A 72,089-nucleotide genomic window follows, 5' to 3' on the forward strand; every position below is an offset into this window, starting at 1 on the left:
TTTGAGATGGAGTTTCACTCTTGTTGTCCAGGCTGGAGTGCAGTGGCACAATCTCAGCTCACCACAACCTCCACCTCCTGGGTTCAAGTGATTCTCCTGCCTCAGCCTCCTGAGTAGCTGGGATTACAGGCATGAGCCACCATGCCTAATTTTGTATTTTTAGTAGAGATGGGGTTTCTCCACGTTAGTCAGGCTGGTCTTGAACTCCCGACCTCAGGTGATCTGCCCGTCTCAGCCTCCCAAAGTGCTGGGATTACAGGCGTAAGCCATCGTGCCCAGCAATTTTTTCTATCTGAATTTCTTCCGTACTAATCAGCTTGTGATAGACACATAGTTTCTGAAACAGAAAAGTGCAAGGGCTTTTTATGAGCAGGGTGTGGAAGACTACCAGTAACAAATGCTTTGGCATAAGTGATGAGTGAGAAGGGGAGTGAGAGTCTCTACTGTCCTACCTACTAATTGTGCTTTGGGAATTAGGATTGAAAAAAGCCACCTTAATGGTGTTTGGTTATCATTTATTCTCCCCCACCTGGCAGGAAATAAGGACAGAGTCCCCAAAGCTGCTAGGGCACTTAGGGTGGATATGAAACATTAAAACTTCACTTGCTTGAAACCAGAGCAGCCACCAAGCTGCTCAAAATTACTGCCAATGATGTCTTGCTTCCTGGCATTCAGAAACCTTCTCCTTCTCTACCCCTGACTCTTCCTTCCCTCTCTATCCCAATCTCAATCACCTTAAGGAAGAGATGAGTATCCTGAAAAATTTGAAGGGAAAAAAGAGATTCAAACTTTTGTAGCTCTCTTGGTAAGAGGTGCCCCAATCACCTTCTGAGGAGAAATGCTTTGTAGGAGTGTCTCAAACCACCAAGACCTGTGGGACCAAGCACATATGGGGCCCATAGGAAGAAGCCACTGAGCCTCAGGATCCTCCAGATGCTGGGAGGTACATGGAGCAGCAGGCAGCATTATGCTTGTATCAAGCACCCAAGGAGAAAACAAGGCCACTGAGCTGCCCCAGCCTTCCCTGACATGATTGTCTCCTATGGCCCTGGGTTTGTTTGGAGACCTGCAACATAACTGTAATTCCTCCTTCTCCTTTGTGAGTTCAAACTAAGGGTAGGTTTGCTACCAGTCTTTTAAAAAAGATAGGTGCCACTCTTGCTTACAGGGCAGAGAAGGCACCCAGAATGGTGGCCACTGGCACCCCACTCCCAAGCCAATACCACCTCCAGTGTAACCATGCACACAATCTCCAGAAGGGGACCCCAGCCCCTGACCCAGCTGCATTGTCTCTGCCACTGTGGTGAACACTTGCATGGAAGCAGGTACTCTGGCACCCTCTAGCACTCTGGCTCTCGAGGAGTCAGAGGAAAATGCTGGGGCCCAATACAAGTCCCCTGAAGGTAGAGCACGCAGTCCAAGATAAGTGCTGGCCCCCTAAAATCTTCCAGAAATGAAGCCAGTCAGCTGAATCCACCTTATACCACAATCCACAATCAAACCCTCAAGGTCATCAAATAGTTATGATAAAAGTAAAAAACAAAAACAAAAACAAAAAACAATCCTCATCCAAAGGTCAGCAACCTCAAAGACTGAAGGTAGATAACTCCAAAAAGATGAGAAAGAATCAGTGCAAGAACCCTGGAAACTCAAAAAGCTAGAGTGCCTTTTTTCTTCCAAACAACTGCATCACCTTTCCAGCAAGGTTTCTGCACCATGCAGAGATGGCAGAAATAACAGAAAAAGAACTCAAAATGTGGATAACGACAAAGTTCATTGAGCTATGGGAGTATGTTGAAACCCAATCCAAGAAAGATAACAAACACAGAAAACAATGGGATTATGTAAAGAGGCCAAATCTATGATTCACTGGTGTCCCTGAAAGAGAGTGAAACCAATTTGGAAAATATATTTTTGCATATTATCCATGAGAACTTCCCCAACCTAGCTAGAGAGGCCAACATTCAAATTCAGGAAATGCAGAGAACCCCAGTAAGATACTTCACAAGAAGATCATACCCAAGTCACATAATCATCAGATTCTCCAAGGTCAAAATGAAAGAAAAAATGTTAAAGGAAGCTAGAGAGAAAGGTCAGGTCACCTACAAAGGAAAGCCCATAACAGCAGACATCTCAGCAGAAAGCCTACAAGCTAGAAGAGATTGAGGGCCAATATTTAACATTCTTAAAGAAAAGAAATTCCAACCCACAATTTCATAGTTGGCCAAAGTAAGCTTCCTAAGCGAAAGAGAAATAAGATCCTTTTCAGAGAAGCAAATGCTGAGGGAATTCATTACCATCAGACCTGCAGTACAAGAGCTCCTGAAGAAAGCACTAAATATGGAAAGACCATTACCAACCACTACAAAAACACACTAAAGGACATAGATCAGTTACACTATACCACCTAACATCATAACGGATCAAATCCACACATATCAATATTAACCTTAAATGTAAATGGGCAGCCAGCTGGATGCAGTGGCTCATGCCTGTAACCCCGGCACTTTGGGAGGTGGAGGTGTGTGGATCATGACGTTAGGAGTTTCAGACCAGCCTGGCCAACATGGTGAAACCCCATCTCTACTAAAAACACAAAAATTAGCTGGGTGTGGTGGTGCATGCCTATAATCCTGGCTACTCAGGAGGCTGAGGCAGGAGAATCGCTTCAGCCCCAGAGGCGGAGGCTGCAGTCAGCTGAGATTATGCCATTGCACTCCAGCCTGGGCAACAGAGCAAGACTCTGTCTCAGGAAAAAAAAAAAAAAAGTAAATGGGCTAAACGCCCCAATTAAGACACAGACTGGCAAGCTGGGTAAAGAACCAAAACCCACTGGTATGCTGTCTCCAAGAGACCCATCTCACAAGCAGTGACACATATAGGCTTAAAATAAAGAAATGGACAAAAATCCAAGTCTTTGCTATTGTGAATAGTGCCACAATAAACATACGTGTGCATGTGTCTTTAGAGCAGCATGATTTATAATCCTTTGGGTATATACCCAGTAATGGGATGGCTGGGTCAAATGGTATTTCTAGTTCTAGATCCCTGAGGAATTGCCACACCGACTTCCACAATGGTTGAACTAGTTTACAGTCCCACCAACAGTGTAAAAGTGTTCCTATTTCTCCACATCCTCTCCAGCACCTGTTGTTTCCTGACTTTTTAATGATCGCCATTCTAACTGGTGTGAGATGGTATCTCATTGTGGTTTTGATTTGCATTTCTCTGATGGCCAGTGATGATGAGCATTTTTTCATGTGTCTGCTGGCTGCATAAATGTCTTCTTTTGAGAAGTGTCTGTTCATATCCTTCGCCCACTTTTTGATGGGGTTGTCTTTTTCTTGTAAATTTGTTTGAGTTCATTGTAGATTCTGGATATTAGCCCTTTGTCAGATGAGTAGGTTGCAAAAATTTTCTCCCATTCTGTAGGTTGTCTATTCACTCTGATGGTGGTTTCTTTTGCTGTGCAGAAGCTCTTTAGTTTCATTAGATCCCATTTGTCAATTTTGGCTTTTGTTGCCATTGCTTTTGGTGTTTTAGACATGAAGTCCTTGCCCATGCCTATGTCCTGAATGTAAGTCTTTAATCCACCTTGAATTAATTTTCGTATAAGGTGTAAGGAAGGGATCCAGTTTCAGCTTTCTACATATGGCTAGCCAGTTTTCCCAACACAAATGTCCAACAATGATAGACTGGATTAAGAAAACGTGGCACATATACACCGTGGAATACTATGCAGCCATAAAAAATGATGAGTTCATGTCCTTTGTAGGGACATGGATGAAGCTGGAAACCATCATTCTCAGCAAACTATTGCAAGGACAAAAAACCAAACACCACATGTTCTCACTCACAGGTGGGAATTGAAGAATGAGAACACATGAACACAGGAAGGGGAACATCACACACCCGGGACTGTTGTGGGGTGAGGGGAGGGAGGGATAGCATTAGGAGATATACCTAATGCTAAATGACGAGTTGATGGGTGCAGCACACCAACATGGCACATGTATACATATGTCACAAACCTGCATGTTGTGCACATGTACCCTAAAACTTAAAGTATAATAATAAAAAAGAGAAAAAAACCTGCTTATTATGAAAGCAGAGTAATTATAGAATGTAAAATTAGTGAAAAAATTTATGAAATTTTGCCTTTATAATGATATTTAAAATAAATACCATCATGCCTCTTTTGCAGGTAAAGAAAATGAAAAACTAGAATGTTTAGGCTCAGGGTGGGGTAACTTTAAAAAAGAAGGACTGGTCATGTCTATACAATACAATATCCTTCCTCCCCTAATAAACTAACTCCTAAAATAAAAAAATAAAAAATAAATAAATGGACAAAAATCTACCAAGAAAATGGAAAACAGAAAAAAAGCAGGGGGCCAGGTGCAATGGCTCATGGCTATAATCCCAGGACTTTGGGAGACCGAGGCAGGAGGATCACTTGAGGCCAGGAGTTCAAGACCAGCTTGGCCAACATGGTGAAATGCTGTCTCTACTAAAAATACAAAAAATTAGCTGGGCATGGGGGCTTGTGCCTGTAATCCCAGCTACTAGGGAAGCTGATGCAGGAGAATTACTTGCACACCAGAGGCGGAGGTTGCAGTGAACTGAGATTGCACCACTGGTCTCCAGCCTGGGCAACAGAGCAAGACTCCATCTCAAAAAGGAAAGAAAAAGAAAAAAAAAGCAGGGGTTGCAATTCTAGTTTCTAACAAAACAGACTTTAAACCAACAAAGATTCTAAAAAGACAAGGAAGGGCATTACATAATGGTAAAGGGTTCAATTTGACAAGAAGAGCTAACTATCCTAAATATATATGTACGCAACACAGGAGCACCCTGTATTCCTAATGCAGGAACTTGCTCAAAATGCAGGTTCTTAGAGACTTTCAAAGAGACTTACACTCCCACATAATAACAGTGGGAGACTTTAACACCCCACTGGCAATATCAGACAGATCATTCACACAGAAAATTAACAAAAATATTCAGGACTTGAATTCAGCACTGGATCAAATGGACCTGACAGACATCTACGGAACTCTCTACTCAAAAACAATAGTATATACATTCTCCCCATTGTCACATGGCACACACTCCTTTTTTTTTTTTTTTTTTTGAGATGGAGTCTCACTCTGTCCCCCAGGCTGGAGTGCAGTGGCACGATCTCGGCTCACTGCAATCTCCGCCTCACAGGTACAAGCAATTCTCTGCCTCAGCCTCCAAGGTAGCTGGGATTACAGGCACCTGCCATCATGCCCGGCTAATTTTTGTATTTTTAGTAGAGATCGGGTTTCACCATCTTGGCCAAACTGCTCTTGAACTTCTGACCTCATGATTCACCCACCTCAGCCTCCCAAAGTGCTGGGATTACAGGTGTGAGCCACAGCGCCTGGCCGGCACACACTCTTAAATAGATCACATAATTGAAAGTAAAATACTCCTCAGCAAATGCAAAATAACTGAAATCATAACAATCTCTTTGATCATAATGCAATCAAGTCAGAAATCAAGACTAAGAAATTCGTTCAAAACCATATATTACACAGAAATTGAATCACTTGCTCCAGAATGACTTTTACCTCTTTAATTGACAATTCTTATCTCCCATCTTGCTCTTTCTTCTTAAATTTCCTTGGCTATTCCCTCCAAGATGATGTTGGATAAGAGGAGAGTAGAAGCTCCTTAGTGTCATTTCTGACTTTAGTGTGACTTTCTGTAACATGTCCCAGATGTTTGTCAATTTGATGAAGATATATCACTTCCTAGTTCACTATCTTTAGGTAACATTATTTCCTGTTAAATACTGCCAATTTTTTTTGCATTTATGAATGTGGGCACCTTATTTTTCTCTCAACATAGAGAGACCCCATCTCTACAAAAAAATACAAAAATCAGCCAGGCATGGTGGCACACGCCTTTGGTCCCAGCTATTCAGGAGACTGAGATGAGAGGATCATGTGAACCTGGGAGAGGGAGGTTGCAGTGAGTCAAGATCTTGAACGCTGCACTCCAGCCTGGGTGACAGAATGAGACCCTGCATGAAAAAAAAAGACTGCATGGCATTGGTGGGGAGCGATACATATATCCATGGAACAGAATAGAGAATGCACAAATATTTTCCTTTCAACTGATATTTGATAAAGATACCAAAGCAGGCCAGGTGTGGTGGCTCACGCCTGTAATCCCAGCACTTTGGGAGGCCGAGGCAGGCAGATCACGAGGTCAAGAAATTGAGACCATCCTGGCCAATGTGGTGAAACCCCGTCTCTACTAAAAATACAAAAATTAGCTGGGTGTGGTGACACGTGTTTGTAATCCCAGTTACTCGGGAGGCTGAGGCAGGAGAATCACTTGAACCCAGGAGACGGAGGTTGCAGTGAGCTGAGATCATGCCACCGCACTCCAGCCAGGTGGCAGTGAGACTCCATCTCAAGAAAAAATTAAAAAAAAAAAGATACCAAAGCAATTGAAAGCAGGACTTTCAAATAATGGTGCTGGACCAAATGAATATCCACAATGAAAAAAGATCAATCTGCACCTAAATTTGACACTCATTCAAAAAGGACCATGTTGTGAAATGCAAAATAAAGAAACCATCAAATGTTAATCTATCAAGAATTAGAAAAACATACTGTAAACTAATTGGGAACAAGCCACCAAAGAGTTCATAGATATGACACCAAAAGCATGGAAAAAAATGATAAATGAAACTTCGTCAAGTTAAAACTTCTGGTCTGTGATACCAATGGAACAGAACAGAGAACCCAGAAATAAGGCCACAAACCTGCAACTATCTGATCTTCGATGAAGCTGACAAAAACAAGCAATGGAGATAACACTCTCTACTTAATAAATGATGCTGGGATAACTGGCTAGCCACATGTAGAAGACTGAAGCTGGACCTCTTCCTTATACCACACAAAAAATTAAGTCAAGATGAATCAAAGACTTAAATGAGAAATCCCAAACTGTAAAACACATGGAAGATAATCTAGGCAATACCATCCTGGACATACAAATGGACAAAGATTTCATAACGAAGACACCAAAAGCAATTGCAACAAAAGCAAAAATTGACAAATGGGATCTAATTACACCAAAGAGCTTCCACATAGCAAAATAAACTATCACAATGAATAGAAAACCGTACAGAATGAGAAACTTTTGTGCAAACTATGCACCTGACGAGTGTAATATCCAGCATCTATAAGGAACTTACACAAATTTATAAGAATAAAGCAACCCCATTAAAAAGTGGGCAAAGGACATGAACAGACATTTTTCAAAAGAAGACATATGGCCCAGCCCAATGGCTCAAACCTATAATCCCAGCACTTTGGGAGGCCAATCCAGGTGGATCACCTGAGGTCAGGAGTTCCAGACCAGCTTGGCCAACATGGTGAAAACCCGTCTCTACTAAAAATACAAAAATTAGCCAGGAGTGGTGGCTCACGCCTGTAATCCCAGCCACTCAGGAGGCTGAGGCAGGAGCATTGCTTGAACCTGAGAGAGGCAGTGGTTGCATTGAGCCGAGATCGTGCCACTGCACTCCAGCCTGGGCAACGGAGTGAGACTATGTCTCCAAAACAAAAAAGACAGAAAAAAGAAACAACCCAGAGCACAGGAAAAGGGAAGAGGCCTGTGTGGCTGGAACAGACGGAGTGAGCGCTCACTAGCAGGAGATAAGGTCAGAGATGTCCTGGGGAAGCAGATCAGATAGGGACAAGGTCTTCAAACAACTCTCTCCCACACCACAAAAGAAATTGGAAATTATTTATTTCCTCACCTGTTTTAAGTAAACATTTAACTTTTTTCTTTCTCGTATAAACTGACACACAAATCATGTCATATTTTCTATAATCCTAATAAATGTTGACATGTTCAGCTAAGTCCCAGGAAATCCAGGGTTGCCCTCATCTGAGATGTGCAGGACTGCAGAGGAATGCATTTGGGGAGTTCAGGAAGTCACTTTTGGACACATGAAGGTGGAGATGCCTGCTCTCCACATGGGTGGAGATCCCTAGAAGAGAGCTGAGGAGACAACTAGACACAGGATTGTTGAACTCAGGGGAGAGGTTTGCAGGTAACATGGAGCCACATAAGCGGGGTTTAAAGCCATGAGATGAGATGATAAGGAAGGGCAGTGGGTGTGGACAGAGATCAGAAGGCATCCAAGAACTAAACTTTGGGTCACTCCACATTCAGAGAGAGAAGTTCAAAACATAATAGAAGAGGAAAATGTGAAGTGATCAGGGAGGCAAGAAGAAAAGTAAAAGAAGTAGATTTTTTAAGGTTGATGGGATGTCTTCAAAGCCAAGAAAATAGAAGAGAAAGTGATCAACTGTACCACATACTACCAAAAGGAAGAGAAAGATGAGGACAGGAAGTTAAATATTGCATTTAAAAATGGGGAGGTTCTCTGGGCGCAGTGGCTCACACCTGTAATCCCAGCTCTCAGGGAGGCAGAGGCGAGAGGATAGCTAGAGCCCAGGAGTTCGAGACCCGCCTGGGCAATATAGCAAGACCCCGTTCTCCACAAAAAGGAAAAAAAAAAAAAAAGACCAAAAAAAAAGTGTAGGCCAGGTGTGGTGACTCACGCTTGTAATCCCAGCACTTTGGGAGGCCAAGGCGGGCAGATCATGAGGTCAAGAGATCAAGACCGTCCTGGCAAACATGGTGAAACCCCACCTCTACTGAAAATACAAAAATTAGTTGGGCGTGGTGCGCGTGCCTGTAGTTCCAGCTACTCAGGAGGCTGAGGCAGGAGAATTGCTTGAACCTGGGAGGCGGAGGGTGCTGTAAACTGAGATTGCACCACTGCACTCCCGCCTGGGCGACAGAGCGACTCTGTCTCAAAAAAACAAAAAAAGTGTAAAAATGGGGAGGTTGGCTGGGCTCAGTGACTCACACCTGTAATCCCAGTACTTTGGGAGGCCAAAGTGGGCAAATCACAATCACCTTAGGTCAGGAGTTTGAGACCAGCCTGGCTAACATGGTGAAGCCCCGCCTCTACTAAAAATACAAAAATTACATGGGTGTGGTGGTGCATGCCTGTAATCCCAGCTACTCGGGAGGCTGACGCTGGAGAATTGCTTGAATCCGGGAGGCGGAGTTTGCAGTGAGCAGAGATCATGCCACTGCACTCCAGCCTGGATGACAGAGTGAGACTCCGTCTCAAAAAAAAAGAAAGAAATGGGAAGTCACTGATGATTGAAAAAGAAGGGATCAGTTGAATGCTGGAAGTGAATGTTTGATTCAAGCAAGAATTCAAGTGTTCAAGTAAAAGCTGGAGGCAAGACTTGAAGAGAAAGTAAAAGCAAGCTTTCAGAGTATGACATTCTTCTTTCTTTTCTTTTCTTTTTTTTTTTTTTTTTGAGATGGAGTTTTACTCTTGTTGCCCAGGCTGGAGTGCAATGGTGCAATCTCAGCTCACTGCAACCTCCACCTCCCAGGTTCAAGCAATTCTCCTGCCTCAGCCTCCCAAGTAGCTGTGATTACAGGCATGTGCCACCACGCCTGGCAAATTTTTGTATTTTTAGTAGACACAGGGTTTCACCATGTTGGCCAGTCTGGTTTCAAACTCCTGATCTCAGGTAATCCACCTGCCTTAGCCTCCCAAAGTGCTGAGATTACAGGCGTAAACCACTGTGCCTGGCCACGAGTATGACATTCTCAAAGGGGCTCAGAAGAGGGGAATTACCATAGAGGGAAATATAGTTACCACTATTTTTTGTTTTAAAGATGGTGAAGGGGGCCTGCCCCTCCACACCTGTGGGTATTTCTCACAAGGTGGAGATGAGAGACTGAGAAAAGAAATAAGACACGGAGACTTGGGCCCAGGGGACCGGCACTCAGCATACGAAGGACCCGCACCGGCACTGGTCTCTGAGTTCCCTCAGTATTTATTGATCACTATCTCTACTATCTCAGCAAGGAGGATGTGGCAGGACTATAAGGTAATGGTGGGGAGAGGGTCAGCAGGAAAACATGGGAGCAAAGGACTCTGTGTCATAAATAAGTTTAAGGAAAGGAGCTGTGCCTCAATGTGCATGTACACCAGATTTATGTTTGACTTTACACAAGCATCTCAGTGCAGTAAAGAGCAGTATTGCCCCCAGCATGTCTCACCTCCAGCCATAAGGCAGTTTTCTCCTATCTCAGCAAATAGAATGTATGATCAGGTTTTACACCGAGACATTCCATTCCCAGGGAGGAGCAGGAGACAGATGCCTTCCTCTTATCTCAACTGCAAAGAGGTCTTCCTCTTTCACTAATCCTCCTCAGCACAGACCCTTTACGGGTGTTGGGCTGGGGGATGGTCAGGTCTTTCCCTTCCCATGAGGCCATATCTCAGGCTATGTCAGTGGGGGTAACCTTGGACAATGCCCAGGCTTTCTCAGGCAGAGGTCCCTGCAGCCTTCCGCAGTGCATTGTGTCCCCGGGTACTCGAGACTGGAGAATGGTGATGACTTTTACCAAGCATACTGCCTGCAAACACATTTTAACAAAGCACATCCTGCACAGCCCTAAATCCATTAAATCTTGAGTCAACACAGCATATGTTTCTGCGAGCACAGGGTTGGAGCTAGGGTTACAGATTAACAGCATCTCAAGGCAGAAGAATTTTTCTTAGAACAGATCAAAATGGAGTTTCTTATGTTTTCCTTTTTCTACATAGACACAGTAACAGTCTGACCTATCTTTCTTCCCCCAACAAGATGGGCGAGTAGAAGGGAAAAAATGGCTTTATTCTGTATGTGTGCATGTGTGTTTATGTGTCTTTTAAAGGAGAAGACCATCATCGGAGTATGCTGATGAAAATAATTCCCTTGAGCCCGGCGCGGTGGCTCATGCCTGTAATCCCAGCACTTTGGGAGGCCAAGGCAGGTGGATCATGAGGTCAGGAGTTCGAGACCAGCCTGACCAACATGGTGAAACTCCATCTCTACTAAAAATACAAAAATTAGCCGGGCTTGGTGGCACATGCCTGTAATCTCAGCTACTCAGGAGGCTGGGGCAGGAGAATTGCTTGAACTCGGGAGGTGGAGGTTGCAGTGAGCTGAGATCGTGCCACTGCACTCCAGCCTGGGCAACTGAGCAAGACTCCATCTCAAAAAAAAAAAAATCAGAGCTTAGTCTTCACTTGTGAAATAGATTTGTGAAGGGAGCACCTGCATCCTTGGAGAGCTCTGTGATTGATCTTCTCTGTATGCCAGATCTTACAATGGGAACCAGTCACTCAACTGAAAAACTTAAATGCAGTGGGAATAACTGGATCTTAAGGAGGTAGGGGCCAACTAGCGAGACTTATGGCCCCTCAATCAATTTCCAGACTTGAGCCAGTTTACAGACCCAGGACCCCTTGAATGAAAGGGAAGCTGGATTTCCTTAAGAAAAGATCTCACTGCACGACAATTTATACTGTCAATCTTTCTCCCATCCTTTGCCAAGGAGACCGCTGGCCTTTTACCAGGGTAAATATGCATTGAGGAAAGTGGAATGATCAGACCTTTTGGGGACTAGGGGACCCGGCTCTGAGCTAACACTGATTCCAGGGGACCCAAAACATCGTTTTGGTCCTCAGTTACAGTAGGGGTTTATGGGAGATCAGATAATTAATGGAGTTTTAGCTCAGGTCTGATTTACAGTGAGTCCAGTGTGTCCCCAGACTCATCCTGTGGTCATTTCCCCGGTGCCAAAATGCATAAATGGAATAGACATACTTAGCAGCAGGCAGAATCCCCGCATTAGCTTGCTGACTAGTAGAGTGAGGGCTATTATGGTGGGAAAGGCCAAACGGAAGCCACTAGTGCTGCCTCCATCTAGAAGAATTGCAAATAAAAAACATCACAGGCCAGGTACAGTGGCTCACACCTATAATCCCATCACTTTGGGAGGTTGAGGCTGGTGGATCACGAGGTCAGGAGTTGGAGACCAGCTCCAACAGTAAAACCCCATCTCTACTAAAAATACAAAAATTAGCTGGGCATGGTGTCATGTGCCTGTGATCCCAGCTACTCAAAAGGCAGAGGCAGGAGAATCGCTTGAATCTGGGAGGTGAAGGTTGCAGTGAGCTGAGACGGCGCCATTGCATTCCAGCCTCGGCGACAGAGCAAGACTCCGTCTCAAAAAAAAAAAAAAAAAGACAAAAAAACCCCACAAAAGTTAGCTGGGCGTGGTGGCGCACACCTGTAGTCCCAACTACTTGGGAGGCTGAGGCAGGAGAATCGCTTGAACCCAGGAGGTGGAGGTTGCAGTGAGCTGAGATTGCGCCACTGCACTCCAGCCTGGGCGTTAAAGCAAGACTCCATCTCAAAAATGAACAAAAACAACAACATCATGTCTCTGGACTTGAAAGATCCAGGGGTGGTGATTCCCACCACATCTCCATTCAGCTCTCTTATTTGGCCTGTGCAGAAGACAGGTGGATCTTGGAGAATGACAGTGGATTATCATAAGCTCAACCAAGTGGTGCCTCCAATGGCAGCTGCTGTACCAGATGTGGTTTCATTGCTTGAGCATATTAACACATCTCCTGGTAACTGGTATGCAGCCACTGATTTGGCTAACTGCTTTTTTTTCCTTCCATTCCTGTCCATAAGGCCCACTAGGAGGAATCTGTCTTCAGCTGGCAAGACCAGCAATATCCCTTCCCTGTCCTGCCTAGGAGGAATATGGACTCTCCAGCTTTATCTCATAATCTTGCTCACAGAGATCTTGATCAGTTCGCTTTCATAAGATATCACACTGCTCCTTTACATTGATGACGTTATGCTGAGTGGACCCAATGAGCAACAAGTAGCAACCACACTAAATTTATTGGTGAGACATTTGTATGCCAGGGGATGAGAAATGAATCTGGGCAAAATTCAGGATTCTTTCGCCTCAGTGAAATTTCCAGGGGTCCGGTGGTGTGGGGCCGGTCAAGATATTTTTCTTTTCTTTTTTTTTTTTTTTTTAAATGGAGTTTTGCTCTTGTTGCCCAGGCTGGAGTGCAATGACTTGATCTCGGCTCACTGCAACCTCTGCCTCCCAGGTTCAAGCAATTCTCCTGCCTCAGCCTCCCGAGTAGCTGGGATTACAGGCATTCGCCACCATACCCGGCTTTTTGTATTTTTAGTAGAGACAGGGTTTCACCATGTTGGTCAGACTGGCCTTGAACTCCTGACCTCAGGTGATCCGCCCACCTCAGCCTCCCAAAGTGCTGGGATTACAGGCATGAGCCACTGCGTCTGGCCAAGATCTTCCTTCTAAGGTGAACGATAAGTTGCTGCATTTGGCCCTTCCTACAACAAAGAAAGAGGCATAACGCCTAGTGGGCCTGTTTGGATTTGGAGACAACACATTTCTCATTTGGGTGTGTTACTCCGGCCCATTTATCAAGTGACCCAAAAGGCTGCCAATGTCGAGTGTGGTCCAAAACAGAAGACTCCACAACAGGTCCAAGCTGTTGTGCAAGCTGCTCTGCCACTGGGCCATATGACCCAGCAGATCCAATGGTACTTGAAGTGGCAGTGGCAGATAGGCATGCTGTTTGGAGCCTTTGTCAGGCCCCTACAGGTGAATAGTAGTGGGGCCTCTGGGATTTTGGAGCAAGGCCCTACCATCCTCTGCAGATAACTACTCACCTTTTGAAAGACAGCTCCCAGCCTGTTGCTGGGCCTTGGTAGAAACTGAATATTTGACTATGGGTCACCAAGTTACAATGAGACCTGATCTGCCTGTCATGAACTGGGTACTTTCTGATTCATGGAGCCATAAAGTTGTGCATGCCCAGCAGCATTCCATCATCAAATGGAAATGGTATATATGTGACTGGGCTCAAGCAGTTCCTGAAGGCACAAGGAAGTTACATGAGAAAGTGGCTCAAATGGCCAGGCATGGTGGCTCACACCTATAATCCCAGCACTTTGGGAGGCCAAGGTGGGTGGATTGCTCGAGGTCAGGGGTTCGAGACCAGCTTGGTCAACAAGGCAAAACCCCATCTCTACTAAAAATACAAAAATTAGCCGGGTGTGGTGGTGCATGCCTGTAATCCTAGCTACTCAGGAGGCTGAGGCAGGAGAATCGCTTGAACCCGGGAGGTGGAGGTTGCAGTGAACTGAGATTGTGCCACTGCACTCCAGCCTGGGTGACAGAATGAGACTCCATCTCAAAAAAAAAGAAAAAAAGAGAAAGTGGCTCAAATGCCTATGGTCTCTACTCCTGCCACCCTGCCTTCTCTCCCTCAGCCTGCATCAACATCCTCATGGGGAGTCCCCTATGATCAGTTAACAGAGCAGAAGAAGACTAGGGCCCAGTTTACAGATGGTTCTGCATGATATGCAGGTACCACCTGAAAGTAGACAGCTGCAGCACCTTCTAGGACATCCCTGAAGAATAGTGGTGAAGGGAAATCTTCCCAATGGGCAGAACTTTGAGCAGCACACCTGGTTGTGCACTTCGGTTTGAAGGAGAAATGGCCAGATGTGTGATTATATACTGACTCATGAGTTGTAGCTAACGGTTTGGCTGGATGGTCAGGGACTTGGAAGGAGCATGATTGGAAAATTGGTGACAGAAAAATCTGGAGAATTTCCATCCAAATGTTGATGGACCCGAGTGGTCAAAAACAGTGAAGGTATTTGTGTCCCACATGAATGTTCACCAAAGGATGACCTCAGCAGAGGAGGATTTTAATAATGAAATGGATAGGATAACTCATTCTGTGGATACCACTCAGCCTCTTTCCCCAGCCACTCCTGTCATCACCCAATGGGCTCATGAACAAAGTGGCCATGGTAGCAGGGATGGAGGTTACACATGGGCTCAGCAATATGGACTTCCATTCACCAAGGCTGACCTGGCTATGGCCACCTCTGAGTGCCTAATTTGCCAGGAGCAGAGACCAACATTGAGCCCTCAATATGGCACCATTCCTTGGGAGTGATCAGCCAGGCACTTGGTGGCAGGTCTTCCATCATGGAAAGGCCAGCAGTTTGTCCTTACTGGAATAGACACTTAGGCCAGATACGGATTTGCCTTTCCTGTGATTCTCCCACCTCGGTCTCCCAAGTAGTAGCTGAAATTATAGGCATGCATTACCACGCCCAGCTAATTTTTGTTTTTTCTTTTTTTTTTGAGATGGAGTCTCGCTCTGTCACCCAGGCTGGAGTGCAGTGGTGTGATCTCAGCTCACTGCAAGCTCCACCTCCTGGGTTGACACCATTCTCCTGCCTCAGCCTCCCGAGTAGCTGGGACTACAGGTGCCCGCCACCACACCCGGCTAATTTTTTGTATTTTTAGTAGAGATGGGGTTTCACCGTGTTAGCCAGATGGTCTCGATCTCCTGATCTTGTGATCTGCCCGCCTCGGCCTCCCAAAGTGCTGAATTTTTGTATTTTCAGTAGAGACGGGGTTTCACCATGTTGGCAAGGCTGATCTTGAACTCCTGACCCCAGGTGATCCGCCTGCCTCGGCCTCCCAAAGTGCTGGGATTACAGGTGTGAGCCACAGTGCCCAGCTGACTGCTGAACTTTTTTTTTTTTTTTGAGATGGAGTTTCACCTTTGTTGCCCAGGTTGGAGTGCAAAGGCACGATCTCGGCTCACCACAACCTCTGCCTCCCAGGTTCAAGTGATTCTCCTGCCTCAGCCTCCCAAGTAGCTGGGATTACAGGCATGCACAACACCTGGCTAATTTTGTATTTTTAGTAGAGATGGGGTTTCTCCATGTTGGTCAGGCTGGTCTCGAACTCCCGACCTCAGGTGATCTGCTCACTTTGGCCTCCCAAAGTGCTGGGAATAATGAGCCACCAAGCCCAGCCGCAAGAAAAAAAGTTTTTTTTTTTTCAAAGCTGAAGCCTGGAAGAACATATAGGTGACTAAAAATTAGACAAAAAGAAAAAAAAACAGAAAAAAAGTCAATGTAATACACCGCACTGACAAAGTGAAGGACAAAAATCACGTGATCATCTCAACTGATGCGTAAAAAGTATTTGAGAAAATCCAGTACTGTTCATGATTTTAAAAAACCATTTAAACTAGAAAGAGAAGAAAATACCAGAAGATGAGATTTAGCTGTGATTTCTTGGATACAATATGAAAAGCACTGGCAGAAAAGCAAAAAGAGATGAAAGGAACTACATCTAAGTGAAAAACTTCTGTGCATCAAAAGAGAATGCTCCAGCAAGGATGTAGAAGAGCGAGCTCCTGTTTCCCAACACAAAAGTAAAATGTCAAAACTTGCAGGTTAAAATATCACAATAAAACATTCACTGAAAAACATGTTTTAAATCTCATATCGATGTATAAATACGTTACTATAAATCTTGTGCTGACTCTTGCCATGAACTGAGAATGGTGGTTCTCCACTGAGCACGAGGAAGGAAGCGGAACAGAAAAAACGATGTGTTACATCTTAGTGCCTAAGCTATAAGTTTGGAGTTTTACTATAAAACATTCACCATGTGATGTTCAAAATAAAATAGAATATTTAATAATTATTGGGTTAAAAAAATGGTTCAATTCTCTCCAATGGCAAAGAAGCTGTGATTCGCTGTATGAGCACAGTGATAACCATTCTCACCTAAAACACAGTTCACAGGGGTTCCTCCAGGAATACAACATCTCTGTTCTGGTCTGTCTGAAAATAGTTTAATGTATCTCCTGCTGTTTGACATTTATGTTGACTTCATATATTAAAATGTGTGGAATGAAAAAATCCTATCACTGATGTCTCCATCTAAACTTTCCATTCCATTCCCAGTCATTAAGAGTTTGAACTCAGAAACACAGTGACTCACTTGTTCAGTTCCAAATATAATAAAAACGAGGCAGGAAAGATTTCCCCATAATGTTCTCATTTTAAAGCATTCAACAGGAACTTGTGCATATTAATACCTGACGTCATGGGCAACTTCTTGAATCCTGGTCTACAAAGAGGTGGCATACATCCAAATGTGGCCCCTAAACAATCCCTGCTCCCCAGAAGCACTGAAACCACAAGGCCCACACCCCATCTCCAATCCATGTCTGGGTGTCAGCCCTTCCAAGGACCATGCCCAGCAGAGCCTCTTCAGAAGTTCATGTCACTAGGTCACGCAGGATGGAATCTAAGTGAGATGAGAGGGACTGAGGGAAGGCATGCGTGAGTGAGCAAACATGTCAGGCAGGATGTTTCAAAGATTTGCAATGACATTTTGTTACAGTAGGTAGCTTACCTGGTATGAGAAGGAGAGGGCTCCCCCTCCCCATTCACACACATCAGGAATGAGCCAGGCAACCATCAGGTGATGGTCAGGTGGTTGTTAACTGTCTCTCTAAAATAATAATTAGTCACAGCCGGCACCAGGGAAAGGCATAGATAGGAAACACCTGAAACTGGTGATCAGCCTCTTCCCATGAGATCTCAGGAGTTGGGCGAGTGGACTCAAGCATGTGCATGTGGACAGCCCACCCCAAGGGAAGAACAGCCCACCCCAAGGAAGCGAGACCCCGGAAGTATGCCAACGTATAAAACCCTAAGTCAAAAAGTCAAACCGCACACTTGCCTTTCAAGTCGACCACCTGGCCCTCTTCCAAGTGTACTTTCCTTCCTTTCAGTTCTGCTCTAAAGCTTTTTCTTTTTTCTTTTCTTTTTTTTTTTTTTGAGTCAAAGTCTCACTTTGTCGCCCAGGCTGGAGTGCAGTGGTGTGATCTCGGCTCACCACAACCTCCACCTCCAGGGTTCGAGTGATTCTCCTGCCTCAGCCTCCCGAGTAGCTGGGACTACAGGCGTGCACCAGTAGGCTCGGCTAATTTTTGTATTTTTAGTAGAGACGGGGTTTCTCCATCTTAGCCAGGCTGGTATTGAGCTCCTGACCTCAGGTGATCCGCCTGCCCCGGCCTCCGAAAGTGCTGAGATTACAGGCATGAGCCACCACACCCAGAAAAAAATTTAAAATTTAATATGTGTTATATTATAAACAGAGAAATCAATATGTCACAATTTAATCAACTCATCCAATCAACACCCCCCCACCTTGTTCATTATTCTGTGTTTCCCTTATTCCGTAAATATCTCTCATTCTCATCTTCTCTAACTCTTGGGTTCTTTTCTGTTTCCCCCTGGGTTTCTGCTCCTCATTTTGAGCTTCTCTCCTCTCTTGCTGTTTCTCCACTTCTTCCTGCTATTCCATCTTTTCCACCTGTTCTGCTCCAGTCTTACAACTTGTTTCACCTCCTGTCCCTCTTTCTCCCCAATCACTGGATTGTCCCCAGTGTCCATACATTTCTGCCTCTGTCTTTCCCCATCTCTGCTTCCCCTGTTAAATTCCCTCTTCCCTGTTTACACCCCCTTGTCCTCAGTCTCTAGCACCCTCAGATCCCTAGGCTTATACTGAGGTCTATGATCCATTCTGAGTTAATTTATGCACAAAACGTGAGGTTTTTGTCCGGATTTTTTTTCTTTTTTGCGTTTGGATGTCCAGTTGTTCCAGCACCAAAACTCAAACAGAAACAGACAATCTGAACAGGCGTATAGCTTTCAATGAATTTGAACCAATAATCCCTGAGCACCCTGCTGTGGTTCTTCTGCTCTCCTTGTCACCAGTTGCCCCTTTTTGCTGTCCCAGCACCACGCTGCTGCCTGCCGTGGCTCCAAATCCCTCCTCCTCTCCCTCACTCACTGTCTGAGGAGCCTCCCCTCCGCTGCCCCTCTCCCTACCTTGCTGTCCTTCACCTTTCTGGACATGGAGCTTTTCTCTACATTTCTCCAGTTGTTTCCCCACCCTGTTACTTTCTCAGCTCCTTCTTTGACTCTTCCTGTCTCTTTGAGAATCCCCCACGCATCCTCCATTTTGCCATCTGTTTATGGGTTTCCTTCATTCTCTGTCTCAGTTTGTCTACTTCTCTCGCAGTCCCTGTTTCCAGATCCCCTTGGCCCACACATTCACAGGAGGGTTTGGGGTAAGACACCTGCATCCCGCAGGAGCACATTTTTCCAGGTGGTGGAGCTGGGAAGGCAAGAACACCGGGTGTCACACGACAGGCCCTGGGCACCTCCCTAAAGCGGGCTCAGGGGAAGCGGGGACTGCAAACGAGAGGCCTGGGGAGCAGCAGGGCCCAGCATGAGTTGGAGGGAGGTGGGGGGCGAAGGCGCCTTAGGATAGGGGTGGGGTCTGCAGGATCCCGCCAGGCAGAGGACACAGCCTCCCTGGGACTGGGGCTGCGGGGCCGACGAGGGCGAGTCTGGGAGGCGCCCAGGACGCGACTCCACCTCCCGGGTGAGGACTTGAAAAAGTGCGGGGCAGGAGGAGGGGTCAGTACAGGGTTTCGAACGGAAAAATTTAAGGAAAGAACATGTCTACATGACCTGAAGGCAGAAACACTGGCGACGGAACCAGCCTCAGAATGATTTTACCCCAAATCACTGAAACGACCCCAAAAGTCTCATAGCGATGTGTGACTTACTAGCAGTGAGGGGAGCGGTATGAGAATTTTCAGGGGTGTACGAACCTCCAAATCCGGGGTATGGAGGTGAGAGGACTGCGAAGCCCAAGTTTAATCTTAATAATAGACAGAGGGTAATCCGCGCACCGCCATAAGGTTCACTCCGCGCGATCTGTTTCCGGGTCTGCAGGAAACTAAGCGCAGAGCGGAATCCAGGGCGGGTCCCGCGAGCGACAGCGTGGGGAGGGAAGAAAGAAGGGGGCGGGGCCTCCGCGGAGGGGCGGGGCCTATGCTTTCCTCTTCTGGCTCCCATGGCATCTCTATTTTTCGGGTTTAGGAGGCAACATTTACCAGTGAGGCTGAAGCAACTCAGCAGGATCTCCCTGGGGCAGGGCAAACTGTTGGTGATTGGATCCAGAAAAATTCCTGCTATTGAAAAAGTTTAGCAACTTAATTTAAAAGCCCCAGAATTGTCTGTGAAGGGGATGCAAACTGGAATGTGAAAGGCAAACTCTGCGTGGGGGGATGGATCAATCCCATGCTGATGTCCCACAAAACAAAATAGAAATCCTTTTATTTTTTATTTATTTATTTTTTTGAGACTGAGTCTTGCTCTGTCACCCAGGCTGGAGTGCAGTGGTGCGATCTCGGCTCACCGCAAGCTCCGCCTCCCGGGTTCACGCCATCCTCCTGCCTCAGCCTCCTGAGTAGCTGGGACTACAGGCGCCTGCCACCATGCCCAGCTAATTTTTTGTATTTGTAGTAGAGACGGGGTTTCACCGTGTTAGCCAGGATGGTTTCAATCTCCTGACCTCGTGATCCGCCCACCTTAGCCTCCCAAAGTGCTGGGATTACAGGCGTGAGCCACCGCGCCCAGCCCAAACAACGATTTTAAAAAATAATAAATACATGTGTTCTACTTGAAAAACAGAACTAAAAGTAATAAGAACAATAGCAAACTTTGCTCCTTATCTCAGTTTTTGAATGACATTGAAGGGTCCTCAGTGTGCATTTTGGCTGTGTGGTATTCATTTCGATCACATGCAAGACACTGATCAGTTCTTGTTGGAAGATATGACTCTACATTTCTAACTTCAAGGGTCTCTGTAACTGTCGAATTAAGCAGAAAGCTAGGGTCATATTAAGAAAAATAGTGTTCCCTTATACATTTTTCTGCTGATCATGGGAAAACATATTCTCACAGCTTCATGAATTATTTGGTCACAATTTGACAATAAAAACACTAATTTATATGTCAGATCCATGTCACATTCTCATATTAATCTAAATTTTCTTTTCTTTTTTTTTTTTTTTGAGACAGTCTTGCTGCGTTGCCCGGGCTGGAGTGCAGTGGTGCGATCTCGGCTCACTGCAAGCTCCGCCTCCCAGGTTCACGCCATTCTCCTGCCTCAGCCTCCCGAGTAGCTGGGACTACAGGCGCCCGCCACCTCGCCCGGCTAATTTTTTGTATATTTAGTAGAGACAGGGTTTCACCGTGTTAGCCAGGATGGTCTCGATCTCCTGACCTCGTGATCCACCCACATTGGCCTCCCATAGTGCTGGGATTATAGGCATGCGCCCGACCTCAGTCTAAATTTTCTTGACATCCTTTTTGGTACCAGCTGAGCCCTGACGAAGGAAGGTAATTCAGAGACATTTTCTCTTGTGATCAGAGAAATAACCTAATGAGAATAAACTTATTTTGATTGGGTTTTTTTGTTTTTTGTTTGTTTTTGAGACAGGGTCTCACACTGTCCCCTAGGCTGGACTGCAGTGGCATGATCACAGCTCACTGTACCCTCCACCTCCTGGGCTCAAGCCATCCTCCCAGCTCAGCCTCCTCAATAGCTGGGACTAGAGGGTCATGACACTATGCCCAGCTAATTTTTTTGTATTTTTTGTAGACATAGGGTTTTGTCATGTTGCCCAGGCTGGTCCCAAACTTCTGAACTCAAGTGATCCGCCTGTGTCAGCCTCCCAGTGTGCTGGGATTACAGGTGTGCACCACCATCCCCAGCTGAAAATAAAATTAAGGTGAAGAAAGTTGTTCTCTGTGATCTCAGGGGAAAACCTTCAGGTAAATTTGCATTCAGATTGAATAGAAGAAACAAACAAATGTGGATGAACTAGATACTACCTTAAAAGTCTTTCTAGCGCCAGGTGCAGTGGCTCATGCCTGTAATCCCATCACTTTAGGAGACTGAGGTAGGCAGATCATGAGGTCAGGAGATCGAGACCATCCTGGCCAAAGTGGCGAAACCCCGTCTCTACTAAAAATACAAAAACTAGCTGGGCGTGGTGGCATGTGGCTGTAATCCCAGCTACTCGGGAGGGTGAGGCAGGAGAATCGCTTGAACCAGGGAGTTGGAGGTTGCAGTGAGCCGAGATCACACCACTGCACTCCAGCCTGGGTGACAGAGTGAGACACCTTTACAAAAAATAAATAAATAAAGTCTTTCTGTCCACAAACCAGCTTGGAGTAGGTAGGTAGCCAGGCATGAGCAGTTAAAGGAGCCCCTGGGAAAGGAATCTTAAGAAACACAGCCCACTGACAATCCCCTTTTGACAGCAAAAGCAGGACAGTGGCTACATTGCCTACACCTGTCCTTGTGGCTGGACTTGTCTGGCCCAGGAAGGGAATTATCAGGCCCTAGCCAGAAATAACCCAGCTAGGGGATTTTCCCTGTTAAGGAGCGTGCACACTCCTCTAATAATTCATCCTAGAATGGCCTTTTGCTCACTATAATACTAAGAAACACATCCCCTTTTTTCAAATATGATCTTAGAAAAAAATAAATAAGGGCCGGGTGCGGTGGCTCATGCCTGTAATCCCAGTACTTTGGGAGGCCGAGGCAGGTGGATCACGAGGTCAGGAGATGGATACCATCCTGGCTAACACGGTGAAATCCCGTCTCTACTAAAAATACAAAAAAAAAAATTAGCTGGGCGTGGTGGCGGGCGCCTGTGGTCCCAGCTACTCAGGAGGCTGAGGCAGGAGAATGGCGTGAACCCGGGAGGCGGAGCTTGCAGTGAGCCGAGATCGCACCACTACACTCCAGCCTGGGCGACAGAGTGAGACTCCGTCTCAAAAAAAAAAAAAAAAAAAAAAAAAAAAGCCACACCCCTGGGTGGAGATTTGAGATGCTAAGGAGACATGTGATGTGTGCACGGACAGTCACAGCACGTTCCTGCCCAAAGGACTTCCCAGAACATGCTTACTAATAATGCCTGTGCACGGCCCCTTCATGAATAATCATGTCAGGTTCTCATTAAAAGGGTCAGGCCAGCATGAGTAAGGACAGACTCCTTCTTTTCAGGAGCCCACTCGGTTCTGTCGTTCAGGGTGTCGCTTCTTTCTGAGCTCCTGTCTCTTTAAATGAAGGGCATTTACCCTTTAACTCTTTCTGCGCATCTCTTGACTGAATCCAAGAAGACCAAGAACCAGAGGACTTCCACACCCCTCTGGGTAACATCTGGTGTTTTCACCTGGTTACCTGGTTACCTCGCCTGGTTATCCAGGTAAGTGCCAAAAAGCTGGTACCAGATTCTCTGGTTGACGACCTCTGCTTCTTTCTGCACTGAAGAACCTCCTGCCCTAATGCAGATCTTGCAGCTTTAAGGGGAGGGGTTTTTCCTCTCGGGCTCTGTTCACTAACAACTGCCCAGTACCATTTCCCTTCAGCGACTGTCACTCTGCTGCCTCTGGCTGATTTCTCAGCTCACCCTGAGGGGTGACAAGCAGAGGAGGAAGGACTTTAAACTCCACACTGAGTAGATCTGAGACACATGGTGACCCTTCCTGCAGGAGGCTTGTGAAGGTGGCAGGGAATACGCCTGGCTGTGCAGTGACTGGGGAGCTTCATATTTTTTTCTGGGGGGGACAGAGTTTCATTCTGTCGCCCAGGCTGGAGTGCAGTGGTGTGATCTCGGCTCACTGCAACCTCCACCTCCCGGGTTCAAGCGATTCTTCTGCCTCAGCCTCCCGAGTAGCTGGGACTACAGGCGTGTGCCACCATGCCCGGCTAATTTTTGTATTTTTAGTAGAGAGGGGGTTTCACCATATTGGCCAGGCTGGTCTCGAACTCCTGACCTCGTGATCCGCCCACCTCGGCCTCCCAAACTGCTGGGATTACAGGCGTGAGCCACTGCGACCGGCGCATATCTTTTAACTAAAACTACGATCCGGTGTTAATCAGCTCTTACACTTGCCGTTCATGGCCGTTCACTCCCCTGAACACCATATGTCCCCACCGTTGATTAATCTCCCAGGTCACTCTGCTTACTCTTTGCTGTCCCTCTCCTCGCCGCAGGGATTTCATGAATTCTTCCTGCGGGTGCAAGCCTCTTGCAGGGCCTGTTTATCCAGGACCTGCTGCGTTTGCTTCACTCAGGCGCCAGAGTCCTTTGAGGGCCTATGCTGATGTTTATACTTTTTTCCTCAGAAATGAGACTCAGCTTTGTCCTTTCCCTTGCCTCCTTTTTCACTGGAGGGACCGGCACTGGGAGGATGCCTGCTTAAAGAAATCCCTCATTTTGGCCAGGCACGGTGGCTCATGCCTGTAATCCCAGCACTCTGAGAGGTTGAGGGGGGTGGATCACCTGAGGGCAGGAGTTCAAGACCAGCCTGGCCAACATGGTGAAACCCCATCTCTACTAAATATACAAAAATTAGCCGGGCGTGGTGGCGCACGCTTGTAATCCCAGCTACTTGGGAGGCTGAGGCAGAAGAATTGCTTGAACCCAGGAGGTGGACATTGCAGTGGGCCGAGATCACACCATTGCACTCCAGCCTGGGCAACAAGAGCGAAACTCTGTCTGGAAAAAAAAAAAGAAAGAAAGAAATCCCTCATTTATTATTGGGTCCTTCTCCGCCTGCCTACTTTTCAAGAATGCCTCATTCTGTGACTCCTCAATGGAACTGCCTGGCTCCTCCAGAGGGTCACCTGTGACCACTTCCTTACTCCCTAGTTTCTCTGTACAACCAGGGTTTCCAATGGGCCACAGGAGACTGCTTTCTCCACCTCATTAGGCCGTTGTAACGGACCTGTGAAGTACTCAGGTCCTTTTTGCTTTTTGTTGAATAAGCTGATAGAAAATGCTTCTCACATTCCCCTTGCTGTTTATGTGATCATATAATGGACTAAAAAACCAGAATCAACAGCCCAGTTCACTAACTCTGAGCCCCAGGGGGTCTTCTATGCTTTTCAAGCATTTTTTTCTGTATAAACTCCAAGGAACCTTTTAATAGTGGGGGAAGATATCACATCTTTTCCGTTCCTGTAATCATTAGTATTAGCCCAATATCATTATGTATTAAGAAGACCTAGGCCGGGCGCATTGGCTCACTTTTGTAATCCCAGCACTTTCAGAGGCCAAGGCGGGTGTATCACCCGAGGTTGTGAGTTCGAGACCAGCCTGATCAACATGGAGAAACCCCGTATCGGCTGGGCACGGTGGCTGATGCCTATAATCCCAGCACTTTGGGAGGCTGAGGCGGGCAGATCACGAGGTCAGGAGTTCGAGACCAGCCTGGCCAATATGGTGGAACCCTGTCTCTACTAAAAAATTAGCCGGGCCTGGTGGCATGGATCTGTAATCCCAGCTATTCAGGCGGCTGAGGCAGAAGAATCTCTTGAACCTTGGACACAGAGGTTGCAGTGAGCTGAGATCGCGCCACTGCACTCCAGCCTGGGTGACAAAGTGAGACTCCATGTCAAAAAAAAAAGAAACCCCGTCTCTACTAAAAATACAAAAATAGCTGGGCATGGTGGTGGACACCAGTAATCCCAGCTACTCAGGAGGCTGAGGCAGAAGAATCGCTTGAACCCAGCAGGCGGAGGTTACCATGAGCCAAGATAGCGCCACTGCACTCCAGCCTGGGCAACAAGAGAGAAACTGTCTCAAAAAAAAAAAAAAAAAAAAAGGACTTTAGAAGTCCCTTCTCTGCAGAATTCAGCAGGGGCACAACTACTGGGCTTCCTGCAGAACCAAGGTCACTGGAACATGAGAGAAGAGAAGAGAACTACTCTCATGGCAGACATTCTTTCACCCGTCCTTACCCAACATGGAAGAGTGGAAGGCATCACTGCTGGGCATCAATCCCAGGAAATCTAAGAAATCCTTCTGAGCAAAACAATAGGAAGGAATGCAAACAGCAGAGCACACAGTAGGGCTAATTCCAGAGCTCCAAGGTGAAGGACACTTCACCCTTGCAGGGAGAGGCATGAGACACCTCATTTAGGTCAAGGATTGGAATGCCTGACCTTCATGAGTCACCAAATAGGTAAAGGGACACTTCCTCTATCCTGCATTCTCCCTTGTCTTGTCTTTCAGATGGGTAATCAGATCTTTATATCCCAGGATTCCCCTCCTGGATCCCCTTGGAATCTGGGATGAGGTTGATCCCCAGATTGTAAAACAAAAGAGACTGATTTTCCTTTGCAATATAGTTTGGTCAAAGGTGGGGAGCTTAAATGTTAATACCATATTCCAGCTTGACCTTTACTGCCAACGCCAACACAAATGGTCAGAGGTCCCTTATGTGAAAATCTTCATGATCTCGTGGGAAAACCCTGATTTTTGTAAAGGCTGCAAAACAGGCTCAAAACAAAAAGAAAAAGGAAACAGCCAAGGGCGGTGGCTCATGCCTGTAATCCTAGCACTTTGGGAGGCCAAGGTGGGCTGATCACCTGTCAGGTAACCAGGTGGCCAGGTGACCGGGCTGGTCAGGAGTTTGAGACCAGCCTGGCCAACATGGTGAAACCCCATCTCTACTAAAAATACAAAAAAATTAGCCGGGCATGGTGGCGGTCACCTGTAATCCCAGCTACTCGAGAGGCTGAGGCAGGAGAATCACTTGAACCCAGGAGGCGGAGGTTGCAGTGAGCTGAGATCACACCATTGCACTCCAGCTTGGGAGACAAGAGCAATACTACATCTCAAAAAAACAAACAAACAAAAAAGGCCAGCCACAGTGGCTCATGCCTGTAATCCCAGTACTTTGAGAGGCTGAAGCAGGCAGATCATCTGAGGTCAGGAGTTCAAGACCAGCCTGACCAATGTGGAGAAACCTTGTCTCTACTAAAAATACAAAATTAGCTGGGCATGCTGGTGCATGCCTGTAATCCCAGCTACTCGGGAGGCTTAGGCAGGTGAATCGCTTGAACCTGGGAGGCGGAGGTTGCGGTGAGCCGAGATCCCGCCATTGCACTCCAGCCTGGGCAACAAGAGCAAAATTCCATCTCAAAAAAAAAAAAAAAAAAAAAAAAACAAGCCATTCAGGAGTTTGGACAAAAGGTACTGCCTGCTCTTGACCCTTTCAGGAATCAACACCCATTATACCAACCAGGGTCAAAAAACCTGGAGAGATGAGTCATCTGGGTCTCAACTCCCCTATGGAAAGGCCCCTTTACTGTTTTACTTTCCACCCCAACAGCTATCAACATTTCTGGCATCTCCAGTTGGATACATCAGTCTCAAGTAAAACTGTGGGAAGGTCCCGAAGAACCACAGAAGAACAACAGAATTCAGTGCCCGAGCATTCTTGTGAGCCACTGGAGAACTTAAAATTCCACTTCAAGTGAAAAGATAAGTAAAGCCTTCTCTCTGTTCACCCAAAACTAAAGTCAGTCTCAGTACTGGGAATCTTGGTTGCGGTGGCGTTGGTTCTTCTCCTTATTTTGACCCACACTGGCATGCCACCTGAAGTCCCGATAACAGCCTGATTTCTCACTAAACACTCCATCGAACCATTTCATTATTTGTATCTCCTATTTTCAGTACTTTCCTTTTGCTTTCACAAAGCTTAAGGGAGAATCAGCTATGACAGAGAAATTCCTTTTCCTTTATCTTTCCCTCCTTCCCATGCCCCTACTCTCACAGGCACAGTGGAATGAAAATTCCCTTGTCAGTTTTTCCAAAATAATTGCTTCGGGAAACCATCTAAGCAACTGTTGGATCTGCCACAACTTCATCACCAGGTCCTCATCTTACCAATATATTTTGGTAAGAAATTTTTCTTTAAACCTAACATTTGGTTCAGGAATCCCTGAAGGCCAACATAAATCTGTTCCGCTCCAGGTTTCGCTTGCTAACTCAGCGCACCAAGTCCCCTGCCTGGATCTCACTCCACCTTTCAATCAAAGCTCTAAAACTTCTTTCTATTTCTACAACTGCTCTTCTCTAAACCAAACCTGTTGTCCATGCCCTGAAGGACACTGTGACAGGAAGAACACCTCTGAGGAGGGATTCCCCAGTCCCACCATCCATCCCATGAGCTTCTCCCCAGCAGGCTGCCACCCTAACTTGACTCACTGGTGTCCAGCTAAACAAATGAACGATTATCGAGACAAGTCACCCCGAAACCACTGTGCAGCTTGGGAAGGAAAAGAGCTAATCACATGGAGGGTTCTATATTCGCTTCCCAAGGCACACACTGTCCCCACATGGCCAAAAACTACTGTTCCCCTGGGAGGGCCCCTATCCCCTGCATGCAATCAAACTCTTCCAGCAGGGTGGAAATCGCAGTTACACAAGTGGTTCGACAGCCACATCCCCCGGTGGGCCTGTACCCCTCCTGGCTATGTATTTTTATGTGGACCACAAAAAAATAAACTGCCCTTTGATGGAAGTCCTAAGATAACTTATTCAACCCCCGCTGTGGCAAACCTCTATACTTGCATTAATAATATCCAACATACGGGAGAATGTGCTGTGGGACTTTTGGGACCACGGGGGATAGGTGTGACCATCTATAACACCACCCAACCCAGACAGAAAAGAGCCCTGGGTCTAATACTGGCAGGGATGGGAGCGGCCATAGGAATGATCGCCCCATGGGGAGGGTTCACTTATCATGATGTCACCCTCAGAAATCTCTCCAGACAAATAGAAAACATAGCTAAGAGTACCAGAGATAGCATCTCTAAACTCAAGGCCTCCATAGATTCTCTAGCAAATGTAGTCATGGACAACAGATTGGCCTTAGATTACCTCTTAGCAGAGCAGGGTGGAGTCTGTGCAGTGATCAATAAATCCTGTTGCGTTTATGTCAATAACAGTGGGGCGATAGAGGAGGATATAAAAAAGATCTATGATGAGGCTACGTGGCTCCATGACTTTGGAAAAGGAGGTGCTTCAGCAAGGGCCATCTGGGAGGCTGTGAAGTCTGCCCTCCCCTCCCTCAACTGGTTTGTCCCTTTACTGGGACCAGCAACAGTTATACTCTTACTTTTCCTCTTTGGCCCTTGTTTCTTTAATTTACTGATTAAGTGTGTCTCTTCTAGGATAAAGCAATTTCACATGAAGTCCCCCCAAATGGAAAGATATCAGCTATCTGTCATTGGAGGCCCCAGCACCTATAAGCACATCTCCCCCTTGGATGCCAGTGGGCGAAGATTCCGGGAAACTATGGAGGAATTTTCTCTCTGAGACAGAGCAAGAGAGGGAGACCCTGATGACTTCTTCGCCCCATGTCAGCAGGAAGTAGTTACAGAAGACCCACGACGTCCTTACAACCAGAGCTTTTCAGGGTCTCCATCTCTTGAGGAGGGAAATACTAGGGTAGACAGGTAGGCAGGCATGAGCAGGCAAGAGAGCCCTTCTTGGGAAAGGAATCTTTAGAAACGCAGCCCACTGATAGCTTCCTTGGTGATGCTGCCCACAGACAGTCAGCACTTCTCTAATAACCCATCCTAGAACAGCCTTTTGCTTTTTTTTTTTTTTTTTTTTTTTTGAGACAAGTTCTTGCTCTGTCTCCCAGGCTGGAGTACAATGGTGCGATCTCGGCTCACTGCACCCTCCACCTCCCAGGTTCAATTGATTCTCCTGTTTCAGCCTCCTCAGTAGCTGGGACTACAGGCATGTGCCGCCATGCCCGGCTAATTTTGTATTTTTAGTAGAGATGGGGTTTCATCACGTTGGTCAGGCTAGTCTCAAACTCCCGACCTCAGGTGATTCGCTCACCTCAGCCTCCTAAAGTGCTGGGATTATAGACATGAGCCACTGCGCCTGGCTACTCAGAACACTTCTGAATGGCACGTTCATGAAAAATCATGTAAGGTTCTCATAAAAACATCTGCCCAGCCATTAGTAGGAGTAGACACGTCCTTTTGATCAGCCCACCCTGTTCTGTGTTTCTGGGTGTACTGTTTTGATGACTTTAAAAGCTCCCATAAAAACGAAGGCACTAGCAGCTGGCTCATTCTTCTGATGCCCTCTCTTTTTAAATAAAGTTTACTTAACCCTTTAACTCTTTCTGTGTGTCTCCTGACTGAATTCCTTCCTTGAGGAAGACCAAGAACTGAAGGATTCCCCACCCCTCGTGGTAACCAAAGGTCTATGAAGGATTTAGTGCATCTAAACTAGTAAATACAGGCTGGGCGTGGTGGCTCACACCTGTAATCCCAGCACCTTGGGAGGCTAAGGCAGGCGGATCACCTGAGGTCAGGAGTTCGAGACCAGCCTGGCCAAAATGGTGAAACCCCGTCTCTATTAAAAATACATATATTAGCCAAACGTGGTGGTGGGCACCTGTAATCTCAGCTACTCTAGGGGGTGAGGCAGGAGAATTGCATGAACCCAGGAGATGGAGGTTGCAGTGAGCTGAGATTGTACCACTATACTCCAGCCTGGGCAACAGAGCAAGACTCCATCTCAAATAAATAAATAAATAAATAAATAGATAAATAAATAAACTAGTAAATACAAACTGCACTCAACTGTCCAAGAAATACTCTTTATTTCTTAAACGTTGGGAAAATATAATTAAAGGCAAAATAATTTTCTCCTCACCCAGAAATCCTCTCCACAAAGGAAAACAATAAATTGATAATCCCAGCCCAGTTAGTGGCTGGTGAATGCCTCTACCTTAATCAATACATGTTTCGAAGCAGTCAGCATCTATTTTCTCATGAAAGATGACTCCAGAGAACCTGGTCTTTGCTTTGCCTGGTAGGCGAGGAATACCTTAATCTTATCAGAAATATATAAATTGGTCGGGTGCGGTAGCTCATGCCTGTAATCCCAGCACTTTGGGAGGCCGAGGCAGGCAGATCACGAGGTCAGAAGATTGAGACCATCCTGGCTAGCACGGTGAAACCCCATCTCTACTAAAAATACAAAAAAATTAGGCGGGGCGTAGTGGCGGGCACCTGTAGTCACAGCTACATGGGAGCCAAGATGGTGAAACCCCATCTCTACTAAAAATACAAAAATTAGCCAGGCGTGGTGGCGGGCACCTGTAGTCCCAGCTACTCGGGATGCTGAGGCAGGAGAATGGCGTGAACCTGGGAGGCGGAGCTTGCAGTGAGCCGAGATGGCGCCACTGCACTCCAGCCTGGGTGACAGAGCGAGACTCCGTCTCAAAAAAATAAAAAATAAAAAATAAAAAGAATTTGGAGTCAGAAACACAGTGACTCACTTGTAGAGTTTCAAACATAACATAAACGAGGCAGGAAAGCTTTCCCCTTAGTGTTCTAATTTTAAAGCATTTAGCAGGAACTCGTGCATAGTAATATTTGACTTCATGGGCAGTTTCTTGAATCCTGTTCTGCAAAGAGGTGGCATGCATCCAGATGTGGCCCCTAAACAATCCCTGCTGCCCAGCATACAACCCACACAAATATACGACAAGAAAACAAAACCTTAGACCAATATCCCTGAAAATATTGGTGAAAAAGTCCTCAACATAATATTAGGGGGCCCACACCCCATCTCCAATCCAGGCCCCAGTGGAGCTTCTTCCCAAGTTCATGTCACTAGGTCACGGGCAATGGAATGTAAGTGAGATAAGAGGGACTGAGGGACCGCATGGGTGAGTGAGCAAATATGTCAGGCAGGATGCTTCAGACTCAAAGACTTGCAACTCCAAAGAATGACATTTTGTTATTGTAGGTAACTCCTCTGGTATAAGCAGGGCAGGGCAGGGCAGGAGAGGGCTCCCCCTCCCCATACACACACATCAGGAATGTCAGGCAACTATCAGATGATGGTCAGGTGGCTGTTAAACATCTAAAATACTAGTCACGGCTGGCACCAGGGAAAGGCAGGCTCCTCACACACAGAAAACACCTGAAACTGGTGATCTGCTGCTTCCCATGAGATCTCAGGAGTTGGGCGAGTGGACTCAAGCACGCGCATGCGGACAGCCCACCCCAAGGGAAGAATCAGGGAAGCAAGACCCTGGAAGTATACCAATGTATAAAACCCCAAGTCAAAAGGTCGAAGTGCACACTTGCCTTTCAAGTCACCCACTCGGCACTCGGCCCTCTTACAAGTGTACTTTCCTTCCTTTCATTTCTGCTCCAAAGCTTTTTTTTCTTTTTTCTTTTTTTTTTTTTTTTTTTTTGAGACAAGGCCTTGCTGTGTCACTCAGGCTGGAGTGCGATGACATCATCTTGGCTCACTGCCAACCTCCACATCCTGGGCTCAAAAGATTCTCCTGCCTCAGCCTCCCAAGTAGCTGGGATTACAGCCATGCACCACCGCACCTGGCTAATTTTTATTTTTTGTGTAGAGATGGGGTTTTGCCATGTTGCCCAGGCTGGTTTTGAACTGCTGGACTCAAGCGATACGCCTATCTCAGCCTACCAAAGCATTGAGATTACAGGTGTGAGCCACTGCGCCTGGCCATTTCTGCTCTAAAACTTTTTATTTACTCATTCATTCATTCATTCATTCATTTATTTTTGAGACGGAGTTTCGCTCTTGTTGCCTAGGCTGGAGTGAAATGGCGCCATCTTGGCTCACTGCAACCTCCGCCTCCCACGTTCAAGCGATTCTCCTGTCTCAGCCTCAGGTCAGGCTGATCTCGAACTCGAGACCTCAAGTGATCTGCTGCCTCAGGTCAGGCTGGTCTCGGACTCTCGACCTCACATGATCTGCCGCCTTGGCCTCCCAAAGTGCTAGGATTATAGGCATGAGACACCGCGCCCGGCCCTGCTCTAAAACTTTTTAATAAACTTTTGCTTTCACTCCTGCTCTAAAACTTGCCTCAGTCTCCCCTTATGCCCTATGCCCCTCAGTTGAATTTTTTCTTCTGAGGAGGCAAGAATTGAGGTTGGTGCAGACCTGTACAGATAGGGATTCACCACCTGTAACAATTTCAGAAATATGAGAAATAAAAATCAACCGATACTATTACTTTACCTGAGTAAGAGCCATCCCTGTTTCCTTTTCTTCCTCTTCTAGGCATCTTCCTTGGGTAACATGAAAAAAAGCCTTTAGAAGTCAATCCTGAATGTCTAAAATATGCCGTTTAATGACTGGAATCAACACCCTCATTTTTGTGCCTCAAACACCCATTCAGGGAAGCCCTCACTGTGGAAAGCCGGTTCTCTGGGAGTCATTGCACCAGATGGAACACAGGGACGACAGGCTCCTACAGGAAGACCAACAGGTGAGTTTTGGGCCCGTTTCTTCAGAACCCGCTCCCCTCCCAGAGAAGCCCACACACACACTGCAGCCGTGGGAAGCTGGGCTGGACTGAGCTTCTCTTCAGGGCACAGACCCAGCCCTGACCAAACCCCATGCAGAGCACAGCCCCCCTCACCCATCTGTGGATCACAGGCTGATTTCAGCCCTTAGAAACAAAGGGCGGAGCCTGGGTGCTCAATGCTGGACACCCATGGAATCACCTTTAAATATTATTAAGGACACGTCCCAATGTATTTGAATGAAAACTTCAGGTAAGGGGGCACCAGAGGTGTGCCTGCAAAATGCCCCAGATGCCTGCTGGACTCCCAGAGGAGAGTTGAAGAGACAATTGGACACAGGATTCCAATGTTCAGGGGAGAGGTCTGCAGGGAACATGGAGCCGTGTAGGTGGGTTTAAAGCCATGAGATGAGATGATAAGGGCAGTGCGTGTGGGCAGAGATCAGAAGTCCGAGGGGTAGCCGGCCGGGCGCGGTGGCTCACGCCTGTAATCCCAGCACTTTGGGAGGCCGAGGCGGGCGGATCACGAGGTCAGGAGATCGAGACCATCCTGGCTAACACGGTGAAACCCCGTCTCTACTAAAAATACAAAAAATTAGCCGGGCGTGGTAGTGGGCGCCTGTAGTCCCAGCTACTCGGGAGGCTGAGGCAGGAGAATGGCTTGAACCCGGGAGGTGGAGCTTGCAGTGAGCCGAGATCACGCCACTGCACTCCAGCCTGGGCGACAAAGCAAGACTCCGTCTCAAAAAAAAAAAAAAAAAAAAAAAAAAAAGAAGTCCGAGGGGTAAGCTGAGGGTCACTCCACATTCAGAAAACAGAGCTCAAGACATACTAGAAGAGAAAAGTGTAAAGTGATCAGGGAGGCAAGAAGAAAATTAAGAGAAATACATTTTTATTTTTTTTAATTAAAAACATTTTTGACATGGAGTCTTGCTCTCTCGCCCAGGCTGGAGTGCAGTGGCGCGATCTCCGATGACTGCAACCTCCCTCTCTCGGGATCAAGCGATTTGCCTGCCTCACCCTCAGAGTAGCTGAGATTACAGGCGTGCAGCACCACACCCGGCTAATTTTTAGTAGAGACGGGGGTTTCACCATGTTGGGCAGGCTGGTCTCGAACTCCTGACCTCAAATGATCCACCCGGCTCGGCCTCCCAAAGTGCTGGGATTACAGGCGTGAGCCACCGCGCCTGGATCCTTCTTTCGCTCTTCCCGTCTCTGCGAATCCCGACCCATCCTCTACTTTGCCATGTGTTTATGGGTTTCCTTCATTCTTTCCTCTCAGTTTTTCTAATTCACTCTCAGCCCCTCTCTGTTTCCTGATCCCTTTGGCCCACACATTCACAGGAGGGTTTGGAGTAAGACGCTTGCATCCCAGAGGAGCACATTTTCCAGAGGGTGGAGGTGGGCAGGCAAGAACACCGGGTGTCACAGGACAAGCCCCGGGCACCTTCCCAACGCGGGCGCAGGGGAAGCGGTGACTGCGAAGGGGAGGCTGGGGAGCAGCAGGGCCCGGCACGAGGAGGAGGGAGGTGGGGGGCGACGACGCCTTAGGACAGGGTAGGGTCTTCAGGAGCCTAGGACCAGGCAGAGGACGCGGTCTGCGGCGCTGCGCTCCAGGGCCGACGACGGAGAGGCTGGGAGGCGCTCAGGACGGGAATCCACCTCGCAGGTGAGGACTTTAAAAAGCACGGGGCGGGAGGAGGGGTCAGGAAAGGGTTTTATGCGGGCAGAAGACGCGAATGGCAGGGGACAGGGACTGTCTCAGAGCGAGTTTTACCCACATGGCGAGGTCTGTATTTACCTCGGGTGAAGGGCGCGATGCGGGGATTTTAAGGTCAGCAGAGCGGGTGTGGAAAAGCGGGACGGCGAATCGAAGGCTTAATCTACACCTAGGCACACTCTTGCTAGGTGGCGTCACCTTCACACACCGCGATCCGCTTCCGGGACTCCAAGAAACTGCACGTGCGCGCAGAGCCCGGGTAGCCTGGGGCGGAGCCCGGGGAGAGGCGGGGTCTGCAGAGGGACCGCGGGGGCGGGGCCTGTGCAGCTGTAAGGTAAAAAGCATAGAGTTGTGTGGGCCCCTTCTGTTGGAAAGCAAAATGTTTTCTTTCCACCAAGATGAAAACGGTTTATCTCAAAACTATTTTTGCCAGCAGGTTGGACCCGATCCTGCTAGGGAGTCTCCTGCAGCTCAGCGGTCTGGGAACTGCGAATTCGGTGGGGGGAGGGGGGTCCAGGAGGAGCAGTGAGTGATTGGACCCAGGAAAGTTCCTGCAATTCAAATTAATTGGAGTAACTTACTTTAAAAGCCCTGAAATTATCTGTGAAGGGGATGCAAACTAGACTGTGAAATGCAAAACTGCCCGGAACAAATGTGATACGTAATGCTATTGCCCAAAGGATCCTCCTTTCCATTTCTATCCCACACCTGTCCCAGGGGAAGAGTCAAGTCTGTGCTTCCAGAGACTTTTATAGGACAACACCTGGACCGTGGGCTGTGGACCGTGGAAGGCTAAAACCCGCAGTAAGCCAGATCACCAACTGCTGCTTTAAAACACGCAATAACTTTTTAAAAAATAGATATAAATTGTATTGTTCTTCCTTATACTTGTTATTCGGTTCCACACGTGACAAAACCTCAAATAACTTTGAGATAAACTTTTTTTTTTTTTTTTTTTTTTTTTTTTTGAGATGGAGTCTCGCTCTGTCCCCCAGGCTCCTGGAATACAACGGTTCACTGCAACCTCTGCCTCCCAAGCTCAAGCGATTCTCCTGCCTCAGCCTCTGGAGTAGCTGGGATTACAGGCGCGTGCCACCACGCCCGGCTAATTTTTGTGTTTTTAGTGGAGACGGGGTTTCACTATGTTGGCCAAGCTGGTCTCAAACTCCTGACCTCAAGTGATGCGCCCACCTCGGCCTCCCAAAGTGCTGGGATGACAGGCATCAGCCAAGGAGCCCGGCCGAGATAAACTTTCTTTAAATCATACTATGCTTAAATCGATAATATCTAAACATAATTTTTTTTTTTTTTTGAGATTAAGTTTCGCTGTTGTTGCCCAGGCTGGAGTGCAATGGCGCGATCTCGGCTCACCGCAACCTCCGCCTCCCGGGTTCAGGCGATTCTCCTGCCTCAGCCTCCCGAGTAGCTGACCACCACACCTGGCTATTTTGTATTTTTAGTAGAGACGGGGTTTCTCCATGTTGGACAGGCTGGTCTGGAACCCCCAACTTCAGGTGTTCCACCCGCCTCGGCCTCCCAAAGTGCTGGGATTACAGGCGTAAGTCACTGCGCCCAGCAATTTTTTTTTTTTTTTTTTTTTTTTAAGATTAGGAAACAGACGTCAGAAGCAGCCAAATCAGGTCTGTAAGGTGGATGCCTAATGATTTCTCATTGCAACCCACTGTTGCACAACTGCTGTTGTTTAATTAGAGGAATGACCAGGAACATTGTCATGGTAGAGAGGGACGCTGGTGAAGTTTCCCTGGACATTTTTCTGCTAAAGCTTTGGGTAACTTTCTCAAAAATGCTCTAAAAATAAATAAATGTTATTCTATGTCCCTCTAGAAAGTCGACAAGCAAAATGCCTTGTGCATCCCCCACCGCCAAAAACAAACAAACAAACAAAAAAAAACTATTGCCATGACCGTTGTTCTTCACCGCTCAGCTTATTTTAATTAATTAATTATTGAGAAAGGGTCTCACTCTGTTGCCCAGGCTGGAGTGCAGTGGTGCAATCATGGTGCACCACAACTTTTACCTCCTGGGCTTAAGTGACCCTCCTACCTCAGCCTCTCAAGTAGCTGGAACCACAGGCACACAAGACCATGCCTGGCTAATTGTTTTGTAATTTTTTGTAGATACAGAGTCTCCTTATGTTACCTAGGCTAGTCTTGAACTCCTAGGCTCAAGCAATCATTCTGCCTCCATCTCCCAGAATGCTGGGATTACAGGTGTGTGCCACAGAGCCAAGGTTCACTGGTCAGCCTTTTGCTTTGACTGGACTATTTCCACCTCTTGGTAACCATTACTTTGATTGTGGTTTTTTCAGCATTGTACTGGTAAAGCCATGTTTCATCTTCTGTTAAAATTCTCCTAAGCTACCTGGAGTTCACACAGCTGCACTATTCCTTTATTTTTTTATTATTATTATTTTTTGAGACAAAGGTTCACTCTGTTGCCCAGGCTGAAGTGCACTTGTGCAATCTCGGCTCACTGCAACCTCCACCTCTTTGGTTCAAGTGATTCTCCTGCCTCAGCGTCCCAAGTAGCTGGGATTACAGGCATGTGCCACAATGCCTGGCTAATTTTTTTTGTATTTAGTAGAGATGGGGTTTCATCATGTTAGTCAGGCTGGTCTCGAACTCCTGGCCTCAATTGATCCACCTGCCTTGGCCTTCCAAATTGCTGGGATTACAGGCATGAGCCACCTCACCCGGCCCTGTACCGTTCCATAGAAAGAGCTTGTGTATGGCCGGGTATGGTGGCTCATGCTTGTAATCCCAGCACTTTGGGAGGCCAAGGCAGATGGATTACTTGAGCTCAGGAGTTCAAGACCAGCCTGGGCAACATGATGAAACCCCATCTCTACCAAAAAAAAAAAAAAATAGAAAAAAATAATAAAGAGGAGGAAAAAATAAAGAGCTCATGTAGACCAGGTGCAGTGGCTCACACCTGTCCACCATTTCCCAACTGAGCTACTGCAGCTCCCTACTTCCTGGGAGCAAGCTACCTAGGAGACACTCCATCACCCCCTTCCCTGTTTTGGCTGGGCCACACCCCTGGCTACTTAAAGCCCGAAAACACAGTGCGTGAATCAACCTCGCTGGGTTTTGGACATGTAAGTTACCTGAGCTACCCACCACATATATACCTCTTCAACGTAACTCCTTGCTTGCTGTTGGACACTGGTGGGAACGGTGCATCTTATAGCCAGAGCTCTGTGTCACCCTGTAACATGAACTGCCCATTCTCACTCGGGTGCTCACAAACCTTACCAATAAAATTGGACAGGCTCAATAGAGCTCAACTATAAAATGGAACTGGCATATTCAAGATGAGGCACAGCAGAACCTCAAGGGACCAGTATACTCCATGAACAAATGCGTAGCTTACAAGAAGGGGTCAAACAGTCCTTAAAGGGTCCTCTGGCTCCTCTTGTGGCTATCTGGGACCCAAGATTCACATATATGCCCACCAAGTGTATGGCATGGTTTACTGATGTCTCTGCAAAACATAAACACACAGGGTCTACTGGGCTTCAGCCAGTGGATGGCCATTCTTGACTAAGACTAGACATAGACATTCTGCCTAATTAGCCAAACTGCATGCATTGGTAATGGCCCTGCAGGCCACGTCCACCACCATATCTTATCACATTTTCATGACTCATGAGCCATGCAGACTTGTGTGGAACCCTTTAATGCTGCAGGACAGCAGGGGCTCCTTTGGTTCACCCAATCTTCGAAACTGTTGTATGAAGACCTTTGTTTCAACTCCATCAATTTCCATTTCCATTTTACTCATCCCGTTTTTTTTTTTTTTTGAGACAGGGTCTCGCTCTGTCACCCAGGTTGGAGTGCAGTTGTCCAATCACTGCTCACTGCAGCCTCAACCTCCTGGGCTCAAGTGATCCTCCCATCCTGGCCTCCTGAGTTAGCTGGGACCACAGAAGTTCACCACCACACCTGACTAATTTTTGTATTTTTTTGTAAAACAGGGTTTCGCCGTGTTGCCCAGGCTGGTCATCCCATTTCTTAATTACCATCTAAAGATTTCCACTCTGCTGGGAGGAGAGCCATGACTCTCCCCTACCTTTCCCTGCTTAGTTTCATTTTATGAATGCTTTTTTTTTTTTTTTTTGAGACGGAGTCTTGCTCTGTCGCCCAGACTGGAGGAGTGCAGTGGCACGATCTTGGCTCACTGCAAGCTCCCCATTCCAGGTTCAAGCCATTCTCCTGCCTCAGCCTCCAGAGTAGCTGGGATTACAGGTGTGCGCCACCACACCCAGCTAATTGTTTTGTATTTTTAGTAGAGACAGGGTTTCACTGTGTAGGCCAAGCTGGTCTCGACCTCCTGACCTCAAAGGATCCACCCGTCTCGGCCTCCCAAAGTGCTGGGATTGCAGGTGTGAGTCACCATACCCAGCCTGTGAATGCTTGCTTTATTCACCTTTTTTCTTAATGATGATTTTAAAATTTCCACCTTCATGAGAGAAGTCCTTTGAATCTCAACTATTTTCCCCCATCCATTCTCTTCTTAATTAACTTGATACTGTTAATTGGCACTTGAAAGTTCCAACAGGAGATGTGGAGACAGCAAATTTGATAAGGCTTCCTGAGCTGTCTTCTGGTTTTGTAGAAGGAAGGTACCGTGGGATGTATACATTAAAGGAACAACCTTATTTTTCTCCCCTTCCTTGCTTGTAGTTCTCAAGAATAACTTCAGAATGTTATTCTGAAGGTAACACCCTGAAATATGAAGAAACTGGCCAAAGCAGCCGGGCTCCATTCCAGAGCCCCCTGCCCCCCTTTCAAGGAACAGGATGTCCTTCAGTGCTTTAGGGCGGCTCATCACCAGGCCATGTGCCATAAAACCTAGGGTGGGTGCTCTCTGGGGTCCCTCAGCATCAGTGCCGGTGGGACACCAGTAGATGAGACTCCATCTTCCCCAAGCAGTTTTCCTGAGCCTTGGGGGACCAGCTTGCAATGAATCAGTCCTAGGCTTCTACTGCCCCTTGTTGCCTGTCAGTAGTAAACTCACTTTATTGAACTTGTGTGCATGGGTTCTGTCTCACTGGAGTCAGACATTTGGTAACCAGTGCGAAGTGAACCTACTTCACAGGCAAGGAGAGTCTGTAATCCTCCTACACTTGGCAGTGGGAATGCACAATGGCACACCCACTATGGAAAACAGTATGTTGGAAAACTTCCTCAATAGGGTACCTACAAAACCTTACAGCAAACATCATATATCATGGTCAAAAAGTGAAAGTTTCCTTCCCAGAGTTGGGGACAAGGCAAAGACGTACACTCTTACCACTTCTATTCCACATAGTGTTAGCAATTCTTGGCTGAGGGTAGTGGCTCATGTCTGTAATCCCAACACTTTGGGAGGCTGAGGCAGGAGGACTGATTGAGTCCAGGAATTTGAGACCAGCCTGGGCAAGATGGGGAGACCCTGTCTCTACAAAAAAAAAAATTGAAAATTGGCTGGTGGCTGGGCGAGGTGGCTCACGCCTGTAATTTAAGCACTTTGGAAGGCTGAGGCAGGAGGATCCCTTGAACCCAAGCGTTCAAGACTGCAGTAAGGTCTGACTGCACCACTGCACTCCAGCCTGGGTAACAAAGCAAGACCCCATCTAGAAAATAATAATACTAGTAATTGAAATAAGAAAAATAATAGAGACCAAAAAGGAAGGCATAATAGTGCACACGATGTGATGGTTGTGGTAAGCTAATGACCCCCACCCCCAAAGATACACATGCAAAGGATTTCCGTATCAATAGCCCTATACCCTGTATTACATGGTATCTCAAATCAGAGTTTGCAGATGTGATCTGGCTCAGGATCTTGAGATGGCAGAATATCCAGGATTATCTGGTTGAAGCAACATAATCACAAGAGTCCATATAGGAAAAATACAGGTGGACTTAGAATCACAGAGAATTGACAATGCTTGCATAGCAAAGAGACAAAGAGATTTTATGACACTACCTTCTGGCTGTGAAAACGGAGGGACGTAGACCATGAGGTAAAGGATCTAAGTGGCCTCTGGACCTAGCAGGGATAAAGAAATAAACTCTCCCCTAGAGAGTCAAGAAGGATCATAGTTCTGTAAACCTGACTTCTGACCACCACACATTAACAGCATAAATTTGTGGGTTTTTTTTTTTTTTTTTTTTGAGACAGAGTCTTGCTCTGTCGCCGAGACTAGAGTGTGGTGGCGTGAACTTGGCTCACTGAAACCTCCACCTCAAGCAATTCTCCAGCCTCAGCCTCCCGAGTAGCTGGGATTACAGGCACGCGCCACCGCACCCAGCTAATTTCTGTAGTTTTAGTAGAGATGGGGTTTCACCATCTTGGCCAGGCTGGTCTCAAACTCCTGACCTCATGATCCACCTGCCTCAGCCTCCCAAAGTACTGGGATTACAGGCGTGAGCCACCATGCCCAGCCTAAATTTGTGTTGTTTTAAGCCACTCACTTTGTGGTAATTGTTACAGCAGCAATGGGAAATTAAGTTTATGTAGAAAACCCTAAGAAATCTAAAAAATCTGGAGAACGAGATTTTAAGGAAATAGACTACCAAATTAACATACAAAAACTACTTTATTTCTATATACTAGCATTTAATACATGGAAATTGAAAATAAAATACAATACTCCCCTGGTTTGAATATCCCCAACAAAACTCATTTGGAAACTTGATCCCCGGTGTGGCCATATTGAGAGGTGGGGCCTTTAAGAGGTCATTGGATCGTGAGAGCTCTGCTGTCATGAATGAATCAATCCATGCACAGATTAATGGACTGTGTTATCATGGGAGCAGAAGTGACGGTTTTATAGGAAGAAGAGAGACCTGAGCAAACAGCATACTCAGTGCTCTCACAATGATGTGCTACATTGCTTCAGGATGCTGCAGAGTGTCCACCAAGAAACCCTAACCCGCATTGACCAAAGGTCAAAAAATGTCTAGTAAGGAGACCTTTTATTTCTTACACAGGGTTGCAGCCTGCAGGCTGGGAAGCATGGTCTCTACCAGAAACAACGCAGGCAGTTCAGAGGAGGAAAGTTGCGGCAGGAATTTATACTGAATAGCAATATGTTGGATATTAAGTAAACATACTCAACAGGTTATGGGAGAGTCATGCGTGTGTGATAAGCAAACATACATGTTCCTAGTTTATCTACCAGAACAAAATAAAATTCTCATTTTCTATATTCACTCTTAAGAGGAAACTCATGAACATTAATCTTTTCAAATTATATCAGTATTCCAAGAACATCATGAAGGAGGTTTTATCTTTATTCTCCACTTTTTTTTTTTTTTTTTTTTGAGATGGAGTTTTGCTCTTGTTGCCCAGGCTGGAGTGCGATGGCGTGATCTCAGCTCACTGCAGCCTCCACCACCTGGGTTCAAGCCATTCTCCTGCCTCAGCCTCCCAAGTAGCTGGGATTTACAGGCATGCGCCACCACACTCAGCTAATGTTTTTGTATTTTTAGTAGAGACGGGGTTTCACCATGTTGGCCAGTCTGGTCTTGAACTCCTGACCTTAAGTAATCCACCTGCCTCAGCCTCCAAAATTGTTGGGATTACAGGCGTGAGCCACCATGCCCAGCCAACGTTTTTTTTTTTTTTTTTTGAGAACGAGTTTCGTTCTTGGTGCCCAGGCTGGAGTGTAATGGAATGATCTCCATTAATGGAACCTCTGCCTCTTGGATTCAAGCGATTCTCCCGCCTCAGCCTCCCAAGTAGCTGGGACTACAGGCATGCACCACTAAGCCCAGCTAATTTTGTATTTTTAGTAGAGATGGGGTTTCACTATGCTGGCCAGGCTGGTCTCTCCTGACTTCAGGTGATCTGCTTGCCTTGGCCTCCCAAAGTACAGGGATTACAAGTGTGAGCCACCGTGCCTGGCCTGATTTATATTTCTCACATTCTTACTATGTATTTTTACTTCATGGAAACCAAGATGCATAGCATGGGTCTTATTTGGCACACAAGAAACTGATGTGGAAATATAATAATGTGGTGCATATGCATCAATGGCAATGCAGATTTTGGGGTGTAAGAATGTGAAATTAACTTTCAGTAAGATTTTCATTATACCCCAATAAGTATCCTAAGCCACAGTGTGGGGCACGTAATTCAAGCACAAAATGAGGTTATAGGTTTCCAAAACTGTGTTATTTGATTTCACCATGAAAAAAATTGTTCTTGATCGCTTAAGAGCCTAGTGGTGCACTGCTATTGTGTTATGGAATATCCTACTGAGACAGGATAAAACTATGTTGGCAGAAAGAACGTGATTCATTCATAGAGAAAAACCATTCTATTTTATTAGTTCAAACATTATATCTATGATACATTCTGAATAAAACATTAGCAAAATGTGCTTCAAGCAGATAATGTGAGTTCTACTAAAGAATATGTTACTCTACTTCTGTTGATTAAACTCTTCACTCTGACAACTACTCTGTCTTCAGTTTCTTTCTTTTTCTTCTTTAGATGAAGTTTTGTTCTTGTTGCCCAGGCTGGAGTGCAGTGGCATGATCTTGGCTCACCACAACCTCTGCCTCCTGGGTTCAAGCGACTCTCCTGCCTCAGCCTCCCAAGTAGCTGGGATTACAGGCACCTGCCACCACACCCGGCTAATTTTGTATTTTTAGCACAGATGGGGTTTCTCCATGTTGGTCAGGCTGGTCTCGAACTCCCGACCTCAGGTGATCCACCTGCCTCAGCCTCCCAAAAGTGCTGGGATTACAGGTGTGAGCCACTGGCGCGGTGGCCTCTCTCTTCAATTTCAAAACAAGATCAATTTTTCATCACTCTTTGCTAAACAACAGGTATTGCTCTTTGATGGATAAGAGGGCGACCTTTTCCCCTGCAGTATTTCTACCACACAATCAGTGTCTAATTACCTATTACTCTCCTCCCACAAAAATCCCAATGTCCTAAGGTCTTGGCCTGCTCCATTTCATGTTCAGTTGATAGACCATTTCTTTCCTCTAAGCCACAGTACTCTCCTGGTAGGAGAAAGGCACCCTGAACATTATCAGAATGGTGAGTGACATCATAGTTTTACATTGTTTTTCGCCACTCCCAAATGCTAATTCAGATGATACTGAATTTTAAAAGCAAAGTCCTCCTTCTTCACAAACTGGATAGAAATAATCCTTCACCCAATCAATAATCAATGATCTTCACCCAATCAACGATCCTTCCATCCCAATGATCTTTCCAAGAAAGCACCATGGAAGGTGTGTAAGGATGCACAATAAGATTTCAAAGTTCACATTGAAACTCAATAGTAGGCTTTCCAAAAAACCTTAAATAACTCAGTGAAACATTTCATAAGGTGAAGGTAACTGACTGCCTACAAATATCCTGCAACCTTTTCATATGTGAGTTAAAAATATATAATTTTTAGCATTTTTGGACTTGTGAGTATTCTACAGTGTATAATATCAAAGGCAAACAGGGAAACCAGAGACTGTTATTCCTCATAGGAATCCTCACTTACCATCAGTCACTGGGTAATGGCCTCAGGATACATATTACATTTGTTTCGTTTCATCAAAGATATAAATCTTGATGCCTAGTAACCTGCAAGGCCTGGATAGACCCTCTGCCACATATGTTTACATGATGTCTCTTGCTTATGGCCTCTCATATCTATTAATGCTTCAACTCATGAGGGATTGGCCACTGTCACTGCATTTGTAAGGATTCTGTCAAGAATGAATTAACTGATGTGAAAGGAGTGAACTGTACCTAATGACCTCACCACACTCATTTGTAAGGTTTCTCTCCGGTATGCATTCTGTGATGACTTGCAAGATTTGAACTCTGCCTGAAGACCTTGCCACACTCATTACATTTGTAACGCTTTTCTCCAGTGTGGATTGCCATATGGGTAGTTAGACTTGATCTTACCCTAAAGGCTTTCCCACACTCTGTACACCTGTAAGGTTTCTCCCCAGTATGAATTCTTCGGTGATTTGCCAGGTGCGCATTTTGAGTAAAGACCTTGCCACATTCATTACATTTGTAAGGTTTTTTCCCAGTATGGATTGCCTGATGGGTGGTTAGGCTTGAACGAACACTGAAGGCTTTCCCACACTCATTGCATCGGTAAGGTTTCTCTCCGGTGTGAGTCCTTTGATGATTTGCAAGGTGTGAGTTCTGAGTGAAGACCTTGCCACATTGATTACATTTGTAAGGCTTCTCTCCAGTATGGATGACCTTATGGGTAGTTAGGTTTGAATGCATACTAAAGGCTTTCCCACACTCATTACACTTGTAAGGTTTCTCTCCAGTATGAATTCGCCGATGAGTTGCAAGGTATGAATTGTGCCTAAAAACCTTGCCGCATTCATGACATTTGTAAGGTTTCTCTCCAGTATGTATTGCCTGATGAAAAGTTAGGCTTGAACGATCACTAAAGGCTCTGCCACAGTCATTACACTTGTAAGGTTTTTCTCCAGTATGAACTCTCCAATGCCTTGCAAGTTGTGACGTTTGAGCGAAGACTTTACCACACTCATTACACTTGTAAGGTTTCTCTCCAGAATGAATTCCCCGATGACTTCTAAGGTGTGATTTTTGAGTGAAGCTCTTGCCACATTCAATACATTTGTAAGGTTTCTCTCCAGAATGGATTGCCTGATGGGTAGTCAGACTTGAACGAACACTGAAGGCTTTCCCACACTCATTACACTTGTAAGGTTTCTCTCCAGTATGAATTCTTCGATGATTTGCAAGTTGTGAATTTTGAGTGAAAACCTTGCTGCATTCATTGCATTTGAAAGGTTTTGTTCCAGTATGGATGACCTGATGGGTAGCTAGGTTTGAATGCATACTGAAGGCTTTGCCACATTCATTACACTTGTAAGGTTTCTCACCAGTATGAACTCTCCGATGCCTTCCGAGGTATGAATTGTACCTAAAGACTTTGCCACATTCATTACATTTGTAAGGTTTTTCTCCAGTGTGAATTGTCTGATGGATTGCTAGGCTTGAACGAACACTAAAGGCTTTGCCGCACTCATTGCACTTGTAAGGTTTCTCTCCAGTGTGAATTCTCCAATGACTTATAAGGTGTGAATTTTGAGTGAAGAGCTTGCCACATTCATTACATTTGAACGGTTTTTCTCCAGTATGAATTAACTGATGGGTAGTTAGGTTTGAATGTCCTCTAAAGGCTTTTCCACACTCATTACACTTGTAAGGTTTCTCTCCAGTATGAATTCGCCGATGAGTTGCAAGGTATGAATTGTGCCTGAAGACCTTGCCACACTCATGACATTTGTAAGGTTTTTCTCCAGTATGGATGACCTGATGAATAGTTAGATTTGAACGAACAGTAAAGGTTTTGCCGCACTCACTGCATTTGTAAGGCTTCTCTCCACTATGAATTCTCCTATGACTTGTAAGGTTCGAATTCTGAGTGAACGCCTTGCCACATTCATTACATTTGTAAGGTTTTCCACAACTGTTTGCTTTTCGTCTTTGTGTGAGTAATGAAAAACGGTTAAGTTCATGATATTTTTTAGACCTGTGGGTTTGGACACTAGAAGGAATTTGTTGAAGTGGTGACACTGTGGACCCATTGTTGGTAGACTTCTCAACTTGATTACATTCATACATTTTCCCCTCACCGTGAAATAGCTGCAGTTCAGGCAGATGCGAATGAAAGCTTACTCCAAGCTGATTGTTCATAAGCTTGTTTTCTATGTCTCTTCTGTCGCGTTGATCTCTTTTACCTTCTTTCTGGGCCATAAGCACTCCCTTGTAATTTCCTGTGTCATCTCTCCATTGACACTCAAAATCATGCACATTTTTCTGGGGTTCCTTGAAGGAAAAGTCTTCAATGTCAGGGCTTTCGTGTCTTTCCAACACCACTGTGTGGAATACTGCTTCTGTACTGCTCTTCTCTTTTGGTAGCAAATCCTTGATTGTACATTTAGGAGGGATATCTACAAGATATAAAGAACCACATAATTTCCAATTAATTACAGTATAGAAATAAATATTTTACATTGAAAACATATTCCACCAAAAGTAATACTTATATTGAACAGACTTTGGAACTTCAGAACTGTGAATTTCAATTGTTAGGAACAAAAATGTTTTTTTTTTTGAGACGGAGTCTCGCTCTGTCACCCAGGCTGGAGTGCAGTGGTGCGATCTTGGCTCACTGCAAGCTCTGCCTCCCGGGTTCACACCATTCTCCCGCCTCAGCCTCCTGAGTAGCTGGGACTACAGGCGCCCGCCACCACGCCTGGCTAATTTTGTTTTTGTATTTTTAGTAGAGACGGGGTTTCACCGTGTTAGCCAGGATGGTCTCGATCTCTTGACCTCATGAGCCGCCTGCCTCGGCCTCCCAAAGTGCTGGAATTACAGGCGTGAGTCACTGCGCCCAGCCAAAAGTAGTATTTTTTAACAAAGAAAATGCAGTTACATGTAATTCAAATATTTGGGAAGGGCTGGCTGTTGTGGCTCATGCCTGTAATCCCAACACTTTGGGAGCCTAAGGTGGGAGGATCACAGGAGGCCACGAGGTTGAGACCAGCCTGGGCAACATAGCAAGGCTCCATCTCTAGAAAAACAAAATAATTTAAAAATTAGGCCAGGCGTGGTGGCTCATGCCTGTAATCCCAGCACTTTGGGAGGCTGAGGCGGGTGGATCATGAGGTCGGGTTTGAGACCAGCTTGGCCAACATGGTGAAACCCCATCTCTACTAAAAATACAAAAATTAGTCAGGCGTGGTGGCATGCGCCTATAGTCCCAGCTTCTCAGGAGGCTGAGGCAGGAGAATTGCTTGAACCTGGGAGGCAGAGGTTGCAGTGAGCCGAGATCGTGCCACTGCACTCCAACCTGGGCGACAAAGCAAGACTCCGTCAAAAAATAAAAATAAAAAAATTAGTTTGGCATGCTGGCATATGCCTGCAATTCTGGATACTCAAGAGGCTGAGGGTGCTGGGTGCGGTGGCTCACACCTGTAATCCCAACACTTTGGGAGGCCGAGGCGGGTGGATCACCTGAGGTCAGGAGTTCGAGACCAGCCTGGTCAACATGGCGAAACTCTGTCTCTGCTAAAAATATGAAAAATTGGCTGGGTGTGGTAATGGGCACCTGTAATCCCAGCAACTTGGGAAGCTGAGGAAGGAGAATTGCTTGAACTCAGGAGGTGAGGTTGCGCCACTGCACTCCAGCCTGGGCAACAAGAGCAAAACTCCGTCTCATTAAAAAAAAAAAAAAAAAAAAAAAAAGAGGCTGAGGCATGAGGATTGCCTTAGCCCAAGAGTTCAAGGTTACAGTGAGCTATGATTGTACCACTGCACTACAGCCTCAGAGACAGTGAGATGTCTTAAAAAATAAAAAAATAAAAAAAATCGGGGCAGCCTAGATTCAAACTACCTATGACCAAAACACTCACACTGTGAATCCTATGTTAGCCATCAGAGGATTATTTTTCCACCATGACCTCACGGCACATACCAATTGGCCAAAAACATATGGCTATCTCAATTGAAGAAAAATAAGTTATACACATTGAAAGCATATTCATTATGTACAAATACATACTAAAGTACAACATAATATATTATAATGGCAAAGAGCTCACAGGAAACATAATTAAGAAGCGGGAATTTTGAACCGCAAAACCATAATAGCACTAGGAAAATGAACATTCAATAAAACTATGTCAGAAACAAATGTGTTGAAATACTTGTTATGTAACTATCTATATCCACACAGAGCAGATAATTTTGCAACATTAGTAAGTGGTACATGACAGTTATATTTCTTTCTTTCTTTTTTTTTTTTTTAGACAGAGTCTTGCTCTGCTCCCCAGGCTGGAGTGTAGTGCTGCGATCTCGGCTTGCTGCAACCCCCGCCTCCAGGGTTCAAGTGATTCTCCTGCCTCAGTCTCCCGAATAGCTGGGACTGCAGGCATGTGCCATCACGCCTGGCTAATTTTTGTATTTTTAGTAAAGACAGGATTTCACCATGTTGGTCGGGCCGGTCTCGAACTCCTGACCTTGTTATCTGCCTGCCTCTGCCTCCCCAAGTGCTGGGATTATAGGCGTGAGCCTCTACACCTGGCCTGACAGTTATATTTCACAATACATGCTGAAAACCATAATGTATTCATTTTATGAAAATCAACTAATAAGATATTCTAGCAGCCTATAATAAAATGAATTGAGAGAATTAACTGCATATATAAAATTTTCTTGTTTAAGGCCATGTGTGGAAACTTAAAAAAAAAATTATTGGCCAGGTGCAATGGCTCATGTCTGTAATCCCAGCACTTTGGGAGGCTGCAGCAGGTGGATCACCTGAAGTCGAGAGTTCGAGACCAGCCTGACCAACATGGAGAAACCCCATCTCTACTAAAAATACACAATTAACCAGGCATGGTGGCGCATGCCTGTAATCCCAGCTACTCGGGAGGCTGAGACAGGAGAATCTCTTGAACCCAGGAGGCAGAAGTTGCGGTGAGCCGAGATCGCACCATTGCACTCCAGCCTGGGCAACAAGAGCGAAACTTCATTTAAAAAAAAAAATTATTGACCGTGGAATAATAAACAGTTTTGTCTTAAGAGAAAGAAGGATTTTTATTTAGAACCAACACAATAAGAACTGGAATATGATTTTTTTAAAAATTCTATATTGACAAATTATAGTTATATATATATTTACAGGAAACAAACTGATATTCTGTTATAGGTATACAATGTGGACTGATGGAAACAAGCTTATTACCATATAAGTCATCTCAAAAACCTATCATTTACTCCTAATGTTTTCACCCAGTGACCAACATCTCCCTATTCCCTCCAGTCCCCAACCTGTGGTAACCCACACTCTACTCTTTGCTGCTATTAGTTTTATCGGTTTAGATTCCAAATGTAAGTGAGAACATGCAGTACTTGTATTTCTGTGCTGAAGCCTGGAAAAACAGAATACGCACCCCATGTAAGACTGAGGATCAATGACAGAAGGATTTTGTTAGGTGTCTTTACGGTTATGCTGAGAACAATCTCAGAAGATAGAACCCACTCGCTTATCACACACCCCCATGAAGAGTGGCAAAAGCAGAATGGAAGAAATGGCCGAGGGACCTCGACAGGCGGAGACGGCTGGAGACTCTTCCATGAGGTTTGGGGCAGCAGATGCCAAGGAGCAGCAGCCAATGTTTCCATCTCCTGAGCAGGTCTTCCACGCACAGGAAACGGGGTGGAACATAAACAGGTCTAGACGTCAGGACTAAGGACTATGGAGGCTTCCCCTCTGACCCATATGGACTAAGAACTGAGCACCATATGGAATGAAATACAGAGGGAGAGACCAAGAAAGAAAGCAGTTTCTTCAAAAGGAACCATAGAGTTCAAATGACAGGGTGTTGTCCATCATGATGAAGACTTGGCCTCTATCTCTAAGGCAACTTATTTTCCCAAAGAACTCTCTCATCTGCAGAGAGTTTCCCACTTTATTTATTTATTTATTTTGAGACGGAGTTTCGTTCTGTCCACCCAGGCTGGAGTGCAGTGGCACGATCTTGGCTCACTGCAACCTCCACCTCCCGGGTTCAAGCAATTCTCTTGCCTCAGCCTCCTGAGTAGCTGGGACTACAGGCACACGCCACCATGCCCGGCTAATTTTTTTTTGTATTTTTAGTAGAGATAGGGTTTCACAATGTTGGTCAGGCTGGTCTCGAACTCCTGACCTCAAGTGATCTGCCCGCCTTGGCCTCCCAAAGTGTTGGGATTACAGGCGTGAGCTACTGTGCCTCCTCCCACACTCTAGTTAATGAGTGGTCTTCTCTCTGCCCATCTGAGCTCTTACCTGTGACCACACCTTTGACACATTCCCGCATTCTTGGTTTTCTTGCTATTTTCACACAGCTCTTCACAGTCCAGGGCTCTTTCCCTTCCTCCAACATGGAGATAATATTCATATCAAAATGACACAGTCCTGTTTATAAAAAGAAAGGATCACAATCTGCCGGGGCTCTTCCAGAATCCCAGCCCTATGTTTACATGAGAGGACATTATATGTGGATCTAAGAAAACTTCAAAAATTCATCCACTGGGCCAGGTGCAGTGGCTCATGCCTGTAATCCCAGCACTTTGGGAAGCTGAGGCGGGTGGATCACAAGGTCAGGAGATGGAGATCATGATGGCTAACACGGTGAAACCCTGTCTCTACTAAAAACAAAAAAAAATTAGCCAGGTGTGGTGGCGGGCGCCTGTGGTCCCAGCTACTCAGGAGGCTAAGGCAAGAGAATGGCGTGAACCTGGGAGGCAGAGCTTGCAGTGAGCCTAGATCACGCCACTGCACTCCAGCCTGGGCGACAGAGTGAGACTCCACCTCAAAAAAAAAAAAAAAATCATCCACTGAATGCCCCCGTCTGAATACCCAGGAAACATGGTACATGCTGATAGAAGGCTCTATTCCACCAACAACTTAACCCAAAGCAGAGAGGCAGAAAACAGGAAATCTGACATTTCAAAAGTCTAACACAACGTATTATGCATACAAAAGTTCTGAAACCTCAAATGATGAAGTACAAAGGAGGCAGAACATCTGAGAAAGGGGAAGATTAAAGTCCAGGTTTCCTATGATTAAGCTTTCCATTTCAGAGTCAACAGGACTTCAATCTCAGTCAAGCAATGCAGGGGCTCTCCAGGGACTCGTAAGGGAAAATGCAACAATAGACAAGAAGAGATCTTGACTTCTGGAAGAAAGTCATCCTCACCCAGAGAAACAAGGTTCCAGTAGTTCTCCAACATCACGTCCCTGTATAAAATCCTCTGAGCAGGGTCCAGGCATTTCCACTCCTCCTGAGAGAATTCTATGGCCACATCCCTAAATGTCAACCGTACCTAAAATGAAAAACACATTTCACCAAGTGGCTAAGGGGAGAGTTCAAAATTTCACATAAAAGGAGAAGAGGAGAAAACTGTGAGAATAGGTTAAATTGAAGTGGGTGAGCTGACAGATCCAGATTGTGACAATGTGACATACAGATTTGGTCTTCATTACCCTCTCCTGACATAACAGCTCACTTGAAATCAGTGGAGTGATAAGTATCTTTTTGTACATTAATGGGATAATTGGTGGCTGGAGCACCTAGGTAGCTTCAGGATGGAGGGCGGTCACTGGAACTAAGGCTCATCGGGTGGTCACTGGAAAGGCTGAGGCTCGGTTAGACTAAGCCTCTGTCCTCTCGGGAGGGCAGAGGGAATGAAGGTTCAGTTGATCACCAATGCCAATAATGGAAGCAAGGCCTCCATAATGGGGCCTCCATGAAAACTCAAAAAAGACAGAATACATGAGAGAATACATCCCAGCTCCTCACTCCTTTCCCATATCTCAACTAATAGATCACTTCCATCTAGATGTTCATCTGTGTGCTTTGTAGCATCTTCTATAATAAATGGATAAATATAAGTGTTTCCCTGTGTTCTGTGAGCCACTCAAGCAAACTAATCATTTCCAAGGAGGGAGTCATCAGAATTCACAATTCACAGCTAGTCATTGAGAAGCACAGGCCACAACTTGTGTTTGTGACTGGCATTAACGTGTGTGCGCTGTTGTGGGATTGAGCCCTCAGCCTATGGGAGCTGACCCTATATCCAGATAGACAGTGTCAAAATGGAATCAAATATGAGAACACCCACTTGGTGTCTGTTGCAGAACTGTTTATTTGATGTGTAGAGGAAAACCCAATACATCCAAAATCACAGAAGTCTTTGTATTATGGAAGCAAAGCAGGAGAAACTGAGTCTGTTTTTCCCATATTTTCCTCACATTAAGGACTTTTGAGCAAGTTATGTCTCCCTAATTCTTATTATTCTTTTACCTAAGAGGTTGTGATATCCTCTATATCAGTGTCGATTTCTCAGTTTTATGGTCAATAAGCATACAAATAAAAAACTGAAAACAAGGTTATCTCTATGAAGTGTTAGATATTATGTTTGACATACTGAGTGATATTCAATATCTACATGAACTAAATAAGCACAACTGATATCTTAAGAAATGATAATGCGGCCGGGCGTGGTGGCTCACGCCTGTAATCCAGCACTTTGAAAGGCCGAGGTGGGTGGATTACTTGAGGTCAGGAGTTCAAGACCAGCCTGGCCAACATGGTGAAACCCGTCTCTACTAAAAATACAAAAATTAGCCAGGCGTGGTGGCAGGCGCCTGTAATCCAAGCTACTCGGGAGGCTAAGGCAGGAGAATCACTTAAACCCAGGAGGTAGAAGTTGCGGTGAGCCGAGATCATGCCACTGCACTCCAGCCTGGGTGACAGAGTGAGACTCCATCTCAAAAAAAGAAAACTGTACAGAAGTGATGCTGTCTATAAGACAGAGGAGTAGGAAGTCCCAAGCACTATCCATGGAGACACAGATTTAATAACACTACATGGACCAAATTGTCTTTGTGGGAAATCTGGCAACCACATCAGAGGTCAGAACTCTTTTGAAACACCTACTCACCTGAGGCCCTACCCTGGCATGATGTAGTATCACTGTGAGAAAACCACACTTCCATTTTCTCCTGGGGAGAGAAAGTATGGGAATATCCATCTAACATTCTGACTTTTTTTTTCTCTTTTTTCCTGTAACACAACACAAGGCTCATAACGTTCTGACTTTTCAGGGCACTGCTAAGGGACAAGTTTCTGTCTTGCCTGAATATAAACACTGAAGTAACAGGACCCCAGGTAAGGAAGCTACTGAGAACAAAGCCATCCGTCATAAACCAGAGCTTGTAGTAACGTACGCAGACATTAGGTGGCGGTGCAGCCCCCAGCTTACTAGGACACCAGAGAGGTTGCGGAACAGCCGGCAGACAACAGAGGCATTCCTGCATACAAACTGGCACAAGCTCTTTAGTTAAGCTACAATCAAAAAGTCCACGGAGGACGCATCCTTAGAAAAGGCTTGAAGGATCTCCAGAGCCTCTAGTCAGGATGACTGTAGCATGTCTTCCCTGAAGGAAGCCAGAATCAAAAACTACAAGTGGCTGATTAGTGAAATGCTGTGGTCCCAACAGGAGATAACGAGATATCAAAAGAAGCCAGGCACGGTGGCTCACACCTGTAATCCCAGCACTTTGGGAGCCGAGGCGGGTGGATCATGAGGTCAGGAGTTCGAGACCAGCCTGGCCAAAATGGTGAAATCCCGTTTCTACAAAAAATACAAAAATTAGCCGGGCGTGGTGGCGGATGCCTGCAATCCCAGCTACTCAGGAGGCTGAGACAGAGAATTGCTTGAACCCGGGAGGCGGAGGTTGCAGTGAGCTGGGATCGCACCACTGCACTTCAGCCTGGGTGACAGAGTGAGACTCCATCTCGAAAAAAAAAAAAAAAGCAAAAGAAAAAAAGAAACATGGACCACATGCAGCAACATATTAAATCACCACAAAGTAATACTAAAGAAGCAGATATATATATATACATTATCAAAGAAATAACAATGACTCCTAAAGTCGCTCAATGTATTAAGACAGTACTCATAAACAACTTCAGAAAATCAGAAAAACAATAAATATGAGATTATCAACAAAGAGATAAAAACTATGAAGAAGAAACAGAAATTCTAGAGCTGAAAAACATAACTGAATTAAAAAACACACTAGAGCCAGGCGTGATGGCTCACGCCTGTAATCCCAGCACTTTGGGAGGCTAAGGCGGGCGGATCACGAGGTCAGAAGTTTGAGACCAGCCTGGCCAACATGATGAAACCTCATCTCTACAAAAATACAAAAACTTAGCTGGGCATGGTGGCGGGCACCTGTAATCCCAACTACTCGGGAGGCTGAGGCAGAAGAATCGCTTGGACCCAGGAGATGGAGGTTGCAATGAGCTGAGATCACACCACTGCACTCCAGCCTGGGAAACAAGAGTTGCCACCTCAGGGGAAAAAAAAAATACACAAAATTAGCTGGGTGTAGTGGCATGAGCCTGTAGTCCCAGCTACTCAGGAGGCTGAGGCAGGAGATCATTTGAGCCTAGGAGGTTGAAGGTACAGTAAGCTATGATCATGCCACCATATTCCAGCCTGTGCTACAAAGTGAGACCCCATCTCTAAAAAAAATAAATAAAAGGAGAAAATGAAATAGAAGAATGATGAAGATAGCCAGGCATGGTGATGTGTGCCTGTAATCCCAGCTACTCAGGAGGCTGAGGCAGAAGAATCAGTTGAACTCAGGAGGCAGAGGTTGCAGTGAGCCAAGATCACACCACTGCACTTCAGCTTTGGGTGACAGAGTGAGACTGCATGTCAAAAAAAAACAAAAGAAAAGAAAAGAAAAATGAACAAATGAACATAGCCTAAGGGAAGTGTGGAACACCATCATGTGTGTCAACTCCAATGTCAAAGTAAGAAGAAGGAGTATAAGAGAACTTAACCTACTGTGTCTGAGTGAAAAAAAAAAATCTGTATACTCTCATAAGTAGTAAGACAACTGCAGCAGTAATCAAAAAAAAAAAAAAATCCTAGAACAAAGACCAGGAACAAATGCATAACTCATAAGCACTGTACAATTCTACTCAATGTTTAATGAAGAATTAACAATTCTCAAACAATTCCAAATAAGTGAAGAAGAGGAAACAACAAAAAACAATTGTATGATACCACCCTTAGTCTGACACCACCCAAGCAAATATATGACAAGGAAACAAAAGTGTAAGATATTATTCGTGATAAACACTGATGCAAAAGCCCTCAACAAAATACTAGGAAACCAAATTGTAAAGACATTAACAGGATTATAGTCCATGACCAAGTGGACTACACACTGGGAAGACAAGAGTGGTTCAACAGAAGAAAGTCAATGTAATACACCACACTGACATGGTGAAGGACAAAAACCACATGCTCATCTCAATCGGTGCAAAAAAAAGTTATTTGACAAAATTCAACATAGTTCATGATAAAAATGCTCAACAATTCGGGCACGGTGGCTCACACCTGTAATCTCAGCACTTTGGGAGGCCAAGGCAGGTGGATCACCTGAGGTCAGGAGTTCAAGACCAGCCTAACCAACATGGTGAAACCCCGTCTCTACTAAATACGAAAAATTAGCCAGGCATGGTTGCACATGGCTGTAATCCCGGCTACTTGGATGGCTGAGGCAGGAGAATCTCTTGAACCCGAGAGGCGGAGGTTGCAGTGAGACTGTGCCACTGCACTGCGCTCCAGCCTGAGCAACAAGAGCAAAACTCCATCTAAAAAAAAAAAAAAAAAAAAAAAAAATAGGCTCAACCAATCAGTGAAACTTCAGAATATTAGATTTGGCAAAGATTTCTTGGCTATGACACCAAAAGCAAACACAATAGCAGCAAAAAAAAAAAAAGGGACTGCATCCAACCAAAAAACTTTTGTGCATCAACAGATGCTACCAAGAGTAAAACAGTATGCCTGTGACAAGTCCTAGCCAGAGCAATCAGGCGAGAGAAACAGAAGGCATTCAAACAGAAAGAGGGCTGCATGCAGTAGTTTGCACCTGTAATCACATCACTGTGGGAGGCCAAGGTGAGAGGATAGTTTGAGTCCAGGAGTTCGAGACCAACATGGGCAACATAGTGAGACTCTGTCTCTATTTTTTAGCAATGACAACAAACGAAAAGGAAAAGGAGGAAGTCAAATTATCTCTCTTTGAGAAGGATATGATTCTGTATCTAAAAAACCCTAAAGATTCCACTAAAAGACCCCTAGACCTGATAAATGACTTCAGCAAAGTCTCAGGATTTAAAATCAAGGTACAAAAATCAGCAGTACTTTTTTTTTTTTTTTGAGATGGAGTTCGCTCTTGTTGCCCAGGCTGGAGTGCGATCTTGGCTCACCACAACCTCTGCCTCCCCGGTTCAAGCAATTCTCCTGCCTCAGCCTTCCTAAGTAGCTGGGATTACAGGCATGCATCACCACGCCCGGCTAATTTTGTATTTTTAGTAGAGACTGGGTTTCTCCATGTTGGTCAGGCTGGTCTTGAACTCCCGACCTCAGGTGATCCGCCTGCCTTGGCCTCCCAAAGTGCTGGGATTACAGGCGTGAGCCACCGTGCCCGGCCCAGTCAGCAGTACTCTTAAACGCCAATAATGTTCAAGCTGAGAAACACATCATCAAGAATGCAATCCTATTAAAAATAGCCACACCCCCCAAAAAATGACTAGGAGTATGTCTAACCAAGGTTGTGAACTATCTTTATGAGAACTACAAAATACCAGTGAAAGAAATCAGAGACAACACAAACAAATGGAAAAGCATTTCATGCTCATGGGTTGAAAGAATCAATATCAATGAAATGTCCAAACTGCCCAAAGCAATCTATAGATTCAACAGTATTCCTATTAAATGACCAACATCACTTTTCACAGAATTAGAAAAAACTTCTAAAATGTATATGAAAGCAAAAAAGAGCTCAAAGAGCCAAGACAATCCTAAGCAAAAGGAATAAAGCTGGATGCATCACATTACCTGACTTCAAACCATATTGCAAGGCTACAGTAAACAAAACAGCATGGTACTGGTATAAAAACAGACACACATACCAATGGAATACAACAGAGACCCCTAAAATAAAGGCTCACACCTCCAACCAACTGATCTTCAACAAAATCAACAAAAATAAACAATGAGGAAAGGATACCCTATTCAATAAGTGGTGCTGGGAAAACTGGCTAAACATATGCAGAAGAATGAAACTGGATCCCTATCTCTCACCATATAAAAAAATTAACTTGAGATGGATTAAATACTTAATATAAGACCTCCAACTATAAAAATCCTAAAAGAAAACCTAGGAAATACTCTTCTAAGACTTTGGCCTAAGCAAGGAATTTATGAAGACCTCATAATATATGCAGCAAAATAAATGCAGCAAATAAAAGGAATTTATGAAGACCTCATAATAAATGCAGCAAAATAAAAAATAGACAAGTGGAACTTAAAGAGCTTGTACACAGAAAAACAAACTATCAACAGAGTAAACAATCTACAGAATAGGAGAAAATACTTGCAAACTACGCATCTGACGAATAACTAGTATCCAGAATCTATAAGAAACATAAGCAAATCAACAAGAAGAAGACAAATCACCCCACTAAAAAGTGGGAAAATAGCATAAACAGATACTTCTCAAAAGAAGCCGTACTATTGGCCAACAAGCATATGAAAAAATGCTCAACACCCCGATCATCAGAGAATGCAAATCAAAACCATAATGAGACACCATTTCATACCAGGCATAATGGCTATTACTAAAAAGTAAAAGAAAATAACAAATATTGACAAGGCTTCAGAGAAAAGGAAACACTTTTACACTCATACACTTATGGGAATGCAAATTTGTTCAGACCTTGTGGAAAGCAGTTTGGAGATTTCTCAAAGACTAAAAATAGAATTACAATTCAACCCAGCAATCCCATTACTGGATATGTACCCAAAGGAAAATAGATTGTTCTATCAAAAAGACACCTATATTCATATGTTTATTGCAGCACCATTTACAATAGCAAAGACATGGAATCAACCTTGGTGACCGTCAACAGTGAATCAGATAAAGAAAATATAGTAGACATATACCCTATGGAATATTATACAGCCATAAAAAAACAAAATCATGTCCTTTGCAACAACATGGATGCAGCTGGAGGCCATTATCCCTAGCGAATTAATGCACAAATAGAAAAACAAATACCGTATGTTCTCACAATGGCAGCTAAACACTGGGTGCACACAAACACAAAGATGAGAACAACAGACACTGGGGACTCCAAAAAGGAACAGGAAGGAAGAGGGGAAGGGCTGAAAAACTATCTATCGGGTACCATGTTCACTACGTGGGTGATGGGATCTTTGGAAGACTAAACCTCAACATCACAAAATATACCCATGGAAGAAACCTCACGTGTACCCCCTGAATCTAAAATAAATAGTTTAAAATGAATCAAATAAAAGTACGTACCAATGTACACACAAAAATTCAAATCCATGAGACATATTCTGTGGAAAAATGAAATTGTTTTTCCTACTATAATCTCAGAAAATGCTTCTAAAATCAGATATGGCCAGGTGCAGTGGCTCATGCCTATAATCCCAGCACTTTAGGAGGCCAAGGCAGGAGTACTGCTTGAGCTCAAGAGACCAGCCTGGGAAATACAATGAAACCTCATCTCTACAAAAAAAATCAAGCTGGGCATGGTGGTGCGTGCCTATAGTCTCAGTTACTCCAGAGGCTAAGGTGGGAGGATCACTTGAGCCCCAGAGATCAAGGCTGCAGTCAGCTGTGATGACACGACTGGACTCCAGCCTGGACAACAGAGTGAGAGCCTCTCAAAACAATAAACAAACAAATAATAAATAAACAGATGTATAGTTTTCCCCTATACCAGCAAGCAATCAATTGTGCAGCAGACACCGCCTGGGTGTCCTCCAACCCCAGTTCAGTTTCAACACCATCTACCTGGAGATAGTGGCAAATCCCACAGGTTGAGGGTTCAGTCCCACTTCGGGTGCCAACAGCAAGCCCCAGGTTGTTTTTCCTGTGCTTTTGACAGACTATTAATCAGGGTTCTTGTAACTCCCTCATTGGGTTCAATTAATTTGCTAGACCTCACAGACCTCAGGGAGACACTTTATGTACATTTACCCATTTATTATAAAGGATATTACAATGAATACATATGAAGAGATGCATACAGTGAAGTATTGGAAAAGGGGTTGGAACTTCCATGCCCTCCCTGAGTATGCCACCCTCAGGAATCTCCATGTGTTCACCTAACCTGAAGCTCTCTGAACCGTGTGCTTTTGTGTTTTCATAGAAACTTCATGAAGTAGGCATGATTAAACCATTGGCCACTGGTGATGATCAACTTAACCTTCGTCGCCTCTCCCCCTCCCTGGTAGCTGAGGAGTGGAGTTTAAAGCCCCAGTCTTCCAATCTTGCCTTGGATATTCTGGTGACTCAGGCCCCATCCTGAAGCTTGTTGGAGGCTGCCAGCTATCAGTCAATGCATCAGCATGCAAAAAGACAACACTTTGGAAACTCTATAGATTTTAGGAGCTGTATATGCCAGGAACTGGGTCAAAGACAAAGGCCATGTGAACAATCCACTGGTAGATAAAAATAAAGCATACCATTTCATTTCATAAGGCCTTCCAAAATAAGATAAACTGAACGAATAATTGAGAAAGGGGTAAGCAAAGAAAGATTATTTTTACAGTAGAATAACGTGTAATTGAAAGGAAGACAACAGTGCGTATATAAAGAATTAAACCAAGCCGGGCACAATGGCTCATGCCCATAATCTCAGCACTTTAGGAGGCACAGTCAGGAGGATGGCTTGGGCCCAGGAGTTTGAGACCAGCCTGGGCAACATAGTGAGACCCTGTCTCTACAAAAAACAAAAACATAAAAAATTATCTGGGTGTGGCAGCACACAACCGTAGTCCCAGCTACTCAAGAGACTGAGGTGGGACAATTGCTTGGGCCAAGGAGGTCAAGGCTACAGTGAGTCATGACTGTACTGTAACCAAGTACGCTCATTTTTCTAAGAAAAAGCGAGTGAGTTATTATTTTTTTCTCTTATTTTCTCCTTTCCCCATTTTCCCCTGTTCCCTACTTCCTACTTAGCCCTTTAGAAATACACTTATAACCTTTTACCTCCCCTTCAGCAGACACTCTCTACAGGGCAAGTTCATCTAACTATGTGCTTCGAGCTCCAGAGGGGAATCTCACTTGCCAGGTTACCTCGAGAAACAGCAATCAATCTACAACCCAAAGTCCTGCTACAAAACTCTCTCCCACCCGGAGAGTTTCAGCCACTTTTACAACCCAGTTCTGCCCACGAAGGCACCAGTGGCTGCCAGCTCAACCCCCTGGTACATAAGGCACGGAAGCAAGTTGGGGGACACCCACCTGCTCGCTTCCTCTCCTTAGTGCCATTCATGCCAAGCCCGCCTTTTAAAAGCGCCTGCTTTCTGCTCCAAAAGCAATGCAGTACCTTAAGGCAGGAAGCCTGTACTTCTTCCCCTAAGCTAGCTTTGGAATAAAAAGTCACTGTCTTTCTACCAGACCTTGCTCTTGTTAACTGGACTCTGCAAGCAGCGAGCAACTGAACCTGCATGTCAGTGACAGAGCCACCGTGCTCTGGCCTCGCTCCAGCAACAGGGTGAGACCCTGTCTCAAAAAATGTAGTAAAAGTTAAAAAGAAAATAAACCGCAGAATACAACACAGCTCCTGAATTCCAGGAACAGAAAATGGAGCAAAGTATAAAAATTAATTTCATATATACACATCCACAAAGTAATGCAACCCACTCAGACTTACAAGGAATAAGAAAATGAAAATAAAATGGGTTGCATTATCCCCGGATTTTCATAATATAGAATGAACACAGTGGCAAGTTTGCTTAATGAGGGGGAAATCTGACGTGGCATTGGTGGGAGAGGGCACCTCTGCACTTGGGGTAGGGATAGAATCTTGCCAGATCTAGCAACACAGGAAATGCGCCATCCTAGAAGAGATCACTCTTCCAATCGCCCAGCATGGAGGAACTCTCCACGATCTGTAGAGAAGTCGGCATGGTCACAGGCAGCCAGCGTGGCACCTTTTTTTTTTTTTTTTTTGAGACAAGGTCTTGTTCTATCACTCAGGCTGAAGTGCAGTGGCACTGTCATGGCTCACTGCAGCCTCAATCTCTGGGGCTCAAATGATCCTCCCACCTTGGCTTCCACAAGTGCTGGGATTACAGGTGTGAGCCACCATGCAGCACCCTGTGTGGCATTCTTTATAGAAGTGAGAAAGTTAAAAGATCCACCTGTCTTCATTCCCAGAATGCTCCAACAAGGATGTAGAAAAGTGAGCTCCTGTTTCCTAACACGAAAACATGTCAATGTTCAAAACTTGCAGGTTAACATATCACAACCAAACATTCACTGAGGAATTTGTTTAAATCTCATAAAGATGTCAAAATACATTTCTACAGGACTTGCACTGACCCTTCCCACAGAATTGAGAACAGTGGCTCCCCACTAAGATGTGAGGGAGGGTGGAAGGCTGGACAGGAAAAGGGATGCTTTACCTCTTGGCGCATAAATGTATCATTTCACTATAAAAGAAATATATACATGATGCCATGTTTAAAATAAAAGAAACAAAATGTTGACTCATAACTGGTAAAACAAAAATACAGTTCCATTCTCTCTAATGGCAAGGTTGTTCTGCTTATATGCCATTCTCACCTACAATACCCGACGGACAAAGGTTCTTGTAAGAACATCACAGTCTCCGTGGGATAGAGTTTCTGAGACTAGTTTAATGAATCTTGTTACACATTTGCGTTGATGTCATACATTAAATGGATGATGGAATGAAAGAATCATCTATCTCCAATGTCAGTGTCTAAACTTTCCATTCCGTTCTCAGTCTTTACGAGTTTGGAGTCGGAAACCCAATGACTCACTTGTTCAGCTTCAAATGCAGTTACCAATGAGGCAGGAAAGCTTTCCCCTTAGTGTTCTTTTCTATGCCAGTGAGCAGGTACATGTGCACAGTAACACCTGACTTCATGGGCAGCTTCTGTTATCATGGTTTACACAGCGCTGACAGTGCATCCAGATGCGACCCCTGAGCAATCCCTGCTGCCCAACAGCACTGACACCACGGGACCCTCACCCCATCTGCATCCATGTCTGGGTGTGGGCCCTTCCCAGGACCATGCCCAGTGCAGCCTCTTCCCAAGTTCATGTCACTGGATCACGGGAGATGGAATCTAAATGAGATGAGAGGGACTGAGGGAAGGCGCGGGTGAGTGCTAGCAAACATGTCAGGCAGGACGCTTCAGACTCAGAGAAGATTCGCAATGCCAGTGCCAGGCATTTCAGGAAGAAATAAAAGAACAATCCACCAGGAGTATCACTTTACCTGAGTAAGGGCCATCCCTGACTCCTTTTCTTTCCTCTTCCTCTTCTTCCAGACTTCTTCCTTGGGTAACATAAAAGAGTCTTTAGAAGTCAATACTGAATATCCAAAATATGCTGCTTAGGGCTGAGAATCTATACATCCCCTTCAAGTGCCACAGTCACACGCACAGAAGATCTCACCCTGTGGAAAGATGGTCCTCTGTGCCCCACTGCACCAGGGGGAATACGGGGACGAGAAACTCCTACAGGAAGAAGTGAGTTTCTGACCCCTTTCTTCAGAACCCACCCTCCTCCTGGAGAAGCCCACACACACACTGCAGCAGTGGGGAGCTGGGCTGGACTGAGCTCCTCTTTAGGACACAGACTCAGCCCTGACCAAACCCCATGCAGAACACAGCCTCCTTCACCTCTCTGTGGATCCCAGGCTGAGCTCAGCCTTCAGAAACAAAAGACAGCGATTGGTACTACGCTGGCTACAGAATAGAGTCAACTTTAAATATTACTCAGCTGGGCTCTAAAACACTGAAATGAAAATACATCAAGGGGGCACAAGAGATGTTTCTGCAAAACGCCTAGGCACTCTAATATGAAGCCAGGGTTGAGCTCCACTGAGGGGGCGAGCCCAGCACAGCCCCACCTTCTGGCTCTGCTCTCCTGTTGGGGACTTGTTCTCACCAGGATCCAGACTGGATATTGAAGGAGCAAAAAGAATCACACAGAACAGGCAACATGGACCAGAGGTGGGGGTGAAGGTGGGGCTGCAATGTCAAATAGGAGGCTGTGGGAGATCACAAACGTTTCCACGGAGGAAGCGATGTCAAAACAAAGACCTCAGGAAGAAAGGCTGCTTGTCACTTGCAGCTGAGAGGCCAGGGAGTTCTAGGCAGAGGGCCAGCCCACATGGAAGCCTTGAGGCAGGAGCAACCTTGGCTCCAGGAAAAGGAAAGGGGCCTGTGTGGCTGGAGCAGAGGGGGCTGGGAGGACACAGGAAGGAGGTGGCGTCCGAGAGGTCCTGAAGGTGCAGATCACGCAGGGAGAGGTCTTCAAACATTCTTTCTCCCATACGTCAGGAGAATTTATGAAACCATGTATTTCCTCACCTGTTTTAAGTAAATGCTTAATTTTTTCTTCATTTTACAAAGTAACACACTTACAACGTCGTATCTTACATATTTTAAACATGACAAGAAGTTCAGCTGAGCCCCAGGAAGTACAGGGTTGCCCTCAGCTGAGATGTGCAAGACTGCAGGGGTGAACGTGTTTGGAGGAGTTTGGGAAGTCACTTTTATTTAAATAATTAATTAATTAAGTTCTGAGAGAGTTTCACTCTTGTTGCCCAGGCTGGAGTGCAGTAGCGTGATCTCGGCTCACTGCAGCCTCCGCCTCCTGGTTCAAGCGATTCTCCTGCCTCAGCCTCCTGAGTAGCTGGGATTACAGGCGCCTGCCACCACACCCGGCTAATTTTTTGTATTTTTAGTAGAGATAGGGTTTCGCCATGTTGGCCAGGCTGGTCTCAAACTCCTGGCCTCAGGTGATCCACCTGCCTCGGCCTCCCAAAGTGCTGGGATTATAGGCATGAGCCACTGTGCCCAGCCAGGAAGTCACTTTTAGGCTTATGAAAATGGAGATGCCTGTTGGGACATCCCTGTAGAGAGTTTTGGAGACAACTAGACACAGGATTCTAGACCTCAGAGGAGGGTCTGCAGGGTACATGGGGCTGAGTATTAACAGGTGGGGCATAAAGCCATGAGATGAGAAGTACAGAAAGGCAGTGGGTGTGGACGGAGACAAGAAGAGGTGTAAGGACCGAGCCATGAGCACTTGCACATTCAGAGAACAAGAAAGTTCTGGAGACACCAGAAGAGGAAAGCAGAAAGTGATCAGAGTGGCAAGAAGATTGAATAGATTTGTAAAGGTTAACGGGGTGTCATAAAAGCCAAGATAACAGAAGAGGAAGTGATCGGCTGTGCTACATGCTACCGACAGGAAGAAAAAGATCAGGACAGGACATGAATTACGGCATTTAGGAACGGGGAGGTCGCTGATGACTGAAAAAGGAAGAATCGGTGGAATGCTGGATGTGAAAGCTAGATTCAAGCAACAATTCAAAGGTTTACGCAAGAATTGAAGACAAAGTGGCCGCACAAGGCTCACGCTTGTAATCCCAGTACTTTGGGAGGTTGAGGTGGAAAGACTACTTGAGCCCAGGAGTTTGAGACCAGCCTGGCCAACACAGCAAGATCCTGTCTCTATATTTTTATTTAAAAAAAAAAAAGAATTGAAGACAAAGTAAAACTAGTTTTTAGAATATTATGCTCTTAAATAGAGCATAAATAGGTACTTATTACAGAGGGAAATGTAGTTGAAAGTATTTTTTTGTCTTAAAGATGGAAGAGTAGAAGAAAAAAAGGCTTTATCACGCATTGGAGATCTGTTCAGAGAGGAAAAAAGTTGTTCATACTACTCTGACACTCAACACAGAATATTTCACCTCTAGTCACCAAAATGTGTGTCATTTTCCCCACAATGACAGGTTCTCCAGCAGACTCCCAGGTAGGGAGTCCTGCTGTTTTACTCAATTCTGACACCGTCTACAAAACAGAATCAGACACCACAGCTTGAGGGCTCAGTCGCACAGGACTGCCCTCGCTTCATATGCTGTACGCTCTGACTGACCCGGTCAATGTGCTTCCCTAACACTTTCCTTGAGTCTGAATAACTAGCTAGCACAGCTTTTCCATCTGGCTGTTCATCTGTGTCCTTTGCAACATACTTTATAATAAATGAGTAAGTGTTGTCCTGAGTTCGGTGAATGACCGTGGCAAATTACTACAACCTGAGGAGAGGGGTCAAGTGAATCCCCAATTTACAGTTGGTCGCCCAGAAGTTCAGGTCCCAACCTGCAACTTGTGACCGGCACTTGAAGTGGGGGTAGCCCTGTGGAACTGACCAACCAGTAAACAGCATCTAATCCTAATTCTAGCTGGACAGTGTCAGAATTGAGTTGAACTATAAGGTCATCCAGTTAGTGTCGGATGGAAAATGCATTGCTGGTGGGAAGAAGTTCCTCCACATTTTGGTGATGAGTTTTCTGTGTTGAGTGTTCACTATTACATTGACTGTACACTATTATATTGACTATAATCAGCATCATATAATACTAAATATTATGTAATCAGTATTACATTAACTCATGTTCTCGCCCCTACCCAACCCCATCCCAGGGAAATGGAGGAAGAGGGTGGCCCACAAATGAATGAGTCAAGTCACTGCCCTCTGGCTGAAAAGGTTGCAAGTGGAAGCTAACTTCTGATGCCATAATTATAAAATGCATAGCCTTATAGACAAGTTTTGCAATTCTCATCTTTATCTGTGTATTTTAAGCATATTTAAAATCTGTTAGATTATAAAGACAGAAATCAACATGTCACAACTAAATTACCCATATTCAATCAACTCACCACTCACCTGAACTAAGGTCCCCTCCTTCTTCCTTCCTGTGTGTTTCCCTCTCTCATTCTGTACATATCTCATCCTCACCTTCCCTCCCTGGCTCTTTTTTTCCGATGTTTCCCCCCAGGTTTCTGCTCCTCATTTTGAGCCCCTCTCCTCTCCTGCTCTTTCTCCCCTTCTTCCCTCCATTCCTTCTCTTCCGCCTGTTCTGCTCCATTCCTACAACTTCTTTCACCTCTTATTCCTTTCTGCCCCAACTTTTCATTGTCCCAATCCCAATCTCCACATATTTCTGCCTGTTTCTTCCCTCATCTTTGCTCCCCCTCTGCTCCCCCTATTAAATCCCCTCTTCCCTGTTACACCCCTTGTCCCCATTCTCTGGCACCCCCAGATCCAAAGCCTTCCCATACTGTGGTTCTCCCTCTGCTCTCCGTGTCACCAGCTGTCCCGTCTTGCTGTCCCAGCACCACATTGCTGTCTGCCCTGACTCCAAATCCCTCCTCCTCTCCCCCTCTCTCTGTCTGAGGAGCCTCCCCCTTTCTGCCCCGCTCCCTATCTTGCTGTCCTTCATCTCTCCGGAGACCCAGCTTTTCTCTATATTTCTCCAGTTGCTCCCTGCCCCACACTTTCTCAGCTTTGTCTTTCACTCTCAGTGTCTGTCTGCAAATTCCCCACCCATCCTCTGCGTTGCCATCTGTTCATGGTTCTCACCCGTCCTTCTCACTCCTTCTCAGTTTTTCTATTTCCTCTTTCTCCTGTCTCTCTTTCTCCTGATCCCCTGTGGCCATATATTTACAGGGAAGGGGATGGAATAAGATGCCCACCTACTGAAAGCACTTTTCTTAGTGGAGTGGAATCTGGGACAAAAGAACATTGGAGGTGAACAGACAGGCCCAAGTCACCTCCTTCAATGCTGGGTCAGAGGAAGCCATGCTTATGAGGGGGAGGCCTGCAGGATAGAGGGCAAGGCTCAATGAGAGCAAGATGGGCGGGTGTCTCAGGGGAGGGGTGGGATCTGTGGAATCCCAGGACCAGGGCGAGGACTCTCTTGCATCAGAGCTGCGGTGCTGCTGTGCAGACGCAATGAAGGTCGAGGCTTAGGGGACCCAAAGGGTGAATGCACCTCGCGGGTGAGGACCTTACAAGGCACAGGGTGGGAAGTGAGTAAAGGGTTTTAAGCAGGAAATGGCATGAAAGCTGTCTACATGGGCTGAAGGCAGAAATACTGCAAGCAGGACCTGTCTGTGTGGTTCAATGGGAAGTGACCCCTGACCTCTCATGGACACCTCTGAATTTACTTGGGAATGAAAGAGCCATGAGGGGATATTAAGGTCTATAGGGCCCGGAGTGACGGCTCATGCCTGTAATCCCAGCACTTTGTGGGCTGTAATCCCAGCCGAAGCGGAAGGATCACTTGAGCCCACAAATTCCAGACCAGCTCAGGCAATACAGTGAGACTTCCTCTCTACTAAATATATATTAAAAAAATTATTTAAACGTGGTGGTACACACCAGTGGTCCCAGCTACTCAGGAGGCTGAGGTGGGAGGATCGCTTGAGCCCAGGAGGTCCAGGCTGCAGTGAACTACAATCACGCATATATACATGTATGTCTCTGAGGACTCCTGCAAATCGAGTATGGATGTGCAGGAGCCTGGGAAGCCCAAGTTTAACCTAAACAGAGGGAAACTCACGTGTGAGGTCTTCACTCCAGGTGATCAGCTTCCAAAAGCTGCAAGAAGAGCTGGGTCCCCTGTAGGCAGAGAGGCCAGGAGTTGGGAGGTGCCTGAGGGATGAAGTGGGCGGGGGGCTTGGGGAAAGGGGGCGGTGCCTGCGCTCCCCTCCCTCTCACTCCCAGGAGTCTGTTTCCAGAGCTTTGGAGGAGAGACCTACCAGCGAGGCTGAAGCCACTCAGTGGGCTGGGAGCCGGGATCTCTCTAGGTCGTCAGGGGGCAGTGTTCGGATCCAGGAACGTTTCTGCAATTAAAATTAAGCATTTAAAGAAATGCTGTAACTGAATGAGATGCAAACTAGAATGTGAAATGCAAAATTTGAGCTTAGCAGGGAGTGTACAATTTCATGCTGATCAGCAGAACCTCCTTTCCATTTCTATTCCCCGCGCACTCAGGAAGGACAGCGTCAACCTCGGTTCCAGAGCAGGGCTAAGGCCTAAGTATTAGTTAGGTCAATAACTTGCTTTTTAAAAAGCAGTAACTTTTTACAAATAGAAATAAATTCCATTGTTCTTCCTTTATCCCATTCCACTCTTGAGATGACGGCCTCAAATACCTTTGAGATAAACTTTGTCATTGTAATATGTTTATGTCAATAATTTCTACATATAGCGTAATTTGAAATTCACTTTACATGCATTCCAAAAATACTTGAAGAAACAGAAGAGAAACCAAAGAACATAGATTACAATATTTAAATAAAAATTGTTTTCTAAGTACTTATTTTAATCTGTTGTAGAAAAAACGCCTGTAAAATCGTCTTCAGAAAACATTTACATTTATATTCACCTCAAGGATAATTAATTTTGCAAGATTTTAAGCGTATTTGATAGGGTATTTTTTTTTTCTTTTGAGACAGAGTCTCCCTCTGTCGCTCAGGCTGGAGTGCAACGGCACGATCTTGGCTCATCGCGACCTCTGCCTCCTGGGTTCAAGCGATTCTCCTGTCTCAGCCTCCCAAGTAACCGGGATTACAGGCACACGCCACTAGGCCCAGCTAATTTTTTTTGTATTTTTAGTAGAGACGGAGTTTCACCACATTGGCCAGGGTGGTCTCAAACTCCTGACCTCAAGTGATCCACCTGCTTTGGCCTCCCAGAGTGCTGGGATTACAGGTGTGAGCTACCATGCTGGCTGGATATTCTCCTTCATATGAACCCTATACAAAGTAAAACTAGATTATCAAATATTAAATGGCATCATATCTACTAGCAATAATTTTATGGCAACATCTGTGAATTTACCTCTACTTTGAAGTATTTTTGCCTCTCACATCCCCACATGTGGAAGATTTCATCAATGGAAAAGTGGTGATTAATTGAAAATACAATTGTTTAGACAGGGAAAATAGCATATTTCACAACTAAATCTACAGTTTCAAAGGATATGGTGTCTGGGATAGATTTGGGGACTTTTGCAAGGTAGACTGCTCTGTGTTATGCAATATTGCTAAGTACCTATGTTGACAAGAAAGCAGTTTCAGCATGGACTTCCATGATCCCAAGCAAAGAAATGATTTGATTTTGGATCTTTTCATTAAATTGAGAATAGTAGGGGTGAATCTGATTATAGATGAAAGCCATGAATCCATTTTGTACATGCAGAGTTTAAATGCTTATAAATTTTCATTGAAGCAAAATCAACATATTCACAGGAGATTTAAAAAGGATATTTCTGGCCGGGCACGGTGGTTCATGCCTGTAATCCCAGCACTTCACTTTGGGAGGCCGAGGCAGGTGGATCACCTGAGGTCAGGAGTTCAAAATAAGCCTGGCCAACATGGTGAAACGCTGTCTCTACTAAAAATACAAAAATTAGCCAGGCGCGGTGGCAGCGCCTGTTATCCCAGTTACTAGGGAGGCTGAGGCAGGAGAATCACTTGAACCTGGGAGGCAGAGGCTGCAGTGAGCCAAGATCGTGCCACTGCACTCCAGCCTGGGCAACAGAGCAGGACTCCATCTAAAAAAACAAAAAAAAGAAGAAAGGATGGAAGGGGGAGACTTAACCTTTGCTATTTGCTAGGATTACAGGGTCAAAATCGGCTTCTACATTGTCAACACATAACACCAAGTGAAACTCAAAAATAATGAACTTGCCCTGGTACCTTGGCCTTTGAGATTCGGTACTGAATCCAGCCTGGGCAACATAGTAAGACCCCATCTATACAAAAAAATTTAGAAATTATCCAGGTGTGGTGGTGCATGTCTATAGTCCCAGCTATTCAGGAGGCTGAAGTGAGTGTGAGATTGCAGTGAGCTATGATCGCACCACTCCAGCCTGGGTGACAGAGCCTGTCTCAAAAAACAAAAAACAGAAGAAAAAAGCTTTGAAGGGCACTCAGCCTTCACTGTGGGTGTACTGAATGTTCCTGTCACACATAAGAGACATCATTAACTGCTAAAAGAAAATTTCAGCTAATTGAAAAAATTAGATGCACCAACTTCATTTCAAAGCCATATACATTTAAAATTCCCTTACAATTGTGTAACAGATCAACAACTGAAAGATAAGGAAACAAGGCATTAGTGATGCACATGCTCCAATGAGACCCCGATATCATACAAGGTAACACTCCAAACTATTTTATCTTCCAAAATGCATCTGAAAGCTTCTTGATCTACAACACAAAATACTCCAAAATACCAAAGGTAACCCAGAAATTTATCTCTGAGATTTTCCCTATAATTCCTCTATTTTAAAAAGTATTCTTTATGTTTAAGGGAATGGTTGGCGACCTAAATTACCAGATACCCTTCCTCCACACACCCTGGTCCAGGGTCCTTGAAACGCCCCTGGACCTAAGCCCAGAGTTCTCTTTCTTCCATCCCGGTGCCTGGCAAATAGAAATGGAAACGATGTTCCGATCGTTGTCACTATGAAACTGAACACAGCACAAGTAGAAATTTCACCTTCGTTTCATCCTCTAAACACACAAATCAGGTCCCGGATTAATTAAACGGTTCTAATTGCCAGTTCCAGGATGAAACCACTGCCCCACAGGGACCATCCGCTGATGCCCCTGCACCCCTCCTGGTACCCTGAGCTAAGATGAGTTGTGATCCTCTTAATGGTAGGATGCCTGTCTCCACCTGCAAACAAAATGAGTTTTTCACTTAAATCGTTTTCAATGTAAGAGTAAAAAAACCTTAGCCTTCAATTAAGTGGCCCAGTACAATTCTGTTCTTTTGCCTTAAATTGTTTGAAATGTTGGATTAACTGCAAATAAGCAGGAAGAGTCCCTGGACTGAAAATAAGCCGGAAGCATCCCTGCTTATTAACTGAAAATAAGCAGGAAGCATCCCCGCCTAATTTCAATTAGCTGAAACTTTATTTTAGCAGTGCAATGCTGTTGATCCAGTCCTAGTGGAGAGAAAGGCTGACACAGCAGAAAATGACCTGGGGCCAAGAGTAGTAGAGAGCCCAGGCCCGCTCCTTTCCCGGCCCTGCCCGCTTCCCACAGCCCAGACTGCACCATAGCAGCTTCCACCCTCCCATCCCGCCGCCCTCTTCCACCCCTTTACCGTTGCCCAGACCCCACCCCAGGGTGACTTTTACCCTTCTCACCCCGCCCCTTCCCCACTGCCCAGGCCCCGCCCCCACGGTAGTTCCACCCTCCCACCCCACCCTCTTCCACCCCTTTCCCATTGCCCAGACCCCACCCCAGGGCGACTTTCGCCCTTCTCACCCCGCCCCCTCCCCACTGCCCAGGCCCCGCCCACAGCAGTTCCACCCTCCCACACGACCCTCTTGCACCCCTTTCCCATTGCCCAGACCCCACCTCACGGTGGCTTCCACCCTCCCCACCCTGGCCTCTCCCCACTATCCAAGACCCGCCTCTCGCTGGCGACAGCTCCCGCCCAGAATCCGCTTCCAGTTTTCTCACCGGCAGGAGAGCATTCAGGCCTTTCAGTGCACTCCAGCCCTGTCCAACCACACTCGGAATCCACCATCCCACCAGATGTTAAAATCCCCAGGTGCGCTCATGGGATTGGTAGCGAGTCCCAGCGTTTCCGCGGGAAACTTTGAGACCCGGTGGCTCTGCAGCTTTTCTATGATTTGAACCCTCTCCTTGATTTGGAGACTGGATTGCCCTTTTTAATACTCCCAGTTGGTGGCTGGTGTGCTTCCCAGCTGTCTGCAGGTTTGTTCTCATGAGAGATGACTCCAGAGTGTCTAGTCTTTGCTTTGCATAACGGATGAGGAATACAAAATGTCTTAATCTTATGAATATATAAATTGTCTGTTTATGCACAATGTTCAGTCTTTTATTCACTCATCTCCCGTGGAATCCTAAGCACAATTATAAAAGAGTCACATTACATGAGATCAGCGTCTAACACAGACAAAGCTTCTGTCTCAATAACAGTAAATAAT

The 72,089-nt window shown here is 45.5% G+C and overlaps 2 protein-coding genes across 9 annotated transcripts in view; one reads left to right on the plus strand and one right to left on the minus strand.

Annotated features, from left to right (window-relative positions):
* The first annotated feature begins 22,726 nt into the window (after positions 1-22,726).
* ERVV-2 (endogenous retrovirus group V member 2, envelope) lies at positions 22,727-29,675 on the plus strand. 2 transcript variants are annotated; one of them, XM_031003839.2, is made up of 2 exons: positions 22,727-22,945; positions 26,862-29,675. In XM_031003839.2, the coding sequence occupies exon 2, from the start codon at positions 27,248-27,250 to the stop codon at positions 28,853-28,855; it is 1,608 nt and encodes a 535-aa protein (XP_030859699.2). In that variant the 5' UTR covers positions 22,727-22,945; positions 26,862-27,247; the 3' UTR covers positions 28,856-29,675.
* A 13,220-nt stretch (positions 29,676-42,895) lies between these two features.
* The window catches only part of LOC101126065 (zinc finger protein 160), a 36,895-nt gene continuing 7,701 nt past the window's right edge, over positions 42,896-72,089 (minus strand). The window contains exons 2-8 of one of the 7 annotated variants that reach the window (XM_055370357.2): positions 67,876-67,959; positions 67,677-67,735; positions 62,532-62,587; positions 61,426-61,481; positions 51,351-51,477; positions 50,438-50,566; positions 42,896-46,556 (exon numbers count right to left, since the gene is read on the minus strand). In XM_055370357.2, the coding sequence (XP_055226332.1) occupies positions 44,371-46,556; positions 50,438-50,566; positions 51,351-51,384 (2,349 nt within the window). In that variant the 5' untranslated portion in view covers positions 51,385-51,477; positions 61,426-61,481; positions 62,532-62,587; positions 67,677-67,735; positions 67,876-67,959 and the 3' untranslated portion in view covers positions 42,896-44,370. Of the gene's footprint in view, positions 46,557-50,437; positions 50,567-51,350; positions 51,478-61,425; positions 61,482-62,531; positions 62,592-67,676; positions 67,960-72,089 lie in introns of all 7 variants that reach the window. The other 6 variants (XM_019015234.4, XM_055370353.2, XM_055370359.2 and 3 more) reach the window with 6 other exon arrangements.

The sequence above is a fragment of the Gorilla gorilla genome, chromosome 20 (assembly GCF_029281585.2).
Source record: "Gorilla gorilla gorilla isolate KB3781 chromosome 20, NHGRI_mGorGor1-v2.1_pri, whole genome shotgun sequence".
Lineage (NCBI taxonomy): Eukaryota > Metazoa > Chordata > Mammalia > Primates > Hominidae > Gorilla > Gorilla gorilla.

What these genes read in the sequence shown, in the direction of transcription:
- ERVV-2 (XM_031003839.2), top strand. Translation starts at nt 27,248, where the DNA reads ATGACAGAGAAATTCCTTTTCCTTTATCTTTCCCTCCTTCCCATGCCC.